At 41.8% G+C, this 66,500-nt stretch overlaps 1 protein-coding gene across 1 annotated transcript; it reads right to left on the minus strand.

Annotated features, from left to right (window-relative positions):
• Positions 1-24,222: 24,222 nt before the first annotated feature.
• Positions 24,223-51,625, minus strand: six4 (SIX homeobox 4). The gene is made up of 4 exons (XM_033027421.1): positions 50,720-51,625; positions 44,607-44,965; positions 44,273-44,494; positions 24,223-28,241 (listed from the first exon to the last, which is right to left on the minus strand). The coding sequence occupies exons 1-4, from the start codon at positions 51,451-51,453 to the stop codon at positions 27,439-27,441; spliced, it is 2,118 nt and encodes a 705-aa protein (XP_032883312.1). The 5' UTR covers positions 51,454-51,625; the 3' UTR covers positions 24,223-27,438.
• Between the last annotated feature and the right edge of the window lie 14,875 nt (positions 51,626-66,500).

A 66,500-nucleotide genomic window follows, 5' to 3' on the forward strand; every position in this document is an offset into this window, starting at 1 on the left:
GATGGCCTGTTTCCGTGCTGTAATTGTTATATGGTTATATGGTTATGACAATGATTGTGGGTGCAGTGATGCCAAGAAATAATTTCATAATTAATGTCTGCCTTTTATTCGAGATGTCTCTTGAGACACACGAAGTAGTCCATGTTTTTTTAGGATCTTTGTGGACTTTTATTGTTGCTTAGCGAGATACAGGATGGCAGAAGACCTTTGCTTTGTGAATGTTAAGTGTGAAGCTCATCTTCTCCTTTACTTCATTGACTGAACTGATGATGGCTTGGACCTCAGCCTTCAAATAGATACCTAAGGAAGCATCATTCATGTGATGTAGTGCCATTACTGAGGTTGATTCCAGAGTGGAAACAACATCAATTGAATATTGTCCCATTTGATTTGGAGGTCAACTTCAGTCAAAGGCTTTGAGATAAGATGCAGCACCGCGACCAAAAACGGTTAAGAAGAGATCATAGATTACAAAATAGTTAAAAGTGTGGGTTTGTTGTGTACCATGATGAGTTATGATTATGCTTTGCATGCTGTCATTTAGCAGACAAATGATGGCGATGAATTTCTGCAGACAATCAAATTAAAAATGGACATTCTACATCAGTCACATAGAAACATAGAAAATAGGTGCAGGAGTAGGCCATTCGGCCCTTCGAGCCTGCACCGCCATTCAATATGATCATGGCTGATCATCCAACTCAGTATCCTGTACCTGCCTTCTCTCCATACCCCCTGATCCCTTTAGCCACAAGGGCCACATCTAACTCCCTCTTAAATATAGCCAATGAACTGGCCTCAACTACCTTCTGTGGCAGAGAATTCCAGAGATTCACCACTCTCTGTGTGAAAAATGTTTTCCTCATCTCGGTCCTAAAAGATTTCCCCCTTATCCTTAAACTGTGACCCCTTGTTCTGGACTTCCCCAACATCGGGAACAATCTTCCTGCATCTAGCCTGTCCAACCCCTCACAGGCTCATGGGCCCAGATTCAATGTTCCAATTAGTTTTAGGTTTAGGTTTATTATTGTCACGTGTGCAGTGAAAAGCTTTGTGTCGCATGCTATCCAAACAGACCAGATATACCGTACATAATACAATGCAATATACAATACAATACCATTTATTTGTCATTTGAACCTCACATGAGGTCCAAACGAAATTTGGTTTCTGCAGCCATACAAGAAAAGAACCAAGACTCACACCAACACAATTTACACAAACATCCATCACAGTGAATCTCCTCCTCACTGTGATGGAAGGCAAAGTCTTGTCTCTCCCCTGCTCTCCATTCTTCTCCCGATGTCAAAGTCAAAGTCAAAGCCCCCGGCGGGCGCTAGCAAGTCCGCGGCAATTTAAAGCCGCGCCGGGCGATGTAAGGCCCCGCTCCAGGTCACTCTCAACCCCGCAATTCGAGCGGGAGAAGTTGCCGTTGCCGGTGCCCCGCAAAGCGGTCTCCCACCGGTGACCCGCGAGCTCCCGGTGTCACCATCCACCGGAGTCGGGTCGCAGCAGCGCGCCACCGCAGCTCTCCACGCTCCGAAGCCGGCCAGCTCCACGATGGTAGGTCCGCAGCTCCGCAGGCTCCGTGACTTGAGCCCCCAGGTCGTTCCGGTTGGAGGCCGCTCCACGGTGCTAGGCCCCAACGACAACGGAGACCCGACAGGGAAAAGGTCGGGTCCCCGTGCAGGGAAGAGATTTAAAAGTTTCCCCCACCCACCCCCCACCCCCCACACATACACATTTAAAAACCCACTACAAACTATACCCTCAACGGGACAAAAAAAACAAAAAAACACAGACAGACTGCAGAGGCCGCTGCGACGTCGGTCGCGCCGCCCACATCACATGAATACAATTATGTCAAACTCAATTATAATAGATAGAGGAAAACATAAGATACAGGAGTGAAAAATGTAGTTCAGTATTGCATGAACAAAGTTCAACGTCCACAATGGGGTAGAGGAAAATTGGGCAGTATTTTAACTTAAGCAAGGACCATTCATAAGCCTGTTAGCATAGGGGAAGAAGTTGTTCCTGAGTCTGGTGGTGGGTGTTTTCAAGCTCCTGTACCTTCTAGGCCATAAAATGACACAAAGTAACTCAGTAGATCAGGCAGCATCTCTGGGGAACATCGATTGGTGATGTTTCAGGTTGAGACCCTTCTTCAGACTGATGGTAGGGGAGGAGAAGAAAGCTGGAAAAGGGGAAAGGCAGGACAAAGAGCAGCAGATAATAGGTTGACACAGGCAAAGGATTTTTTTTTGATCGGCCGATGTTTGGAACAAAGGCCAGAAATAAGGACATTAGCTGGGAGACAGGTTTCCAGAGAGGTGGATTGTGAAGCCAGGGGAGGAAAGTAGCAAGTTGGTTAGGGGTGGGGGTGGAGGGTGGGAAGAAATAGGTGGGAGCCCAGGTGGGGCACATGGGAGGGAAGGTGGGAAGAGAGGGTGAAGTGTAGGGAGAAAGGCAGCGGGGCTAGTAAGAGGTTATCTAAAATTAGTTCATACCGTTGGGTTGTAAGCTACCCAATGGGAATACGAGGTGCTGTTCCTCTAGTCTGTTGTGGACTCGCTCTTTCAATGGAGGAGGCCCAGGATGGAAATGACAAGGGGAGTTAGAATGGTTAGCAACCGGGAGATCCAGTAGGCGTTGGCAGACCGAGTGTTCAGTTAAACAGTCGCTGAGTATATGCTTGGGTCAGTGGAACGATCGCCGAGTCTACCTTCTGTGGGTTGGAGCAGGGAGAAGTACGAATGACTAGTCTTTGATTATGTTGGCTGCTTTTCTGAGGCAGCGTGAAGTATAGGTGCAGGCAATGGTGGGAAGTCCATGGCAGACCATTGTTAATTCAGTACTAACACCAAGGATCACTCTGTCAGCTCCAATAGGCAGTTAGCATTGTCCACAAGTGCAACAGAACACCCCCCAAAACAGATATCCTAATCTGGGCACTGCAAGAGATTTTCAGGTAGACACAGGAAACAATTGAAACATATCATCCATAACCATGACAATTGTAGATGAAGACTAAGAGTGAAATCCTTATCTTTGATTTTCTAATTAATATTAACAAAACAACTCAGATAGTTATCGGAAAAACACCTCACCCAAAGCGAACAAAAGCAATATTTGTACGAGCTCTTCCGTCTTATAAAGTTCGACGGCATGCTTATTCTACAGTAAGCAGTTTGGATGTTTGCTGGTCCACTCTAGGCTTGATGACTCGAGGAAGAATAAAGAGGCCATGGGGAAACCAGCCAAACTTGGCAAATGGTGATTACAAAGGAACCGGTTAGACTAGTGCTTCCCAAATTTCTGTGCTCCATTGTGAGTCAGCAGAGGGAAGCTGATTGGCTATGTCTGAGCAGAAGTTGTATGTTGTGCACCACTGACTCCATCGCACCTGTCCCTGCTGCATTGCTGCTATGGAAACCAGGGCTAGGTGATAGGGAAGTAGCAACACCGAGCTGCAGCTGCCCATTCTGGCTCGGATGCAAACTAGAGGGCCAGGGTAGAACCAAGCAAGGCTGAGTACTGTTATTTATTAAGAAAATTGCTATGGTCTTAAGTTTTCCATGATATTTACCGTAAAAAATTGTTTGCATTTAAGCAAAATCTTAAGTCACTCTTTCCACAGCAGTACAATGTCCTTCCATGATAAAGCAAGTTGCAGTGACTGCAAGGACACTATTTGTATAGAATTGAACCTTGAATGGTTATTATATTCTCAATGCCCAAGAGTGAAATTGCATACATTACTTAAGCAGGTTTATTAATAAACATTTTCATTGGATTACAGGAAACATTTGGATGCAAGTAACTTTATACCAAGGCTGAACATATTGTGGTAAATGCTGGTAGGACATATAGAGCGTTTCAACCATCACTGAAGTCAGGCTCGCTGGCTTGTACAGTAGTTCCCTGGCTTCTCTTTGCTGTTCTCCTTAAATAGCCGTGGAAGATTAGCCACTTTACTGTCTTCCAGAACTTCACCTGTGACAAAAGATGAAGCAAATATTTCCACAAGGGCCTCCACAATTCCTTCCCTAGATTCCCACAAGATCCAAGTAATGCACTTTAAGATATCTTTGGTAATTTGTATATGTCAAATACATATACAGGGTGGCACGGTGGTGCAGCGGTAGAGTTACTGCCTTACAACGCTTGCAGCTCCGGAGACCCGGGTTCGATCCTGACTACGGGTGCTGTCTGTATGGAGTTTGTACAATCTCCCCGTGACCGTCTGGATTTTCTCTGAGATCTTCGGTTTCCTCCCACGCTCCAAAGACATATAGGTTTGTAGGTTAATTGGCTTGGTATAAGTGTAAATTGTCCCTAGTGTGTGTAAGATGGCGTTAATGTGAGGGGACTGCTGGTTGGTACGTACTCGATGGGCCAAAGGGCCTGTTTCCGTGCTGTATCTCTAAATTAAACTAAACTCATTTGCTCAATTCATTGGCTTCCATGTTCTTCTCCAAGTAAAAACAGATGGGAACTATTCATTAAAAATCTCTCCCTTCCCCTGTGGCTCCACATGCTGATCTTTAAGGGGATATTCTCTCACTAGCCACCCTTTTAATAAACCATTAGAATCTCTTGGGATTTTCCTTTACATTGCCTGCCAAATCCATTCCCTTATTTTTATACTTATTTTTCCTTCTTAAGCATTCTCTTACACATTGAGGCATTTTCTTGACCCTGACTGCCTAAACTGTTGCATGTCTTCTTCTTTCCCTTATCCAGAGTCTCAATACCGCTCATCAATCAAGGTTTCCTAAATGTTCCCAAAATTGGCTATGCCCCTGTTTAGAACCTTAACTTGTGGACCAATCCTATGTTCCTCCACAACGATTTTAAAACTAAAATAATTATGGTAACTGGTCCCAAATGGCTCCATCTCATTCCCTAAGAGGAGGTTCTGGGATGTGTCCACCCAAGCCAGGCCTTCTATATATTGATTTGCTTCAAGAAATAATTTCATCGTTCTGTCTGGGACATTTGACAATAAAACACTCTTGACTCTCTTGACTCTAGATTAAGGAAGCCTTCTTGGACACATTTAACAAATTCCACCCCATCCAATCCCTTTGCACTATGTGTGACCGGGTCAATACCAGGGAATTTCACATCTCCCACTAATACTACTAGCCTGTTACCATTACAGCTATCTGCGATCTCCCTGCACATCTGCCCCTCTAATTCCTACTGACTAATGGTGGATTATGTTCAAACTGATCGTTTCCTTCTTGTTTATGACTTCTTCCCAAATAGTCCCACTGGACAATCTCCGGAGAACCTCCTCTCTGAGCACTGTTATTAGGTCTTTCCTCTTCAAAAGGCAACACCCCCTCCTCTCTTACTTATACCTCTATCAAACCAGGAGCACCTGTACCCTGGAATATTGATCTGCCAGTCCTGCCTTTCTCAGCCATGTTTTTGGTATAGTAATAATATCCCAGTCCACTGAGCCAATCCATGCACTAAGTTTGTCCACCTGGCTGTTAAACTTCTTGCATTAAATTAAATGCTGTTTAAACCAACAGTCTTCCCTTTCTCTCCACTGTGTTCTTGGTTTGCATATCAGTCAAGGACTAACCATATAACCATATAACCATATAACAATTACAGCACGGAAACAGGCCATCTCGACCCTTCTAGTCCGTGCCGAACACGTATTCTCCCCTAGTCCCATATACCTGCGCTCAGACCATAACCCTCCATTCCTTTCCCGTCCATATAACTATCCAATTTATTTTTAAATGATAAAAACGAACCTGCCTCCACCACCTTCCCTGGAAGCTCATTCCACACAGCCACCACTCTCTGAGTAAAGAAGTTCCCCCTCATGTTACCCCTAAACTTCTGTCCCTTAATTCTCAAGTCATGTCCCCTTGTTTGAATCTTCCCTACTCTCAGTGGGAAAAGCTTATCCACGTCAACTCTGTCTATCCCTCTCATAATTTTAAAGACCTCTATCAAGTCCCCCCTTAACCTTCTGCGCTCCAAAGAATAAAGCCCTAACTTGTTCAACCTTTCTCTGTAACTTAGTTGCTGAAACCCAGGCAACATTCTAGTAAATCTCCTCTGTACTCTCTCTATTTTGTTGACATCCTTCCTGTAATTAGGCGACCAAAATTGTACCCCATACTCCAGAATTGGCCTCACCAATGCCTTGTACAATTTTAACATTACATCTAAGCTTTCTGTTTCTGCCTCCCTTGCTCTCCCTCCTTCAGCCACTGACATGAATCTCTGACCATCCACCTACTTCACTAATACGCCACATTCATTCACTAACTCAGCCTGAATAATTTCAATAATATTGCACTTGGCTAGTAGTCGGTGGATACTTTTCCCTTTGTGAGACTACCGCTTAAGGGTTTTTATACATTCCCACAAAATTATATTGAATAAGCCATGGCTGTGAAATTGTTCATTATGGCCAACTTTATATGAATCTATCCCCTTTCACCTTTAACACGTGTAACCTTCTGAACACTCCACCCAGAACGCTTTTCCCTTTTCTCGTTCACAGTCTTCCTTATCTGCTGTTTTCTCAAGTCCATTGGGAATGTTTTAGTTTAAACCTGTTCCTTCCTCTGCTCGCAGCCTCTGTGTTGAATGACTCCACAGTGATCTCAACCCTTCACCTAAATTTTCCCAGTTCTGGCTGAACAATAACTCCTTTCAAATTACATCAGCAAAACCAAAGCCATTCAGTTTTCTTCCACCAAAAATGCAGCTTCTGAATTCATATTTTTTGCAACAGCTTGCTCATGCTGACGGTGCATATTTTTGGTATTTGACCAACAGCTGAACTCTAGTTTTACATTCTAGACATCACTGAAATCTATTTCTAACTCTAGCCTCACTGGCCCAAAAGACCTGCCAATGTCTTTGCCACCTTCAGACATTGAGGTTTTCAATAAACTGCTTAATTGCTCCTTGTAATACTCTCACAAATTGCATTCAGTCTAACATTCTGTCTGTTGCCAATATCTTGTCCTTCCATTCCATTTGCCCTGCTAACTTGAACATTTAATTGGTGACTTTTAAACTTCAATTTCTAAATGTTTGTTCTTATCCACAAGTTGATCCCTTATTTTGTTCTTCATTATCTCTGTGATTTTCTTTTGTTTTATTGAGATTAGGTATAGCAGTTGGAATGTTATGTTAAGGTTATATAAGACATTATTGAGGCCATATTTGGAGTACTAGGATAGCTTATAACCCAATGGTATGAACATTGAATTGCCCAATTTTAGCAAACCTCACACAACTTCCCCTTCCCCTTTCCCTTTCCTTTGTCCCTCTTTCTTCTAACCCTCCCCCTCTACCTATATTCCTTCCTCTAGCATCACAATGTGCAACTCTTCAATCCGTTTGTCTCACATCTTTTTTCATCTCTAGCCTTTGTCCACCCTTCTCCTACCAAAACCCCCACTCGTCTGTGTTCACCTATTACCTGTCACGCATTGCCCCTCCTCTCTTCATCCCCCCCCCCCCCCCCCCCCCCAACAATCAGTCTGAAGAAGAGTCCCGACAAGAAACGTCACACATCCATGTTTCACCGGGAATGCTGCCTGACTCACTGATTTACTCCAGCACTTTGTGGGTTGTTTTTGTCAACCAGCATCTACAGTTCATTGTTTCTACATTTGGAGCACTGTGTTCGACTTTGGTCACTCTGCTACAGCGAGGGTGTAATTAAGCTGGAAAGAGTGCCGAGAAGATTTAAAAGGATATTGCCAGGATTTTGAGCTATAGCGAGGCTTTGAGCTATAGCAAGAGGTTGGGCCGGCTAACACCTTATTCCTTGGAGCACAGGAGGCTGAGGGGTGACTTATGGTGGTGCATTAAATCATGAGACCAATAGACGGTGTGAATGCACAGAATCTTTTATCCAGGGTAGAGGAATTGAAAACCAGAGGATATAGGTTTAAGGTGAGAGGAGAGATATTTAATAGGAACCTAAGGGGCAATCTTTTGATTTAGAGGGTGGTGGGTATCTGGAAAGAGCTGCCAGAGGAAGTAGTTGAGGCAGGTACTATAACAGTACTTAAAAGACCTTGGACAGGTACATGGATAGGAAAGGCTTGGAGGGATATGGATCAAATGTGGGAAAATGTGACTAGCGTAGATGGGGCATCTTGGTCAGCATGAATGCATTGGGCCGAAGGGACTGTTTTCATGCTGTATGACACTATGCTGCTGCAAATGTTTCCCATTCATTTGAGTCTGGCCTTGTGATACCCCTTTCTCCCACTGCCTGCAATACTTTCCTGAAAACTGTGATCCTATTCAAATATTTCCTCCAAACTTACTTCATTTGGCCAGCCTTTAGTGATTATCAGTAACTGATTGTGAAACTGCAACTCCTTCAAAGATAGCTTTGGAAATTGTACTTTTAATTCGTAAAATTAATCCTTACACTAATGGAGGTGATTTAAAATTTTGTTACAATGTAAAGGTAGATGTTACTCTTTACCTGAATTTGTCCCGATGAAGGGTCTCACCCTGAAACATTGTCCGTTCCTCTGCCTCCATGATTCTGCTGAAACCACTGAGCTCCTCCAGCAGTTTAATTATTTTGCTTTAAACTTGAATTACCCATTTTAATTTAGAATTTAAGTTCTGAGCGTAGATTAACCACTTTACTCATAGTTATTATTACCTTCTGAAGAAGGGTCTCGACCCGAAACGTCACCCATTTCTTCCCTCCAGAAATGCTGCCTGTCCCGCTGAGTTACTCCAGCTTTTTGTGTCTATCTTTGGTTTAAAGCAGCATCTGCAGTTCCTTCTTAGACATTACTCATAGTTACAGCATCATGTACTTTCCATGAGTTGTGTTGACTTTATCCCAACTTTAAATGTATTACTATTGACGACTGGGACAGAAAGGAGCAGTGAGGCAAGGTTTGCCATGTTGTGATGAGAACATGGCAACATCAGGGTGCATGCATTCTCATTGACAACCTGCCAAACCAATTGTCCCATTGCTCTGATCCAGCACTTTCAGGTTCACTCACTCAGGAATTTTTTTGAATGAGTTAGATTAGGTAGGTCCTTCCACTTGAGGGCAGCAAGCAAATTTAACAGATTTAAACTTGGGCTGCAAGAGCATTTAGAATGTAAAAATTCACACACTGCTGTATATTATAGAACCTCAAGCCTACTTTGGCCTTTTCCATTCTTTGCCCCTTGTCATCTTCCTCCCTGCTTCTTTTGCTCTCAATCCTTTTTTTAAACCTGTTTTCATTTGTTTGTCTTTCCTTTTTATATGTTTCCATTTTCTGAGCAAAAAAAAAAGAGATTAGTACACGAGGAAGAAAGATTATTCAACATTGTGCTGCACGTCTATCTAGGGGGGAGTGTCTAGAACGAGAGATCAGAGCCTCAAAATTAAAGGACGTTCTTTTAGGAAGGAGATGAGGAGAAATGTCTTTAGTCAGAGGGTGGTGTGTCAGTGGAATTATTTGCCACAGAAGGCCAGGTCAAGTCAGTGGATAATTCTTAAGGCAGAGATAGTTCGTTTCTTGATTAGTACAGGTGTCAAAGGTTATGGGGAGATGGCAGGAGAATGGGGTTAGGAGGAAGAGATAGATCAGCCACGATTGAATGGTGGAGTAGACTTGATGGGACGAATGGCCTAATTCCTATTCCTATTCCTTATGACCTTATCCTTTATCAACAAGCGGTGATAAATCACCCAGAGTTCCAACTTTTTCTATTTGTGGTGAATGTATCAGTATCGAGCCAATTGGTTCCGATGAATGTGTAAGAAGGAACTGCAGGTGCCGGTTTACCCCGAGGATAGACACAAAATGCTGGAGTAACTCTGTGGGTCAGGCAGCATCTCTTGAGAAATTCTCCAGAGATGCTGCCTGACCTGCTGAGTGGTTCTGATTTATTGCATGTGTTGGGGCCAGTATCAAATCATGGATGAGCTCCCGACTTTGAATAACTGGAGACTGCCATTGCAACTACACCCAAATTTGTGTCAGATAGAAACAATTGGATAACACAATTAGGACGCGAGAAGTTTAAAATTCTGTTTAAATTCTTTAAAACATAAAGGTTTCTTCATGGTTTTGTTCCCCACTCTCCTGAATATACTTTGCACATCGCAATGGTTTGCGCTTGCTCACCATGTTTGATGTTCACTGCAATCATTGGCAGCAGTCCCTCCATACACACATGTGCCATAGAGATTCCAGTGGCTCACAGAAATGGTCCTGCCTCAGAAAAGTCCTTGACAACCTGTAGCAGCTGGTGAAGCACTCTGTCCCACAGCTTTGTGGGTTGTAAAAAAGATTAATTGCTTTTTTTGGTATCCTTGACATGCCGAGGCATTTAAGAACTCGTTAAATTGTGGTATGTTATTTATTAAATTATTTTTTTAATTACAAAGTTAATGACAAGGAGCGAACAATGTTAAAATGTTTAAAACAACCATTGTAAAAAAATTCAAACATGATTACGAAATGAAAGCCTTATAATTCCTCCTAAAATCAGTGGAGACCAGTAATACAGCAAGGCTGACTCTCCAGTACCAGCAAGACCAGGTCTATCTCTGCACTCCACATGAAGTCAAAGGGAAGAATGAACTGCCCCAGAGTTCAGAATCTATCAGCGAGCTCAGGACTTCTATGTTTGACAGTACTTGCACAGAAGCCTGGGACTCACTACTGTTTAAGTAGCTAAACACCAGTAGTTGTATTCGGCAGGACTGACATTAGACATCAATGTCTGGCCCAACATTTCAGGCTGATGACTTTTCATCAGATTGTTAATGATAACTTTGCTTCTCGCTCTATGGATGTTGCTTGACCTATTAAATATTTCTTGCACTCTCACCGGATTCCCAACACCAACAATTAATTTATATTGTACATCCAACAGCATCCTTCATTTTTTGAAGACATTGTGTTATTAGGCAGCCACCAGCACCTGTCAAAGCAGCAGAAAGAAAGCATGACTGCTCAGTTGCAGAGAGAGTCGGCATAACAACTACCAGCATTTCAATGCATTGCTGGCCACTTGGGGATAAAGTGGGTTTCAAGCCCACAGTCTCCTTAACCTGTGGCTCTGACTGTTGGTGCTTAATAAGCCTACTGCATAAACATTGACGTCAATGATAGTTCTAAGTGGGACACATGGTGGAACTCTCTGTGACCTTTTTAAAACAGATCAATCAAATTACACCACCGATAATGTGATAAGGAACTTCTTCTATGCTTTAATGCAACTGCAGAATGCAGTTCTACTGTGGATCTGTGGAAACAAGAAACTTTATGACAGGAAAAGAAAAACAAAACTAGCATCATTCACCTTGGTCTAAGTGAAAGGTACATTCTGTAAGAAAATGGTGACTATGTGGGAGTCCATAGATTCCCACACCTTGCTGCTAAATGACTATATTGCAGTATTCTCTGTAAGAGGAGTCAAGTGACCAAAACGTCACCTGTTCCTTTTCTCCAGCGATGCTGCCTGACCCTCTGAGTTAGTAAGTAGAAAGAAGTGAAGGGAAGGGATGGGGCAAGAGATGGCAAATGATAAGCAGATCCACACGGAGGGGTCGATTGGCTGATGAGTCAGATGGTGGACAGATGGAGATGGTAATCAAGGATGGAGGTGAAGGGGAGAATTCAAAATGGGTGCAAATAATGGAATCTGATAAGAGAGGAAGGTGAGGAAATGAAATGCAAAACCAGGGGGAGGGATGGGGCTAGAAGGCAATGCGGTGGGGTGGGGAAATGGGGGAACTAGAGTATGGAGCGGCAAAGGAGGGGAAAAAATCTTGGGAGTGGCGAGGGGAATGGAAGGAAAAGTCTGCATGGATGGTGAGATGCGATTGGGTGGTGGGTTTTACCTGAACTTGGAGAGTATAATATTCATGCTGTTAGGTTGTAGGCTACTCAAGCGGAACATTAGGTCCTGTGTATCCAGTTTGCATGAAGCCAGACTACCACGGCACCACCCTTGTCTGCAGGGTATGGTTGGTACTGAGTAAGGGAAGGCTTGTGTGTTTGGAGGGGGTAAGATTGGAGTGGGTGATGGATATAAACAAACAAGTTGATGATGTTGTGGTGGCATTTGGAAATGGAAAGATCAAGAGAGGATAGAAGGCTAGTAGAGGTCAATCCTGACCTCGGGTGCTGTCTGTGTGGAGTTTGCATGTTCTCCCTCTGACCGTGTGCGTTTCCTCTGATTACTCCTGTTTCCTCCCACATCCAAAGACATGCAGGTTTGTAGATTAATTGGTCTCCGTAAAATTGCCCCAAGTGTGTACGGAGTTGATGTGAAAATGGGATCACATAGAACTAGTGTGAACAGGTGATCGATGCTCTGTATTGTCTGAAGGGTCCATTTCCACACATTATCTCAATTCAAGTCGATAAGGCAACAAATTTCACCCTTATCCTGAGGCTGAAAAAAATCATTTTCTCATCTCCCTTGAGCTGAGGATATAATGAGGAAATAGGAAACGGGAGAAAAGGTCATGTTTCGTTGGTGTGGATTCCTTGCTAACGATAGAGGTACTAAGGGATTGGGAATGACGTCGGATTCGGCAGTGACCACACCGACACTTGCAGTAGAGTGAACTCACATGATATGTTTTATTTACAGTGACAAGAATGTCCAGACTGCATGGAGAAGCTGTCCCTCGTCACCAGGGCGCATGCGCAGTGGCACTGCCGATCTCAGACTTGTCCTGGCAGCTCAGTTCTGGTCTTGAAGGAGGAGGCATGGCAATCTCTCAGGCTTCTCCCAGCAGTTCACCCTTGCCTCGAGAGGAAGCGCTAGTGGCTTATCCTAGTGGCTCTGATTTGGGCTTGAAGAGGCAATGCTAGTGGTCTCTGGCTTATCCTGGCAGCTCGGTCTTTGCTTCTGTGTATTGGTGCTGTCCCCATTGTCTGTGGGCAGGAAGAGGCATTTATGTCTCAGTCTTGCCCCTGCCACTCAGTCTTAGCCTCAGTAGAGGTACTGGCAGTCCAGGGCTTCTTCCTGGCAGCTCAGTCTTGATCACATGGTGGTGCTGCTGCACTCATATTTGTCCCAGTGACCTAGTCTTCCCTGACCCTGCGATAGGGTGACATGAATTAGCAGCGAGTTGCCCCAGTTTCTCTCACCTACCTTCTTTTTTTTTTCTTTCTCTTTCTCTCCTGCTTCTTCTCTCATCTTCTCCCCTCCGGTTAAAATGCCTGGGTTTTATAGGGAGTATGTGTAGGGAGGAACTGCAGATGCTGGTTTACACCAAGGATCGATACAAAATGGTGGAGTAATTCGGCGGGACAGGTAGCATCTCAGAAGAGAAGGAATGCGTGATGTTTCGGGTCGAGACCCCTTCTTCAGACTGAGAGTCAGGGGAGAGGGAGACACAGAGAAAGGGTAAGGTGTGAAAACACAGATCAAAGGGATGATAATCAAGGGAAATGTAGAATGGTTTATAGTGAGTAGGCTGGCAAGGTTCAGGTGGCCAAACCAATATCAGCCAATCGGACACAGCCGTTATCAATGATAGAAACATAGAAAATAGGTGCAGGAGTAGGCCATTCGGCCCTTCGAGCCTGCACCGCCATTCAATATGATCAGGGCTGATTAATTGAATGATCATGGCTGATCATGATGCGTGCTATCCGGTCAAAGAAAAGAGTATACATGAATACAATCATGCCGCCCATAGTGTACAGTTAAAGGATAAAAGGGTACATCATTTAGTGCAAGATGAAGTCCGATTAAAGACATTTCAAAGGTAGATGGAAGGTCAGGACTGCACTCTGGCTGCTGAGAAGATGCCTGATAGCAGCTGAGAAGAAACTATCGTGGAATTTGGAGGCATGTGGTTTCGAATTTCTGTACCTCTAACCTGATGGGAGGGGGGAAAAGATGGAGTGACCGGTGTGAGACTGGTCCTTGATTATGGTGGTGGTCTTGCCGAGGCAGTCTGAAGCGCAGATACAGTCAATGGAATGGAGGTTGGTTTGCGTGATGGACTGGGCTGCGTCCAAAACTCTCCGTAATTTCTTGCAGTCTTGGGTGGAGCTGTTCCCAAACCATGTCGTGATGCATCTCGATAAAATGCTTTCTACTGTGCAGAAGCTTGGGGTGGGATAGCTGACGGAAATGTGGAGAGGATAAAGTGGGTCAGCATAGAGTTAGTGTAAAACAAATGGGTGTTTGATGGTGGTATGATTTTTGCTGGGGAAAGCACCTATTTCTATGCTATATCTCTCTATGACTAAAGAGGGAGTGGCTGTCCTTGACTCATTTTGACTGCCTTTTATACAAATTGAGGTGTGCAAGGAAAGGGAGGCATATTGTGTTTGGATGGATCCAGTTCCTGGGAAACATGTGGGGAAGCAGAGATTTGTAGGGACATGTTTCTGAGTACTCCAATCTCGTCAAGGTCATGGACACATTGGTGGCAGACAGAAAATCAATGAAATTGTATGTTGAAAGTAGCGTACAATACAAAACCACCAACTTATTATGCATATATTGCAGCCAAATGAGATTAAGTTTCGACCCCCAAGTTCTCACTAGCTCAGGTGGTACTCTTTAACCTGTATTTGTTGATCTCCTGTGGCTGTGATATTTAGCTGCTAATGTGGTCTGACCTTTACGAGGCAGAGTTAATGTTTGGCCTATTAAAATCTAAACAATTTTAACAAGTTGCAAAACGTAGCCGGGGTTAATTGGTCAGTGATTTTGGGGATGCAGTTTAGTACAAATAAGAGGTCTGACGTTTTCTCTCTTTTAATATTTTCTGCAACATTCTTCCTGGAGTGGAGCACACGTGCACTCTGTGCAAATACTTTACATTTACTCTCATGAATCTCCCAGGGTTTTACTCTCTGTAAGCCAAAGATGCATTTTACAAGGTTAACAGTGTAATGTAAAGTGTGGAACACTTAGGGTATTATTGTTGGTCTGTCTCTTTAAATTTGGATGTCTCTGCAAATTTTAAATGATCTGCATTCATTTCACGTTTACAGGCCAGGACTTTGCTTTCATGAGCAAATCAACCACATCACACAAAATGCTGGAGTAACTCAGTGGGACAGGGAGCATCTCTGGATAGAAGGAATGGATCAAGAACCTTCTTCAGTCACGACTCGAAACATCACCAATTTCTACTATCCAGAGATGCTGCCTGTCCCGCTGAGTTACTCCAGCATTTTGTGTCTAATTAGGTGTAAACCAGCATCTGCAGTTCCTTCCTACACACATCACATGGTCTGGCTGCAGTTTTGAATGTAATACATATTTTCGCATTGGGGAATTTTTTTTACAGAGTAGTTACCCAGAATGTTCGTAGATCTGCTGCATTGCCATGGAAGGAGATGGATAACAATAGAGAGGTTCATGTCCGAGCAGGAGATAAGACCTGGGGTACTGATAACTGATAGTGGTTAGTACTGATTAAATTACATTTTTACTAGATGGTATTCTGCATTCTTGACTATGCTATTGTAATTCACTTCCTGATTTTAATTGTTCGATGAAAATTAAAAATTTATGTCAATTATTCCTTTTGGTATTCATCTTTTTAAACCTGTACACACAATGTTCCAAATGGGGTCCCGTCTCGAGATCCTTAACTTCGTTGAGCCAACAAGAAAGCTTTGTGGTTGATTAAATGAAGCACACATTTTAGGTGGATCCTGGTTCTCTTGGAAATGGCTCCTCATGAAAAACGTACACAATGAGGTCAATGGATTGACCGCTTTTTTGGTTTAGAGATACAATGCGGAAACAGGCCCTTCGGCCCACCGGTTCTGCGCCGACCAGCGACCCGCGCACATTAACAGCATCCTACACCCACTAGGGACAAATTTTACATTTACCAAGTCAATTTTAACCTACAAACCTGTACGTCTTTGGAGTGTGGGAGGAAACCGAGAGAAAACCCATGCAGGTCATGGGGAGAATGTACAAACTTCTACCTGTAACATTCACATAAAAGGGCCCAGAAAGGTTCCATGGCTTGAATGGAAGTTCTGCCACATTTGGTCTTTGTACAATTCACATTAACTTTACCAAGATCTTTGGATAAACTCCAAACCCTTGCTAGACTAAACTAATCAACCCCACAGGCAAGCACTCACCTTTGTTGGCAGGAAGCCCTGAAACTGAGGTAAGGGTTATTCTAAGAATTGCAAGGCAAACAGAGCAGTGATCTTAATTGGAGGTAGCCTTGAACTGTGGAGACACTGAGGGATTATCTTTCATCTGGCAAACCTAGTATTGGTGGAAACATTTGGATTTAGCTGATCCTGAGATCTTTCGAGGCATAGGCTGAAGCTGCTGCCATTCCCACCACTGCAACAATATCTCTTCCTATAGAGTTTTAAACAATAAGCATATCTGGAAAGTCCCAGGAATACTCATTGTGAGCTTACATGTGTGGCCCAACAGCACTCACAGACGTTGGAAACAGATCTGATTTCAAACCTCTCAAAATAAATGGTTGTACTCGTATGAGACTTTCTGTCATATATTGTCATCTTTACTGCCAAGAGATAATGGGGCAGACATTAGCTGCAGTTCAACAAAGGTGACACCCTTCAATGGCTAGTACTACTTATTTATTTCTGCAGATTTGGTTAAATTGGAATCAATGCATTTTCTGTTTTAAGTATTTGTAAAAATACAAGAACTTAAGTATTTTATTTAGAGGTGGCATAGTTGCAAAGCGAGTAGGGTGACCATCTCATAGCAACGAAGATGGGGATTCAATCTGTCCTTGAATGGTGTCTGTGTGGAGTTTGCCTTTTCTCCCCGACCCCAGTTTCTTCCCATCTCCCAAAAAATGTGCGTGCAAGTCATTGGCTTAATTTGCCATTGCAAACTGCTCTTATGGGTGAATAATGGAATCTGGTGGGAGTTGATTAATTGAATGTAATAGAAAGACTGGAGGATGTGCTGAGAGCTCTCTTATATCTGCATTAAGGAGGCAATTAAACACACCTGAGCAATTACAAATACCTGTGAGGCCATGTGTCCCAAACATTATGGTGGTGGTGGGGGGGGGGGCTATGTATAAACACAGCTGTAATTTCTACATGGTGAAAACAAAATGTATAAAAATACCCTTTAATAAAATCTGACAATGTGCACTTTAACCACGTGTGATTTTTTCTATTAAAAATCTTAAATTGTGGAGTAGAGGCAAATAAATAAATAAATAAATAATGGGTCTTTGTCCCAAACATTATGGAGGGCACTTTAGACAGTGATGTGGAGAGATAAAGAACAATGAATGATAGAACAATGAATGCAAAAAAGCAACGATGATAAAGGAAACAGGCCATTGTTATCTGTTTGTAGGGTGAAAATGAGAAGCTAGTGCGACTTGGGTGGGGGAAGGATAGAGAGGGAATGCCAGGGCTACCTGAAGTGAGAGAGAAATCAATATCCCACTGGGCTGTAAACTGCCCAAACGAAATATGAGATGCTGTTCCTCTAATCTGCATTTAGCCTCACTCTGACAATGGAGGAGACCTAGGCCGATTAATGTGCCCTGCAACTGGGAGATCAGGTAGGTTCAGGCGGGCTGCGCGAAGGTGTTCTGCGAAATGATCGCCCAGTCTGCTTTTGGTCTTGCCGATGTATGAGAGTCCACATCTTGAATAACGGATACCTCAAGGCTGGGTGCTCAGCCCCCTGCTGTACTCACTTTATACTCATGACTGCGTAGCCGGTCATAGTGCGAACTCCATCATCAAGTTCGCTGACGACACCACTGTTGTGGGACGTATCACTGATGGGGACGAGTCAGAGTATAGAAGTGAGATCAACCGACTGACCAAATGGTGCCAGCACAAAAACCTGGCCCTCAACATCAGCAAAACCAAGGAACTGATTGTGGACTTCAGAAGGGGTAAGATGGGGACCCACAGCCCCTTTTATATCAACGAGTCAATGGTGGAGTCAAGAGCTTCAAATTCCTGTGTGTGCATATTTCTGAAGACCTCTCCTGGTCCGAGAACACTGATGCAATTATTAAGAAAGCACATCAGCGTCTCTACTTCCTGAGAAGATTACAGAGAGTCGGTATGTCAAGGACTCTCTCTAACTTGTGCACAGTAGAGAGAATGCTGACCGGTTGCACCGTGGCTTGGTTCGGCAACTTGAGCGCCCAGGAACGGAAAAGACTGCAAAAAGTAGTAAACACTGCCCAGTCCATCATCGGCTCTGACCTCCCTACCATCGAGGGGATCTATCACAGTCGCTGCCTCAAAAAGGCTGGCAGCATCATCAAGGACCCGCAACATCCTGGCCACACACTCATCTCCCCGCTACCTTCAGGCAGATTATATAATGGTATATGGACTAACTGAACTGTTCTGTATTCATGCCTACTATATTCTGTTGTGCTGAAGCAAAGCAAGAATTTCATTGTCCTATCTGGGACACATGACAATAAACTCTCTTGACTTGACAGTAGACGACGTTGGAGGAGGTGCAAGTGAACCTGTGCCTAACCTGAAAGGACGGTTAGGGTGCCTGGACAGAGTTGAGGGAGGAGGTTTAGCGATATGTGTTGCATCTTCTGTGGTTGCAGGGGAAGGTACCTGGGGAGGGGTGGCAAGGGATGAGTCAACCAGGGAGTTGTGGAGGGAACGGTCTCTTTGGAAGGCGGAAATGGGTGGAGAAGGGAAAATGTGGCTAGTGGGATCCCGTTGGAGGTGGCGGAAATTTCAGAGGATTGGGTGTTGTATGCGAATGCTGACAGGCTGGAAGGTAAAGATTAGGACTCTGTCTCTGTTGCGTCTAGGGGGCAGGGGAGCAAAGGTGGAGCTGCAGGGTACCAATGAGACACAAGAGAGGGCCTCATCTATAATGGGGGAGAGGAACCCGTTCCCTAAAGAATAAGGACATCTCGGATGTCCAAGTATCGAACACCTCATCTTGTGCGCAGATGGAGGAATTGGGAGTAGGGGATAGTCTTTGCAGGAAGCAGGGTGGGAAGAAGTGTAGTCGAGATAATTGTAGAAGTCAGTGGGTTTATAATAGACGACAGTCATTGGTCTATTTCTTGTGATGGAGACTATGAGATCAAGAAAGGGGAGGATGGAAATTGTTGAAATCTAACCAGCAATCCTTTAACCATCCATTACCAGCAATGTGCATTTGATCCTAATTGTCCCTGTGATAATACAGGAGATAAATTAGAATGAACACTCTGCCAAATTTTAATGGTCCATTGTGAAGGAACAATTTAGTAGGCAATGTCCCTCATCTAATGATATGGGACATTATATGGGCAACATGTTTTCTTGATTTTTTATTAGATAGTATCAGAACAGCAATCTTTGATTTTATTTCGAACATCCATAATATTGCATAAAATGAAGGATATTACTAACATAATAAATATTTCAGTTGTAGTTTCTAATCTTCCAGTTTCCTATTCCGAACTAGAATTTTCTCATGAGAATGCAAATAACTGGCAATAAATTAATGACAAAGAATGGTAACTCTTTACTTGAGTAGAGCATGAACATTGGTTTTCCCTCCTGTTATCCAATAAGTTGACGGGGCTGTGTTTCCAAAGTGGTGATCTTTTCTAAAGAATGAATATTTAAAAATAATTAACTAAAGTGAGTATTCCGCAAATCTATGTTTATTTTCACTTCAAACTAAATATTATTACTTCACTATTATTTCTCACTGCTGATCTCACCTAAGCTAAAATGCTGGAGAAACTCAGCGGGTGAGGCAGCATCTATGGAGCGAAGGAATAAGTGACGTTTCTGGTCGAGACCCTTCTTCCTAATTGTTCCTTCTTTCACATAAAAAGCTCACATGGAAAGCATGCAGTGATGAAAGCCGACTTACTGCCGAGCACTGAAAATGCTACTTGACAGAGGACAAAGGTTTCATGGTTTTCCCTCTGAGATACCCGAATGTTTATATTTATAAATGCCAACATTGATTCATGTTATGGGCACTCCATCTCAAGGGTATTTCAAAATGGTCATTTATATCTCTTCACCAGACCTTGATCCACATGACAGTAATAAAGCCAAACCTATGAATGGATTACATTAAGATGGACATTAATAGGGATGGAAAACTTCAAACAAGAATACAAGAAATCCACGTGACTTCCTGTGCTGGAATTTAAACGTAGATATGGGTCTCTGCTGGGACCCCGAGGAATGCAGTGACACAGATGGTCAGGGTGGCAAAGGTGGTCTATGGCAAGCTTGCATTTATCAAGGTATTGAGGACAGGAGTCAGGACATCATATCACAGCTGTGTCAGACATTGACTACACCACATTTGAAGTTACTGTGTACAGTTCTGGTAACCCCGCTGTTGTGAGGAAGTCATTAAACTGGAAAAGGTGCAAAAAAGATTTACAACTTTGTTACTGGGACTGGAAGGTTTGAGTAATAAACAGCGGCTGGATAGGCTAGGACTATTTGCCCTGGAGCATAGGAGGCTGAAAGGTGACTTGAAAGATATATAAAATCATGAGGGGAATAAATAAGGCGAGCAGCCATAGTTATTTTCTCCACACTAGGGCAGTTTAAAACTTGAGGCCATAAGTTTAAGGTGTGAGGGGAAAGATTAAAAAGGGACCCAAGGGGGCACAGAGATTGGTATGAAACTGGAACAAGCTGCCAGAGGAATGCTCGAGGCAGATGCAATTATTTCATTTAAAAGAAAATTAGAGCGGCACAGTGGCGCAGCGGCAGAGTTGCTGCCTTACAGTGCTTGCAGCGGCATAGACCCGAGTTCAATCCCGATTACGGTTGCTGTCTGTACAGAGTTTGTATTTTCTCCCGTGACCTACGTGGGTTTTCTCCGAGATCTTCGGTCTCCTCCCACACTCCAAAAATGTCCAAGTTGCCTGAAGAAGAGCCTTGAAATTCTCTCCAGAGATGCTGCCTGTCCCCCTGAGTTACTCCAGTTTTTTGTGTCTATCTACAGGTTTGTAAGTTAATTGGCTTGGTAAATGTAAAAATTGTCCCTAGTGTGTGTGTGTGTAGGATAATGTCAATGTGCTGGGATCGCTGGTCCGTACGGACTCGGTAGGCAGAAGGGTCTATTTCCGCGCTGTATCTCTAAACTAATCAACTACACGGTATATGGTTAGGAAGGGCTGTTGGGATATGGACCAGGCACAGGCAAGTGGGAATAGCTCGGTTAGGCAATTTGGGCAGCATGAACGAGTTGGTCCAAAGGGCCTGTTTCCATACCATCTAATTCTATATCTGAGTCTCCACCTGTATATAGCCCGATTGCAGGCTTGGATTCCAGGAAGGCAGGGAGGACTCTAGAGCAGGCGGCCTGAATCCAAACACAAAATAGTGAGTGGGCAGAGTTCAAATCCCAGGGATTACAGGACCTATAGGTAGAGTTGTAAAGGGTTTATGTGAGATCACACGAATAGGAACCTAGCTGTGTGGTTTAAAGTTACCCTTTGATAATGACATTCCATCATGCATTCAACTTCACATTTTATGTAAGTCCCTTACAGTCAGAGACAGGTGAATTTATATTGGGAAACAGGGAAATGGAAGAACAGTTAAACGAGTACTTTGGTTTTAAAAATCGGTAATTTTTTAGTCGAAGCCGTTTGCGATACTAGTTGAAGGTGGTTGCCGGAGGTTGCAGGTAGTGGAAGGTCTTACCTTCCACTACCTGCAACCTCCGGCAACCACCTGCAACATCTGGCAACCATCTGCAACTAGCATCGCAACCGGCTTCGATTAAAAAATTACCGATTTTTAAAACAGCAACCTATTTTTAGTTGCGGCCAGTTTTGAATTTTTTGAAATAATCCGCGGAACATAGAAGAAGCGGAAACCACTTTCGACCATTAGGGAGACTGACAAAAACCTCCGGGAACCGCACGGAAACTTTGGGTGGGGCGCAAAGTCTCCAGAGGTTTCCGTTCAGGCTTCCTAAGTGGGATAGGGGCATTAGATAGGGCTCTTAAAGATAACAGAATCAGGGGGTATGGGGAGAAGGCAGGAACGGGGTACTGATTGGAGATGATCAGCCATGATCACATTGAATGGCGGTGTTGGCTCGACGGGCCGACTCCTGCACCTATTGTCAGATTATTATCTGAATGGTGTCAGATTAGAAGAAGGGGAGGTGCAAAGAGACCCGAGTGTGCTTGTACATCAGTCACTAAAAGTAAGCATACAGATACGGCAGGCAGTGAAGAAGGCAGTGTTGGCCTTCATTGCGAGAGGATTTGAGTTTAGGAGCAAGGAGGTCCTACTGCAATTGTTCTCAATGTTGGGGGAGTCCAGGACCAGGGGTCACTGTTTAAGAATAAGGGCTCAGCGATTTAGAACTGAGATTAGGAAAAAAACCTTTTCACCCAGAATAGTGAATCTGTGGAATTCCCTGCCACAGAAGGCAGTGGAGGCCAATTCAATGGATATTTTCAAGTGAGTTAGATTTAGCTCTTAGGGCTAAGGGAATCAAGGGATAAAGCCAGAATGGGGTACTGATTTTGGATGATCAGTCATGATCATATTGAATGGGCTCGAAGGGCCGAATGGCCTATTCTTGCACCTATTTTCTATGTTTCTATCCCTCAATTACCATAACATCCAAGAAGTAATTAATCTATTGCATACACTTACTGGCATAGCAACTTTGTGGCGAAGATTTCCAAAGATTCAAAATCCGTTGAGATGAAGATATTTCTTCCAATCTGAATCTTCATTAGCCAAGCCCAGAGCAGGTGCCCAGTCAATCTTCCCAAGCAGGGAAATCATTCTTAATTTCTTCCCAAACCTGTCCTTCCTTTCATTGGTTGGGTTTCCCCGATTCCCGGGATATCATGCTAGCCATTGTTAATAGATAATACATTATTAAAATATTTTAATTATTAATGCTCCTCCTGGGAGCCGGATAATTACCCACCCTTGGTTAAGGTTACATACAAAACGTAACATCTCATCCAAACCAACCACCCTACTGATAATTTTCTCAGTCTGATGCCCAAGGCAGCACAATGGTAGAGTTGCTGCCTTACAGCGCCAGAGACCTGGGGTCGATCCTGATCCTGGGCGCTGTCTGTAAGGAGTTTTAACATTCTTCCTGTGAAGACGTGGATTTCCTCCCACACTCCAATGAAGTACAGGTTTGTAGGTTATTTGGTTTCAGTAAAATTATAAATTGTCCCTAGTGCATAGGATAGCGCTAGTGAGTGGAATGATTGCTGGTTGGTGCAGGCTTGGTGGTCCATAGGGTCTGTTCTCTGCTGCATCTCTAAAGTCCAAAGTCCATTTTGCAACAGAGTTTTTTTTAACTTATTATTAACGGCCAGAAACAATACAAGAAATTGAGTTGTGACAGTTTCTGATGAAGTGGCAGAACATTATTCCAAAGACAATCTGGAAGATCACAGGGAGGGAGACATTTCTTCAACAACACCAAATTTTTATTTCTACTCTGAAGGAAATTATTGTAGTAATAATCCAACGCTACTTCATGTATTGAAAAATTTTAAAGCACCAGACTCTTTAGCTAACATTTACACTTATAAATTATTTTAAATAATTATTAACAATAGGGTGGGACCACATGTCCATCGCTTTCAAAACAATGTGATTCTCCAATGCATTTATCACTTCATTTGAAAGTTCTCTTCTTTAGTACTAACTGGTCAGGGGCTAGATGCAGTGTTTAGCACAGTATTGAGGCAACAATTTGTTGACCTACTTAAATCACAGAAGTTGTGAGTACAGCCCAATACGTGATCCACAACTCCCAACATGCCCGTGGTGAGTAGGGCCTTACAACTGACGACACACACAACAGTTTTACGTATGGCCCATTATTTGATGGTAGCACTGAGGATGCAAAAAGTGAGAAAATCCCACTGCCAGAGTTCTAGCACCTACCTGCTTTCTAAGGAACTCGCCTGAATGTATGCTTTTATAGGGGCAGCCAGGTTTTGGGATAATGGTCCCAATGCTTAGTTAGGGCTTCCAGCCCACATGACATTAGTTAGGGCTTCCAGCCCACAAAATGTTGCAGAGTTCCTGTTGACAATGAAATCATACCCTACCACAAGGAACCAAATTACTTTTTTGTCGCGTTAACAAATGAGACAGTAACATGTTTTGATGATCTTTGCTGGCTGTACCAACCAGACAACATTCTGACCAAATTCTCAGTTTACACATCAAGAAAGTTCATGCAATGCAATAGAATAAAACAAAAGACAGCAAAAATGTATAAATATAAAGTTCATTGAGTATAGTGTTTAGAAAAATAAGCTCAAATCATTTCAGATATAAACAAAGGTCATGTAACAGTATAGACAAACCAGATTATACGTCAAAACTATTATTCAAAGTATCTTTGGTATAATAAGGGTGAACACAAAACACTAACACATGCTCAATGTACCATCACCAAGAAGTTAGTGCAGTATAGATGTTTTAGCTATCCATATCCCTTACACTGGTTTGATTATGTCTATATATACACACAATTTTAAAAGTTTATAAAGTTTCATGCCAAATCTACAGTACAGTAAAACAGACTTGAAATCAAAGTATATAACGTGTGATGGCTAATAAAACCTTCCCTTTAAATTAATACCCCTTTAGAGTAAGCTATAAAACATCAACTAACATATTCCTAGTTACAGAAAAAAAAACATTAATTTACTTCATGTGCAGTCAGATAAGGAAGCAATGCAGTGATATATTACCACTCCACACCTCAATAATTATTTTAGGGATCAAATGGGGGTTTTTGCCAGAACCGTTTAAAAGAGTGACAAATACAAAAAGTACACAATGCATTGTCTCACAACTTGCACATTTCAAAGTTCAGCATTTCAAACAAAAAATTGAAAAGAGGTGAATGACATTTTATGCAAATCAGGCTGCATATTTTACCCGCTGTTCGGGTAATCTTGGAGTACACAAACCCAATATTAACTTTTCATAGAAGAAAAAATATGGAGTGTCATTTCTTAAGTTAGAAACCCTGTTCAGTTTCCTCTTTGAACTATCTACAGAGCAGTTTAAAAAACAAAATTCTTTATAACCGATACTTTGATAAAGCTTTTAAATTAAAAAAAAACAACTTAAGGTACAATGCGAGTGTCGTTAAAAACTTTGTTCAAACCTCCTGCTGACATTGTCATTCGCTTTTCCTTGCTCATATAAAAATACTTTTTATCCAAATAATATGAAGATTGTCTCAACATACAGGCTGGCTCTCACATACCAGAAAAAACATACTTGGCTACAATTCATTTTCACTTGGAGAAGAATAGAATTTTCTATTTACTGCAATGAGCTGGACAGGTTTTCAAATGCCACACATTTCTTTAAATATTTGAAACCCACAATAGGCACTTAATGCAAGAGGAAACATTCAAATAATGAACATACCTGTTTAATTCTAAAATGCATATATGGAGTTACAGAATTTAAATTTCACTAGAAGAAATACCTGTTTCCACATTCAAAAAAAGCTATAAGGCACACAGGTTGGATGGGGCACAGTGGGGAAGTGGTTGGAAGCCTGAAGGTCTGTACCAGCAATCAAATGTTATATATTTTTAAAACTAACAGCATGAGATTAAGGCAAGTTGAAATTTGTAAACAAAAATTGGTGTGCTTTATGTGTAGTGACCATCACATGACTTTCAGCACAAACAATCCATTATTTTAGTGAGTGAGGAGGACATGCATAATAAATAGCATGAATTGGAGTTGAGTTTAGTGCCATGTTTGATGAAAATTTGAAAAGGGAATAGATTACCTGGTAAAAATTGATTATACACTAAAGTGTTTCGCTGATTGGTAGTACATTGCAAAGTAGCAACATTTCTGACCTTTGTATAGGAACAACATAAAACTGGCTAGGCAAAGATCAAGGTCACCTCAAGATCAAGGTTACTGAATATACCAATGTATTCTTTTTATGATATAGAAATGTTGGGTTTTAAATTCTGTTGGCTACGTAACACGATAGGCTGAAGTTTCTCAGAAAACACTGAAGCGATATGAATCAACAAAGATTGATATCTTGATTTATCTTGCTGACTCAGTCACTACTCTGGCTTTGGTCAGGCCCATGCTGCTAAACTGTAGCACTTTAGTGATTGGGAACTGTAATATAAACCATGAAAGCTCAAGCAGATTGTGAACATTACCCAAAATGCTTGATTCATTGCAAACTATCAGTGCAAAACATGAGCTAACCAGTGTGCAATGGATTGTTAAGTATTTTAAAGTTCCATGTATAACATGGTACATAAAGAAAAATCCAAAACAAATATTCAAAGAAATTGGCTGTAAATGATGCAGAATCCATTTAAGCCAATTGGTCGTGACAACGAGCATGAATTGACTGAATGCGAGCATGAATGAGTTGTACGTCACACAATGGTAGAGCAGATAAAGTAGCTGAGATGGTACTTTATAAAGTACAAAAGTATTAAACTCTTTATTTTTAACTTTTATATATACATGACTGCTTTGGGTAAGCTCAGGTGAATAATGATTAAGGCATCAAATAAATGTATAGGAACACCCTTAGAAAAAGAAATTTCCTGGCCAAGATTCAAGTAGTTCATTGAACTAATCACATGCAAGTAACATATTAATAAAATGTTAAGAAAAAAAAATAAAGTTTCCTCTGTGGTATTATTTTCATGGGTTAGTACCAATTTGAGCTATTCACTTTTTCCACACATCCCATCTCCATTTTGTGCAGGTAGTTTAACAGGAAAGGGATACTCCCTGCCAATATTCACAGTACTTATTTGACTTCAGGATAACTAAAAAATAAAATTTTATACTGTAATGGTATTTATAATGATAGTTTTGGTATTGATTGTCAGTTAATAGTCATGCAAAAGAACGCCAAATATGCTTTCTGTATGTTTTGGGTAGTTTCTTAAGAAAGATTGTTTGAAAATAAGCAAGGAATAAATTATATTTGAAGAGTATTTCTTTATACGTTTGTCTGCGGAGGTGAACATAGTGTTATTTTTTTTAAAGTCTCTGGTTCAAATAGTGAACAGTATTAGGAAATGCCTAAAAACAGCTGTTGACAGTAGGCTGATATCAAACCATGCATACAAAACAACTGATAGACGCACAAATAATAAACACATCAATATGGACATGTACTTTTAAAACAATAACCATACTGTATTCTTGAGTTTAACTGACCAGACATGTTTTATGCCATCTTTACACTTTGGAAAAATAAATACCAGCTTAAAACTAAGAATTCTCAAGACTCCAGTAAAAATGTGTAACAGACAAATGTTTAATCACTTCCATCTATGCGTGCATAAGTTTTCTTTAAATTATGAAGTAGATAAAGTTTGCTAACAAAAGCACTTCTGTATTTGGATGCCTTAATGCATGGACGGAAACTATTAAAGATTTTTAACAACCACATGTCTGTAAGCCGTTATAAATCACTGATATCTTCATCCATGGGAACATTTTGAAGTTTTGCTAGTTCTTTTTCTTCAGTTTCCAGTTCTTTGCAGACATTATTCACCACATCATTTATAACATATTTGGATTTGGAGTCCATCACTGACAGATGGTTGCCAGCTTTGTTCTCCAAGACGACCAAGTAGTTTTCTTTCACAGGGGGGTGAAGTACTGACACGTGCCCACTGATGTATTCATGTGCTTCCTCAGTGATGAGATTTCTGGGCTTATCTCCAATGTCAGAAGTGTCCACATTAGATTCAGACTCGTGTGGAAGTAGATTGCAGTTCTGGAGTGTAACATATTCATTGTTGGCCATCGACACAGGAACTGCATTTGTGACTGCAGATGGCAAATGTTGGTCACAATTTAGAGGTGCAGTTGTTGACAGTGGAAGACTCACTGTGAGGCTGAAGCTCAAGGTATTTGATGTATTTAGCATGTTTGAAGAAGTCAAAGGCAGACTTTGAGACAGGCCTGTGTTTAACAGAGATGATGATGGAGATTGTAGAGTCATTGCAGCTTGGTTCCCAGTTGATGTATTGATATTCAGATGATTATTTCCACTCACTGACATCAATTGAGAAAAGATAAGACTCCCGTCCAACGTGTCTTGTTTGACTGGCGCCATGGCATGTCCTGAATTGGGTAATGCACACATTACTGCATTCGGTGGGACCGTGGCAGCCAAGAAAACCTTACCTTGCTGAAGACTGGCTGCAGGAGCACTTAGGAATGTCCCTCCATCAGATGCATTTGTTATCAAAATGTTTCCTGTAAAACAGGATAACGTTTAATCATATTGAAATGTACATGTAATAATAACCCATTGAAGAAACACATACAACAGGTACCCAATTTAACTTGCAAATATTGTACTGATTTATAATATTCAATGTTAGCTCCATGTATCTATATAGTCATGGTTGTCACCCAGTCTATTCCTAGGTGCCACTGGCTAAGCCAGAAATTATACTATGGTGTTTAGAAACATAGAAAATAGGTGCAGGAGTAGGCCATTCGGCCCTTCGAGCCTGTACCGCCATTCAATATGATCATGGCTGATCATCCAACTCAGTATCCTGTACCTGCCTTCTCTCCATACCCCCTGATCCCTTTAGCCAAAAGGGCCACATCTAACTCCCTCTCAAATATAGCCAATGAACTGGCCTCAACTACTTTCTGTGGCAGAGAATTCCACAGATTCACCACTCTGTGTGAATTTTTTTTTCTCATCTCGGTCCCAAAAGACTTATCCTTATCCTTAAACTGTGACCCCTTGTTCTGGACTTCCCCAACATCGGGAACAATCTTCCTGCATCTAGCCTGTCTAACCCCTTAAGAGTTTCTATAAGATCCCCCCTCAATCTTCTAAATTCCAGGGAGTACAAGCCGAGTCTATCCAGTCTTTCTTCATATGAAAGTCCTGCCATCCCAGGAATCAGTCTGGTGAACCTTCTCTGTACTCCCTCTATGGCAAGAATGTATATCCTCAGATTAGGAGACCAAAACTGTACGCAATACTCCATGTGTGGTCTCACCAAGGCCCTGTACAACTGCAGTAGAACCTCCCTGCTCCTATACTCAAATCCTTTTGCTATGAATGCACACTGAATACCATTTGCTTTCTTCACTGCCTGCTGCACCTGCATGCCTACTTTCAATGACTGGTGTACCATGACACCCAGGTCTCGTTGCATCTCCCCTTTTCCTAATCAGCCGCCATTCAGATAATAGTCTACTTTCCTGTTCTTGCCACCAAAGTGAATAACCTCACATTTATCCACATTATACTGCATCTGCCATGCATTTGCCCACTCACCCAACCTATCCAAGTCACCTTGCAGTCTCCCAGCATCCTCCTCACAGCTAACACTGCCCCCCAGCTTCGTGTCACCGCAAACTTGGAGATGTTGCAATCAATTCCCTCGTCCAAATCATTAATATATTGCAAATAACTGGGGTCCCAGCACTGAGCCTTGCGGTACCCCACTAGTCACTGCCTGCCATTCTGAAAAGGACCCATTTACTCCTACCCTTTGCTTCCTGTCTGCCAGCCAGTTCTCTATCCACATCAATACTGAACCCCCAATACCGTGTGCTTTAAGTTTGCATACTGATCTCTTATGTGGGACCTTGTCAAAAGCCTTCTGAAAGTCCAGATATAACACATCCACTGGTTCTCCCTTATCCACTCTACTAGTTACACACTCAAATAATTCTATAAGATTCGTCAGACATGATTTACCTTTCATAAATCCATGCCGAAATTGTCCAATGATTTCACCACTTTCCAAATGTGCTGCTATCCCATCTTTAATAACTGACTCTAGCATTTTCCCCACTACCGATGTTAGACTAACTGGTCTATAATTCCCCGTTTTCCCTCTCCCTCCCTTTTTAAAAAGTGGGGTTATATTAGCTACCCTCCAATCCTCAGGAACTACTCCAGAATCTAAAGAGTTTTGAAAAATTATCACTAATGCATCCACTATTTCTGGGGCTACTTCCTTAAGCACTCTGGGATGCAGCCTATCTGGCCCTGAGGATTTATCGGCCTTTAATCTATTCAATTTACCTAACACCACTTCCCGACTAACCTGGATCTCACTCAGTTCCTCCATCTCGTTTAAACCCCGGTCCCCTGCAATTTCCGGCAGATTATTTATGTCTTCCTTAGTGAAGACAGAACCAAAGTAGTTATTCAATTGGTCCGCCATGTCCTTGTTCCCCATGATCAATTCACCTGTTTCTGACTGCAAGGGACCTACATTTGTTTTAATTCATCTTTTTCTCTTCACATATCTATAAAAGCTTTTGCAGTCAGATTTTATGTTCCCTGCCAGTTTTTTTTCATAATCTATTTTCCTTTTCCTAATTAAGCCCTTTGTCCTCCTCTGCTGGACTCTGAATTCCTCCCAGTCCTCTGGTAGGCTGCTTTTTCTGGCTAATTTGTATGCTTCATCTTTTGTTTTGATACTATCCCTTAGATACTATCCATTTAATTGAGGAACTACATACAGATCCATCACTAAATACATAACTTCAAATGACAATGTTCAATGTTCATTAATGAATGCAAAAGCATACAATTGCTGTTAAAATTAGAGTAACAATTTTAGATCCATTTTTTATGATGAATGAAATAAAGACACACTGCCATATGCTTTTTAATTATGTTTCCAAAAACAAATAAGTGTTGCAACTAATTCTGCAGGATATAAAATCAAAAACCATTCTAAACACCAAACCAGATGAAATACAAACCAAAAGAGTACTGTCAACCTATTTTACATCCTCTCCAAAGCATTCACATCTTTCCTATAATGTGGCAACCAGAATTGCACACCATACTTCAAATGTGACCTAACCAAAGTTTAATACAACTGCAACATAACTCTGACTTTCCTACTCAGTCCCCAACAGATGAAGGCAACCATGCATACACCTTCTTTACCACCCTATTTACTTGATATCTATTGGTGAACCTTTGCAACTTTGTCGGTGCCAAGATATGGTGACACTTGCATCATTGCCGAGGTGAGGTCTGCCAGGTTGTATGCAAAACAAAGTATTTCAATGTAGCTTGGTACATGTGACAAAAACATTGTGCAAGTGTGTTATGCCATGTCGAAACCAGCATTTGTAGTCTCATTTGCATTCCCACTTGTCACCATGGAAGTCACTATAGTGCAGTCTTTGCTGCCAACCCCACAAAGAATTTACAATACCATCTGTCGGGAAGCATTGCTCATGAATGTACAGAAAGCTGCAATGATGGGAGAGTGTGGGAGCGTGGTTTCAGGGGGTCAGAGGTAGCCGTACAGGTTGAACATAGATAGAATCGTACAGCGCAGCAACAGGTCCTTTGGCCCATAATCACTGTGCCAAACATGACGTCAAGACTGACTCTTATCAGCCTGCATATAATCCATATCCCTCCATATCCATTTGCCTATCCAACGTCTCTTAAAGGTCACAATCATATCTGCCTCAACCGCCACCCTCAGCAGCATGTTCCAGTCATCCACTACCCTCCGTGTTAAAAAACTTGCCCCGCACATCTCCTTTAAACTTTGCTCCCTCTCACCTTAAAGCTCTGCCCTATTGTATTTGACATTTCCATCCTGGGAATAAGGTTATGACTGTCCACACTATCTGTGCCTCTCATAAAATTTGATATACTTCTAACAAATATCCCTGCAAACTTCAATGTTCCAGATAAAACAATCCAAGTCTGTCCAACTTCTCCCTGTAGCGTATACCCACTAATACAGGCACCATTTTGTCAAACCACCTCTGCATCCTTTCCAAAGACTCCACATCCTTTCTGTAATGGAGTGACCACAACTGCAGACAAGAGTACTCTAACAGATGCCAAGGCTCTTGTTCCTGGGGCCACAGAGAACCTCTATGGTTACATCCAGGTACAACATTGCCAGGGAGGATAGAAAGCAAATAATGGTACTTATGTTAGCGGGGTCCCAATCCAGCAGAGAATTATTACAATCTTGTTATCTCTGAAGTGCCCAGCTGACAGTCCTGGAAAATGCAGACTAATTCAATTCAATCAAAGGGACTTTGCATGGTGATCAAAATTATTTGATGCACATTTGTCCAAGTAATGTATGGGGAAAATCGTTACTGAAAGTGCAGCCACATTCCTGGAATGACACAAAACAACCCAAAAACAGTGGGTTACTTTGGGGAAAAAGTTCATTTTAAATCTTAGACTTAGTTCTTCCCACACTGTTGAGTGCATTGGGCAGCAATCTTTCACCATTCTGTTCAGTTATGTGCGACGTCGTCCACCCTCGACAGGTTTGTGTCTCGCAGCACTAAATAAAGCAGCATCCTATAATTAAATCACTAGACTTCGATGCTCCGCGTTCACAAAACTTCACTGTCTAGTTGCACGCTACATTTCTGTATCAGCTATTCTGCCAAAGGTTTCTTCAGAATTAAAATGGAAACTCTGTATGTAAACTTGTCACACTGTAATTACATGCTCTCACTAGTGGTGGGGCTGCAGCATCTTAGTTTGGTACCTCACTGCTCGCCAGTTCATACTGCACTAGAAGTTCCATACTTCCTCGCCCCCAAAGCTATCTCTCCACTTTCTAAACTATGTTCAGTGCTGTCATTAACGTGACAAAATTGGCAGGAGAAAGGTATAACATAAATAAAATGATATGGTGCATAGCTTTAGAAAGGGAGACTGATTTTATTGCATATACTGTCCTTGTCATATCTGTCCATTCCTACCTCATTCCTATTATTCTTGACAGTGCACAAGGAATAATGTAGGATTATTGACTGCCAACATTTTAAAAACATAAACAAAAATAAAGCAAAACATAACCAGTCAAAAAGAAACACACAACATTGTGACAGAACAGGTTATGCAGCTATCTCACAACTCCAACAAGTCTAGCTGAATTCTCACCTTTTGCACTTTCTGTGTGGAGTTTCCATATTGTCCCTGTAAGCAAGTAGGTTTCTCCAGCTTATTCGTTTTCTCCCAAATATGGAGTGGGTGGTACTGGACCCCAAGAAAGGGAGTTTGTGGAGTGCCTCCATGCTGGATTCTTAGAGCAGCTTGTATTGGAGTTTACCAGGGAGAAGGCAGTTCAGGATTTAGTGTTATGTAATGAACCGGATTTGATACAGGAACTTGAGGTTAAGGAGCCATTAGGAGGTAGTGACCATAATATGGTCAAGTGGACCAATCTACAATTGGAGAGACAGAAGGGTAAATTGGACGTATCAGTGTTACAGTTGAATAAAGGGGACTATGGAGCTATGAGGGAGGAGCTGGCCAAAGCTGACTGGAAGGATACCCTAGCAGGGATGACAGTGGAACAACAATGGCAGGCATTTCTGGGAATAATACAGAAAGTGCAGGATCAGTTCATTCCAAAGAGGAAGAAAGTTTCCAAGGGGAGTAAGGGGTTACTGTGGCTGACAAGGGAAGTCAGGGACAGTATAAAAATTAAAGAGAAGTAGTACAACGTAGCAAAGATGAGCGGCAAGCAAGAGGATTGGGTAATGTTTAAAGAGCAACAGTAGATAACTAAAATGGCAATACGGGGAGAAAAGATGAGGTACGAAGGTAAGCTAGCCAAGAATATAAAGGAGGATAGTAAAAGCTTCTTTAGGTATGTGAAGAGGAAATAAATAAATAAGACCAAAGTTGGACCCTTGAAGACTTAAAAAGATAAATTTGTTATGGGGAACAAGGAGATGGCAGATAAGTTGAACAGGTACTTTGGATCCATCTTCACTAAGGAGGACACAAACAATCTTCCTGATATACTAGGCTAGAGGATCTGGCGTGATAGAGGAACTGAAGGAAATCCACATTAGGCAGGAAATGGTGTTGGGTAGACTGATGGAACTGAAGGCTGATAAATCCCCAGGGCCTGATGGTCTGCATCCCAGGGTACTTAAGGAAGTGGCTCTAGAAATCGTGGACGCATTGGTGATAATTTTTCAATGTTCTATAGATTCAGGATCAGTTCCTGTGGATTGGAGGGTAGCTAATGTTATCCCACTTTTTAAGAAAGGCGGGAGAGAGAAAACAGGGAATTATAGACCAGTTAGTCTGACATCGGTGGTGGGGAAGATGCTGGAGTCAATTATAAAAGATGAAATAGCGGCACATTTGGATAGAAGTAACAGGATCGGTCTGAGTCAGCATGGATTTGCGAAGGGGAAATCATGCTTGACTAATCTTCTGGAATTTTGAGGATCTAACTAGGAAAATGGACAAGGGAGAGCCAGTGAATGTAGTGTACCTGGACTTTCAGAAAGCATTTGATAAGGTCCCACATAGGAGATTAGTGGGCAAAATTAGGGCACATGGTATTGGGGGTAGAGTGCTGACATAGATAGAAAATTGGTTGGCAGACAGGAAACAAAGAGTAGCGATTAACAGGTCCCTTTCCTAATGGCAGGCGTACTAGTGGGGTACCGCAAGGCTCGGTGCTGGGACCACAGCTATTTACAATATACATCAATGATTTAGATGAAGAGATTCAAAGTAACATTAGCAAATATGCAGATGACACAAAGCTTGGTGGCAGTGTGAACTGCGAGGAGGATGCTATCAGAATGACAGGTTGGGTGAGTGGGCAGATGCATGGCAGATGCAGTTTAATGTGGATAAATGTGAGGTTATCCACTTTGGTGGCAAAAACAGGAAGGCAGATTACTATCTAAATGGTGTCAAGTTGGGAAAAGGGGAGTCCTTATTCTTCAGTCAATGAAAGTAAGCATGCAGGTACAGCAGGCAATGAAGAAAGCGAATGGCATGTTGGCCTTTATAACAAGAGGAGTTGAGTATAGGAACAAAGAGGTCCTTCTGCAGTTGCATAGGGCTCTAATGAGACTACACCTGGAGTATTGTGTGCCGTTTTGGTCCCATAATTTAAGGAAGGACATTCTTGCTATTGAGGGAGTCAGCGTAGGTTTACAAGGTTAATTCCCGGGATGGCGGGACTGTCATATGTTGAGAGAATGAAGCGGCTGGGCTTCTGTACTCCGGAGTTTAGAAGGATGAAGGGGGTCTTATTGAAACATATAAGATCATTAAGGGTTTGGACAGGCGAGAGGCAGGAAACATGTTCCCGATGTTGGGGGAGTCCAGAACCAGGGGCCACAGTTTAAGAATAAGGGGTAAGCCATTTAGAACGGAGACGAGGAAACACTTTTTCCTCACAGGGAATTGTGAGTCTGTGGAATTCTCTGCCTCAGAGGCCTGTTCCCTGGATGCTTTCAAGAGAGAGCCAGATAGGGCTCTTAAAGATAATGGAGTCAGGGGATATGGGGAGAAGGCAGGAACGGGGTACTGTTTGGGGATGATCAGCCATGATCACATTGAATGGCGGTGCTGGCTCGAAGGACCGAATGGCCTACTCCTGCACCTATTGTCTATTGTCTATCAGGAGACCCCTACAAGTGCCTCTCCTACAACTTTCTTGTGGCCCACAACACCATCAGCAAGATTGTCCAAGAGACCTGTGAGGCCATCATCAATGTTTATGAAGATGAAGTCATGGATTGCCATAATACACCAGATGAGTGGAAGAGAGTAGCACAGGGCTTTGATACAAGATGGAACTTCCAGCAGACATGTGAGGCAGTTGACGGCAAGCATGTGGCCATCAGGTGCCCATCCAAGGGAGGTTCAATCTACTTCAACTTCCTGTTTGTGGATGTGGGCACACCTGGCAGTTACACAGATGGTAGGATCCGGAAAGAGACCTCCATTGGGCAAGACTTGACTGCTCGACTAATCTTCTGGAATTTTTGAAGATGTGACAACTAAAATGGATGAAGGGGAGCCAGTGGATGTAGTGTATCTAGACTTTCAGAAAGCCTTTGATAAGGTCCAGCAGGGGAGACGGGTAACTAAAATTAGAGCACATGGTATTGGGGGTAGGGTGTTGATATGGATAGAAAATTGGTTGGCAGACAGGAAGCAAAGAGTAGGAGTGAATGGGTTCCTTTTCAGAATGGCAGGCAGTGGCGAGTGGAGTGCCGCAAGGCTCGGTGTTGGGGCCGCAACTGTTTACCATATATATTAATGATTTGGAAGAGGGAATTAGGAGCAACACTAGCACATTTGCAGATGACACAAAGCTGGGTGGCAGTGTGAACTGTAAAGAGGATGTTAGGAGGTTGCAGGGTGACCTGGACAGGTTGAGTGAGTGGGCAGATGCAGTATAATATAGATAAATGTGAGGTTATCCACTTTGGTGACAAAAACAAGGGGGCAGATTATTATATTAATGGGGTTAGGTTAGGTAAAGGGGGGGGGTTACAGCGAGACCTGGGTGTCCTTGTACACCAGTCACTGAAAGTTGGCGTGCAGGTACACCAGGTTCATGGAGAACTGACGCAAGGCTCATGGAGAACTGGAGGATAGACTACACCTTTGTTGCCACTGGGGAGATTGCCAGGAAACACCGGCAAAAAGAGACCCAAGGAGCAAAGAGACCATCTCTTCGCTTACTACAACTCCAAAATAGGCAGTACCATGGCAGAACGACATGACCTGAAGACCAGCAGCAAACATCCCACACCACAAACAGAAGTCCACCACTCCAGGAAGAGAGCCCATTATAGACCACAAGATAAGTCCCTTTTCAGGGTCACCCACATCCTCACAAAATAGTTTAATTTTAAATGCAGTGCACTGCTTGCGTTTGTGATCAAAATATATAAAAATAATTTGCTTTTCAATGCAGTGCACTGCTTGTGTTTGTTTTATTCATCCCAATATATAAAAAGATTTGCTTTTTAATGCAGTGCACTGCTTGTGTTTGTGACCGCGCACTAGATTCGAGTCACCGCGTGGGGCTGTGTACTTACGTTTTTTCAATGCGCCAATCAAATTCACCGGTCACCACCGGCGACAACCTACATCACCTGGCGATAGCCTACATCATCCTGGTGACCCACTACTACTGCACCTACGTCACGAGAATTCAAGCTACGCTCAATGTCATCAAAACCATTGTCGCCGCAAATTTTTCACCAGAATGCCGTTATGACTTGTTGCGAGTCTGAGGAAACTACTCACGACTATGACTACGCAGGCGACACCCGGGCAACCACCCGCGAACATGTGACGACAGCGTAGTCTCCTAAAAAGTCGCCTAAGTGGGACAGGGCCAATTGTGGAAGTGATTTTAATGGAAATAGGCAGTCTTGGTGAAGGAGAGGGCATGGATTTGATGTAAAAACAAGGAACTGCAGATGCTGGTTCACAAAACAAGGCCACGAAATGCTGGAGTACACAGTAAATTGGGCAGCATCCCTGGAGAACATGGTTAGCTGATACTTTGGGTTAAGACATTTCTTCAGAAGGATTATGGAGATGGGTCAGAAAGCTGGAGAGGAGGGTTAGGACAAAGTGTGGCAGGTTGTAAATGAATGCAGGAGAGGGTTTTTTTGGGAGGCAGATAGCTGGACATGAAGGAATGTAGGTGGTGGGAGAGGGTAGAAATAGATGCGAGCTCAGGTAGAGGAGAAAGGGGAGGTGTTGTTTGAGGCTACTTAAAATTCAATGTTCATGCTGTTGGGTTGTGGGCTCGGGTCAGGTACCATCGCAGAATAGTGAACTGTTTATTTCAGTCAGCAGCCAGAGAGAAGGATGGAACAGATTGGGAAGGAATGCATCGGCACCTGAAGCTAGATGTTTCAGTCCTTTTCATTGGTGAAATTGTAAATTGCAGGTAACCTAAAAGTAGATCCAGGGTAAGGACAGTGAAAAGCACCAGAAAAATTAAAAGAGGTGGATACGATGGAATATATGTACATCTTCAGATAAGAACTCCAAGAGCTGGCATGATTGATGAAAAATAAGAGTAGTTCAAATAATAATTTTTTGGGAGACTTCAGAAGCAGGAATCGTGACACTGGAAATGGTTTTCAGTGAATGATCAAAAAGGTAAGAGGGGAACCAGGGCACGTCTCAGGCAACTGATAAAGATGATCATGTCAAAGGTTTGAGATAGATCGAGAAATTAAAATAAAAAAAAACAATAGTTCACCACAATCACAGTCAGAGTTTGAACTTTGTTGTTATAATTAGGGCTACTTCAGTGTCCAACTAAGTTATACACCCCAGTAGATGGATTGAAGGATGGGAGGGAGGGGGGGACGGGGACATTCAACCCCTTCCCCAACAACAAGGGGATAATTATTTTCTTTCAGGATGATGATGATAGATTTGTCGAAGAGAAACATAAATTCAAAGTAGAGAATCATTCAAAGTATTAGCCAGCACAGGGGCATGTGACATGGAGCATATAAGCCTAGCGATTTAATTATAGGCTCAGTGACACCAGGTTGGGTTAGAGTGAAAGGCGTGCTACATGGACAGGATAAGCTTGGAATGGATCGAGACAGACCCTGGATATAAAGGGTGTACGTGGGAAGATGGGGGAGAACTTGTTTTGGTTGTCAAACAGAAAGAAGATTGTGCCAGGCAGGGTCGTGAATGAATGGTCAGTCCTGGAAATTCATGAGTTCCTCCCACTTGTCAAAGAGCAGGGCCAAAATGGAGTGATTCCAGTATATGGATGGCAATGGATGATCCTGGTCTTGGGAGCAAAGTCACGTCCATAATGAATCAAGGCCAAAATATTTTTTTCTTTTTTTAAAAATAAATGATGACACTGAGAATGTGTGTCGCTGAGGATGTGGCTAACAGGCAGATGCAACTGAATATACGAGTGGATAAATACTAAACGCTTCTTTAGACAAGATGAAATTTGCAGGTCGCCATGGCCGATGTCAGAAGATCCCATCATAAGGCTGAACCGTCGTGAATCATCTGGCACTGATGGTGTACCTGGCTGCAGTCTTAAAACCAATTGACTGGAGTTCTTGCGAACACCATCAAACTCTCATTATTTAGGTCCAATGTCATAAGTGATAGGAGCAGAATTAGGCCATTCGGCCCATTAAGTCTGCTCCGCCATTCAATCATGGCTGATCAATCTCTACCTCCTAATCCCATTCCCCTGCCTTCTCCCCATAACCACCGACACCCGTGCTAATCAAGAATCTATCTTTCTCTGCCTTAAAAATGTCAATTGACTTGGCTTCCACAGCCTTCTGTGGCAGAATTCCACAGATTCAGCATCCTCTGACTAAATAAATTCCTGCTCATCTCCTTAAAGGAATGTCCTTCCCACTACTTTAAAAGCACATTGATAATACTGGTGCCGAGGAAGAGTAATGTGTTGTGCCTCAGTGACCACCAACCGGCGGCACCAATGTCCATAGTGTTGAAGTGCTTTGAGAGATTGGTGAGGACGCATATCAACTCCTGCCTTAGTAAGGGCAAGGACTCACTGCAATTCACTTACCACCACAATAGATCAACAGGCAATCCCGCTGGCTCTTCCCTCTGCACTGGACCACTTTGACAATAAGAATATACGCCTGGCTCATGTTCATTGACTGCAGTCAAGCGGTCAAACACCATCATGTCCTCTAAACTTCTTGTCAAACTCGGAGAACTGGATCTCTATGTAATTGAATTCTCAACTTCCTCATTGGCACACCACAATCAAGATAAATTAGTAATAACACTTCCTCTTTGATAACCATCAACACAGGAGCACTTCACTCTATACCCACAACTGTGTAGGTAGACACAGTTCCAACACCATCTTTAAATCTGCCGGCGATACCACCGCTGTTGGACAAGTAACGGTTAATGATAAGTCAGAGTACATTGGGTGGATTGGAAATCTGAGTGAATGGTGCCAGAACAACAATCTTGCTCTCAGTGCAAAGAGTAATTGTTGAATTCAGGAGGGGATCCATGATGCTGCATTTATCGATGAGATGATGGCGTAGAGAGTCAACACTTTCAAGTTCCTGGGCATGCATATCTCTGAAGATCTATTCTATACCCAGCACATTGATGCAATACAAGGAAAACTTATCAACGCCTCCACTTCCTTAGAAGATCGAGGAGAATAGACATGTTGACAAATCTCCTTTCAAACCTCTACAGGTGTACGGTAGAGAGCATACAAACTGGTGACATCATAGCTTAGCTTGGTAAATCAAACGGCCAGAAACAAAAGAGACAACGAAGGGTGGTAAACACTCTCCCGGTCCATCAGAGTACTGTCCTCCTCTCCCCCCCCCCCCCCCCCTCCCCTCCATTGAAGGGATCTATAGGAGGCGTATCAAAGACTCACACCACCCTGGCCACGCTCCAAACTCACGACTACCGTCAGGTAGAAGATACAGGAGCCTTGAAACTGTGACCACCAGGTTCAATAAGTTTCATCCCAGCAACTGTCACATTACCTTCCGCAACTATGACCATCTGCAGATCATGTCTTTGGTTATACTACAGATTAGAGTTTCTGAAGTAGTATTATGGTTATTAATTTGTTGTATTTTGGATTATTCCATTTTTAATATTATGTTTATTATAATGGTATTTTGATGATTATATATGGATTCTTGCATGGGCTTGTGACCTGCAGCTAATAAAGATTCCATTGCCGGTACACATGACAATTAAACCCCCTTGACTCTTGAAGTGGGGAGACAAATTTCAAGAAAGTTTTAACATTTGAGCATGGCAATAACAAGGGATCTGGTTGACAACTTCAACTCTAGGTGAGGCAGGTGCAATTGAGGTGGAAATAGGATATTATATGTTGGAAGGTAAATAAGTTTATTGCTAATGGAGACACAAGAACCTATGGATGCTATAATCTTGAGCAAAACAAAGTGCTAGAAGAATTATACGGGTCAGGCATCATCTATGGAGGGAATCCCCACCATTAAAGGGATGAAGTCACAGCTTCTCCAAAAGTCCCTCCACAGATTCTGCCTGACCGCTGAGTTCCTCCAGTACTTTGTGTTTTGCTCAAGTTTATTACAAAGTTAAATTAGGGGACAAGATTATGAACATTAAGGAAAAGGATAATAGGATGAAGGAAGATGGAAGCACCCAGGAAAGTCAATATTTTTGTAAAATCCACTCAAATCCCCCTAGATAAGCCCAGGTATGTGCGACAGAGGCGCAGCTGGTAGAACCGCTGCCTCACAATGCCACAGACACAAGTTGGATTTTCATCTCGGCCGCTGTCTGTGTGGAATTTGCACATTATCCCCGTGACTGCATGGGTTTTCCCACACATACCAAAGACATGCGGGTTTGGTGGTTAATTGGCCTCTGTAATTTGCATTCTTCTTCTTCTCTCGTGTGGCGTGCACAGCCTAAAGTTGTTGGACAACTTGTTCTATTTGATCTTCCGTTTGTGCACGTCGAGTTGATTGCATTAGTCGAAACAGGGAGGACCACGTGAAGGTTGCAATCTTCCACCCCTGTAACTTGCCTCAAGAGTTTAGGGAGTGGATGAAAAAGTGTGATAACATAGAACTAGTGTGAATGGATGAGCGATGGCCAGCATGGACTCAGTGGGCTGAAGGGCATGTTTCCTCCCTCCATATCTCCCTAAACTAAGTAAAACTGTCACAGTCTACCCAACTCACCACAACTTATGGCATTGTTCATTATTGTCACATAGTGTGAAAGGTTTTGTGTTATCCAGGCAAATCATACTATATGGGGGCACAATCAATACGTACACAAGCGCAACAGGTAGTACAAAGAGAAAATTACCAGAGTCCAGAATATAGTGTTACAGCATTAATTACAGAGAAAAGAAAATCTGCAATGAAGTAGGTCAGAAAGCAACAAGGTTTTCACCATAGTTCAAATTCTTAATATGGTAGAAATGGAAATTTGCAAAGAAAAATTAAGAAGAATGTGGAAGGAAGAAGAATGAAAACATATTTTAGTCTATAATATTTTTAGGGCGGGAGGAACAAGTGTCCTTGACACTTTACACTGAATTAAACAATTTCTTGGGCTGAATGGTTTGAGACGAAAAATAAATAAATCAAACACAATAAAAATGGGAGCAAAAATGTAAACTGAATGTAAATTACAAACAGTAGGAAGAAAAATCCCTTACTCGTGCTTCAAGGGCTGGAAAAGCTTCTGTTAGATCAGTTTGTGCAACAGCTGCCCTGTTCCAAATTATTACCATCACTGTTGATACAGATGAAGTTAGAACTGAATAAAATTTAACCCTGAGAGCAGGAAACTAATCCTGTACTGGGCAGACTAGCATGTTGCAAACTTATTCAAGATGACTATCGTGAGTAGAGGGATTACTAGACTCTTCAGGATAGACCCATTCTTACGTTCTTGTTTACACTTCTAATTGATTTGTGACCATTTTAACTTGTACTAGACCAAGCGCAGACCCGTTGGGCCCCCCCTCCCCCACCACAATATTCCACCACTCACCCATACACGAGGCGATGTTTAGTAAAAAATGGCAATGCCGGCCCGGCAACCCTCCCACAGTTGCACAGGTGCAGCTGACGGGTCCCCATTGTGACTCCAGAGATCCCCATTGTGACGAGAGTCAAAATGGTGATCTCAAAATGGCGGCGGGCCCGGCAACCCTCCCCCAACTGCGATCGCGCGGATACAAGGCCCGACAACCCTCCCCCAACTGCGATCACGCGGATAGCGATGGCAACCCTCCCCCAACTGCACGGGGCGGCTGACGGGGCCGACAAGTGGGAGCGCAGCAGGCCCAGGGGGTAGAAAGTAAATTAAAGTTTTTAAAGGGAATTACTTTGTGAAATCGAACACAACTTGCTACTGCACATCCCAGACGAATGGTGAGCAAGGTGGGCCTAAAATTGTAGTGCTATCGTGTACCGTTTTGGCTGTATTTCAGGCATATACAAGATGAGAGTTTTAGTTATAAGGTAGATGTGTGACCTTATTTATACTGATTCACACTACACACTATAAGAACTTGCCACGATACAGAACAATATAATTATTTTAATTCAATGCTCTTTTAAAGAGTGCATGAACTTTTATATAGGCTGCAGGTAGGTCTGGTAAATGGACTGGTTGACATTTCTCCTATTAATACAACTCGTCAGAGTGAACTCAGCAAAGTGGCTCCAAATGTAGGTTACATTTTACAACCATTGTGCCAGAAACAAAATGTTAACAAATATAGATCCACAAATTTATGCATGCTCAATTGTTTAACATTCATTTTAGCTTTTTGCCAATACTGTAGCTCTGTTTACTGGGAATGCAATGCAGTTACATGAGAACCCTGTTGTTGGTCTGCATTCAGCCATCACTGTCATTTACCACTGGTAGCACAGCTGGTTCACAGGCTCTGTGCAAAACTATTGGGACTTTGATTCTCCAGTGTTTCATTAATACCCAACAACACTGGGCGTACCATTATTAGAAGAGCTGCCAACAATTCAAGGAGCAGCTAGTCTTCAAGAACATCTATGGATGAGCAATGAACGCCAGCAATGTGCACATCCCATGGATTACTTAAACCAAACCAGAGAGCAGGTACCAAATTCAAGATTATCATCAGCCACAATACTCTGTGATACACAGTGATTATTTGCGATCTACACACTAACAGTATTCCAAACAGAATGAATTTATTCTTATAGGTCGTGGAGAGGTACAGGAAGCTTTTGATAAGTTTATCAATGCATCTAAGGGAGGGCTTCAATTCTGATCAACTGTCACATAAAGTACTTGGTCTGCTACTAAAGCTTAAGGACCTACTAGAGCCACATAGCAGAATATATGTCAAGACACACAATCAATTTTCCAATACGAATCTGATCTTGTGACTTTCACTCAGTGACCTTGCTTAGAGGCTGATCCATGCTGGACAACAGCCATGCTACCAAGCTTTTTGCATGGCAGTTGGTATTCACTATGCAAATACTGATCTCATCACATTTCTAGTACAGGTCAGACATTTGCTTCTTGTCTGTTGCAAATGTCATATCACGAGGTTTAATTCCATAATGCATTTTGGTTTTGTAGGTGAAAGTTGCAAAACAAGTCCTCAATCACTCTCACATTCAACAGGAATTTTCCACAATGTACACGTCTGTCAACCCAAATACCAATCCAGTTAAGTAAGCTGATGATATTTGCATGCAGCTCGTCAGTTGCTGGGGATTGAACAGGTTTTACGTTTGTCAGACATGGTGTTTCACATCACGATAGTTCCACTACAACACAAAACTAAAATGCAACAATAATGCTATCACATTTTAAATAGCTCACACTTGGTATAATGCAATCTAACCTAACTGTCCGTTTTAAAGCAGAGCTTGATATACTGAAAAGATTAAGACATCCTCCAGATGACGGAAAAAGGAATGAAAATGCAACTTGCCTTGTGACGGTGCAGTAGAAACTGAAGGAAGCTGCAGTGAAGGTATCCCAATGTTTCCATTTACCAGTTGGATATTATTTTCTGAGTTTTGGAGCTGCACAAGGCTATATTGGTTTACTTGCATTGGGCTTCGATTGACTTCTACAGAACCTGAGGACGCCATTTCTTGAGAGGGTAGGATGCGTACATGTTCAGTTTTAATTTCACTGCCACTAGCAGAGCCTGGGAAGAGATCACAGGAATTTGGATCGAACGTCACAGTTGAACAGGATGACAGTTTGGATAAGTGTTTTAAAAATCGTATTTGAAGGACAGCGATTCTTTGATTACTTACCGTTTGAAATATTATTAACCAGCACGCTCGGAGTGGTTCCAACCGGGCTTAAACTTATTGTTTGGGCATTTCCTAAAGACAGACCATTAACAAGGACGCCAGTTGGCCCTTGGATGAAAGAACTTCCGTTGTAAAAAACAGGAGAGCCATTTGTCGTTACGAGGTTTCCATTCAGTAGTATGCCAGAGGAATTCTGGGAGGGCTTCAGTTCCCCAATATGATGCATAAACATGCCTTCCGGATGACTATGGATGTTGGATTGGTTCATTCCCTCTGATGGATTGGACAATGGGCGTGGCGACATGTCATCTTGTCCCTTGCTAGATTCATCTTCTGTGCTGTGATTACCATCTGACTCACTGTGGAAGTAAGTTAAAAAGATACTGTTTTATTAACGATGTCTCAACAATATTTCAAAGCGACTCTTTAAGAATATTTACATTTCTATCACCTGGCATAACAGACATGGTTTGAACTTTAAACTTTTCTCTAACCAATGCAGAATATCAGCATAATAAAAATTCAAAAATAACACATACCTCACCTTCTAAGGCCAAAATGATAATGACCACCAGTTTATAGCAGTTTCATTTTATATAATATCAGGCACCAAAATAAATATATAGATCAATTTCTGTTTTATATTCAGCACCTTAAAGGGGTCTGAGAAAAAGTTGTATTTTGAATTTAAAATAACTATGTAGGCCAGAGGATCATTGTAATCCCCCAAAGACATAAAAATATGTAGAAAAGTATATGAAGAAATAAAGATAGACTATAACAGGAATACATCACACAGTGAGTCTATCTGCCGGTACAAATATCAGATTACATGTTGTTTGGTAATTACGATTAAGTGATTTTTCGGCACAATGTGCTAAGGAGGAGGATAGGTTGGGTTATTCAAAGATTCAGAACATTACTTGTTCTAAGAGCAATGCTCCACCAAGCTCAAAATGATGGGTTATACGTTTTCTTTCCTGTGACATTTCAATGCCCCCCCCCATCCTTTTGAAATATGTTTGGGCTAGAGTTGAACAGGAATAAATCACAATTCAATTTATAGCAGGCATGGGATAGAGCCCATTGCACCATAGGTCAGGGGGAGAAGGCAAGAGAATGGGATTGAGGGGGAAAAAATAGATCAGCCATGATCAAATGGTGGAACAGACTTGATAGTCTGAATGGCCAAATTCCTGCTTGCTCCTATATCTTATGATTTTATGACTGCAGCAAAGAATAAAACTAATTAAAATGACAATAAGTAACTTGTTAATCCTATCAGAACGGTGCAAAAAAAAAAAATCTGTAATAGTGATCAAAAACCACCATAAGAGCCATAAAAACCTATGTGGTTCTCCGACATCTTTCAGGAAAGGAAAATCTGCCATCCTTATCTCATATGGCATATACGTGACTCCAGACACACCAATGTGGTTGACACCTAACTGCCTTCCACATGATCAGCAAATCCATCAGTCAGGGAACAGCAAGGGAAAGGCAGTAAACGCCAGCTTCCTGTGAATATGTAAGTTGCTTTCTGAGACTATCTAAATTAATTATCTTTGGATAATACAACTACATAGTTGTACAGTGCCACTGATTCAACCACCACATTGTTTGAAAGATCAGCATGGAAACAGGCTCTTCAGCTGACTGAGTGAGTGCCGACCACAGATCAGCCGTACTTTAGTTCTATTTTAACCTACTTTTGTATCCCACACACTAGGAGCAATTTACAGAAGCCACAGGTCTTTGGGATGTGGGAGTAAATTGGAGCACCCAGAGGAAACCCACACGGTCACAGGGAGAATGTGCAAATTCTACCCGACGTCAGGATCGAACCTGGGTCTCTGGCATTGTCCTGGAGGTTTGGCTGCAGTTGCTCCAAAAGGCTAAATAGCCTGTGAGCAGTGACTAGGCCTCAGGTAACAATTGTTTTTAGTTTAGTGATACAGCATGAAAACAGACCCTTCCTGACAACTCGCATCAACTCAATGAGGCCCTGATGTACTTCTGACAGCCTACTGCAACAAGAAGTCATTGAACTTCTCAATGTCCCTGAGTCAGAGGCATTTAAATTTAAAAGGGTCCCAAATCATTTAAAAATGTAAACTTATTTAAAAACATGTTAAAGTAAATTAAACCAATTGAAAACCTCAGATAAAGAAAAAGAATAGCATTGCATTAGATTTCTGGTGTAAAGCTAAGGGATCAGGTGTGAACTTTACCCAGATCCTCAGCTTTGCATGGTCGAGTTCCACCTCTAAACTCAGGGTGGAGCTCAGAGTGCAGCAAAAGGTCAGGTATCCAGCTACCTGGACAGGACACAGATGATGAAATGCATAACGTTGCCAACTGGCCGTCTGAATGGAACAGCAGCTTTATCTATCCCGTGACAGTCACAACTTTCCAAGTTTCATCAAAGCCAACAAGCACTTGCAAAATGCAGTCACAGGTGGCAGTGAATTTACATGCAATATGCCCCCATAAATAATCATAAGAATATGCTTGGAGTTTTGTGATCCAAATGATCTAACCTTGAATAAATGTTGAGGAAGGAAGAAGCATCGTGCAGTACAGTGGAATTTACTGCACTTGGGGCGGCATGGTGGCGCAGCGGCAGAGTTGCTGCCTTACAGATTCAGCAAAATTTCTGCTCATTGTAATTTTTATCCCTCTTTGTAAAAAATGAGTTTTGAGAATCTGGGGCTTCAATTTTGACATCCATTTTTGTAGCTGGATCCAGTGCAGTACTGGAGGTTTACTATATCATCAGGGATGTTGCCTGCCTCTCAGACAAGGTGGCAAGCTTTGGTCCCATTTGCTGCTTGGGTAATGTTGAAGATGAGTAGCTTAGTTTAGTTTGGAGATATTGTGTGGAAACAGGCCCATTGGCACATCGATTCTGTGCAGACCAGCGATCACCATAAGCTGACGCTATCCTACACACTAGGGACAATTTAAATTCTTATACTTACAGCGCCAGAGACGCAGGTTCGATCCTGACTACGGGTGCTGTCTGTATGGAGTTTGTACATTCTCCCCATGGGTTTACCCAAGGTGCCCCGGTTTCCTCACACACTCCAGAGGTAGTTTGTAGGTTCATTGGCTTCGGTAAGATTGTAAAGTGTCCCTAGTGTGTTTAGATAGCGTCAGCATATGGTAATCGATGGTCAGCACAATATCCATGTGCCTATCTAAAAGCCTTTTAAATACCACTATTGTATCTGCCTCCACCACCACCCCTGGCAGTGCTCTACAGGCGCCCACCATCCTTTACGTACACAAACGTAACCCGCACATCTCCTTTAAACTTTGCCCTTCCCATCCGAATGCTCTCTGGTTTAGAAAAAAAGGCTTTGGAGGTGCAGAGAAATTAGTTACTAAAAAAAAGCTCAATAGTTAAAGAATAATGGTTATGTGGCAATGTGGAAAATAAAAGTTAACACAGAAAAGGCTCACTGGACATTGGAAAGGGAATTAAAATAATGAATCATTTTGACAATTGACAGTAATCAACTTTGCACCCATTTCAAGGGATGCAAGAAAGGTAACAAAATTTCAGATACTTGGCAAAACAAATCAAGGTGACAGGAGCAAAAAAAAAAAAAAAGTTTTATGCAATCAGCTACAATTGTGAATGCATTTTCTGACAGGAAGGTGGGTACATTAAAACATGCTTCCAACATGAAAATGTATAAAAATGTATTATTCCTTAAAAGATGCAATAAGATGGAATGGCCTATTTGTTGTACTTGAGAGGAGCATCATCCTTTCCATCTGCTAACAAGCAGATAGCAATCAAGTTCCTGATAAATTAGATTCCTCGTTTTGATAACCAATATATAAAAAATGACATCCAGAAACCAGTTTAGAAATGACTAACTCGAATAGACTTCAATATGTCAAAGAAAGACACAAATGCTGGAGTAACCCAGCAGGTCAGGCAGCATCTTTGGAGAACATGGACCAGTGACATTTCAGTTCAGACTGAAGGAGGGTCCCAACCCGAAACATCACCGATTCATGTTCTCCAGAGATGCTGCCTGACCTGCTGAGCTACTCCAGCAATTTGTATCTTTCTTTGATATAAACCCCCACATGCCATTCCTTGTTATTGCACGTCAGACTTTAATATGCCATTACTTTTATAGTAGTGTTTACCCTTTAAAATAAATAACATGGCTGTTTAAAAATGCAGATTAATATCTGCACCAATAATTCTTATGCTTTGATATTTATCCAATAGAACTTTATTAATTTTGGGAGATGTATCAACAAACAAATGCTTCAGAAAGATATTAGACAGAGTATTTGATGGTTGATTAAAAGCAACAGCCCCGGTTCTATTTTTATTTCCAGTCATGATCCAATGTTTTGTTAACAGTGGTCAAGTGTTATTGTTTTAGTCGGGTCACATCAGAAATTTGTATGTGTTTGGGAGTGGATTAGTTTTCAAGATTGTTAGTTTATTGGATTATTTGATGAAGACTCTGGACTATTATTAGTCTTCTGTAAAGTGCACAAATCAAACCATTCATCCCTTGTGTTATCACTGTGGACAACAAAAGTCAATTCTGGAATCTTGAACATAAAACAAAGTGCTGGAGGAACTCAGCGGGAGAGGCAGCATCTGCGAAGGGAAATGGATAGACGACGTTTCGGGTCGGGATTACGATGCTGAGATCACAAAATGATGTAAATGTGAGTGTTATCTTTGGGATTGTTTGGTGTTTTTCCAATAATTATGTTACGGCTCTCAATTTTATTTAGTAACACGTATTATATTTTGCAAACTAGATGCGTGTTGAAAATATAATCGTAAAGTCTCCCGATTATTCTTGAATACATATTTCCTCCCTATTCGCTTTTGTTGTTGGTTTTAAGAGGCGGGCTTTCCATTTGTACTTTTAACTACAAATGGCATGCTCGAAAATCTCAAGCGCTCGCTTTCATTCTTCCGCCATCGCAATCAAACAACCCTGACAGTATGTACCCCTTTGACCTTTACGTCTTGCAATGTAACAGGGTTGAAACTAATTGGTCCGTTCCCCAATTCATGCCAATAATTTCCTCCTGCGTCCGTGTGTGTGTGTGTGTGTGTGTGTGTGTGTGTGTGTGTGTGTGTTTTCTCTTGCACAAGACACCTTATTAAAAAGCAGTAAAACAAAAAAAAGACTAGAGTGACCGATGAGTCAGAAAGCTCGCTTCTATTTGTGGAATTTGACTTTTCCTACACAACTGCATGGTGCGCTGGTCGAGTACAAAGGCGTTCTTTACCTCGCTTACTTTACAAATGCCCCGCAGCAGTTTCTTACATCTCCATTTGAATACAGTTCGAACTTGTCGCTCGACACTAACTCCGCCAGGTGCGCACTCTCCCTTTAAATACAAAGCTTTTCGGCAACTTCATGCGGGGGGCTTATCCGCCACACTGTAATTAACCCCCTCCCCCCCAAAAAAAATAATAAACACAAGCGGGTGAACAAAAAAAAAATCTTCTCAATTTCCCATCTCAAACTGGTCGGGAGAGCAAAAAAGGTGGGGAGAAGCAGCCTGTGGGAGATGTGAATCGGTGCGGGAAAAGGTAGGATGAAAGAAACTAAGGAGTAAAACTTGCCGTGGAGAAGTGAACTCCGCTGAAATTCGAGCCGAATGGGAAAGACTCAGATTTCAAAACAAAGCCGGAGCCCGGCCATGCTGCAAAGCAGCTCCAAAAACACCCCCAAATTAACCGGCGCTGGCACACGGGCTCGCTGCTCTGTGTGTGTGTCTCTTATGAAGAAAAGCATAATAATCACACGAAAGAAAGGAATTACCCCTTTGTTCTCTTCGCTCTTGTTTTTGTTTGAACGGGACATTTCCCTCGGTCGTTCTCTCTGCCCCCCCCACCCGTCTCCAGCCCCCGGCCTGAAGCGGCGGCCGGGCGGCAGAGTGGAGGCGAGGGGTGGGAGGGAGTGCTACCAGCTACACACTTGTGCCGATCTTTCGGCGCTGACCCACTGTAACTTGGGAGGTAGGAAATCAAGGACTAGATAAGCGCCATTTTGTGGTATTAGGAAGCACCCCCGGGGAATTGAGAGAAGTTTGGAAAAAGTTTGCCGCCTCACCTTTTCGACTGGGTTTCCGAGGGGTTGCGGTCCCGCTGGCGCCGGTTCTTGAACCAGTTGCTGACCTGGGTGAGGGAGAGCCCCGTGATCTTGGCCAGGTTGCGCTTCTCGGCCGGTGAAGGGTAGCGATTCTGCTTGTACAGCTCCTTGAGCGCGTTGCGCGACCTCTCCTTGAAACAGTAGACCCTCTCCTCGCCGTCCCATATGGTGCGGGGCAAGGGGAACTTCCTGCGTAGCCTGTACTTGTCCACGGCCCCCAAGGGCCGGCCCCGGACCTTCTCGGCTTCTGTGTAGCGGGCTTTGTACCACAGGTCCTGCAGCGAAGTGTGGCACGAAGGGTCGAAGTTGTGGCTTTCCAGAATGCTGTAGAGCTCTTTGTATCGGTGCTGGTGGAAGGCCACCAGAGCCCGTGCTTTTAAGATGCTTTCGTTGCCACGTAGCAGATCGCTGGGAGGCAGAGACCAGAGGAACTGGGATAAGCGATTCAGGTTCCCTCCTTGCTGTAGAGCCTCGCACACGCACGCCACTTGCTCCGGCGAGAAAGTCAGAGCGGACGCGGGGTTGGTTAAAAGTTCAACGGGAACCTGCTGGGAAATCTCCGGGCTTGCAGACAGTGCGCCCGCTTCAGGCTCCAGGGTGCCTGGAGAGCCCAGAGCACTGATCTTTGGCTGCAGGCTGCCGTTCTCTTCTTTAATCTCAATTGTGCTGGTGATCTCGCTGGAAGCAGAAGACATGGTTCTGTTCTGCCCTTCTCCACCCTCCCTCCCACCCTCCTTGCTTCTTTATGCCTCAGAGCCGCCTTTCCTCGGCTAGGTTTAGCCGATCAGGTTTTTCCCCCCCCCCCATGCAGATGACTATCTCCCAGGATGGATCTGTGTGTTTTCAACGTGACGGCGACCTACTCTGCTGCAGAATCGGCTCGTCCTCTCATTTAGTGATTGGTCTACTTTTCCAGAGGGTGGGTCCAGGCGGATTAAGACCTGGCCGTCGTCCTGGAGACTGTCAATCAGGCGAAATTAAATTTCCCTGACTTTCTGGCAGGGAAAGTCCGAGCTAATAATGTTACCGTCGAGTTCCCTTCTTTCTCACTCCTGAACCTGTAGTTGCTCAAATTTGTTTATAAATAAGCAGGTTAATGAACATTTGAAGATGTTATTTCTTATTATTTTTCGGACTTGAGCAAACACTTGGCAATTTTAAGAATGTAACTCAGAACGAATGAAATTGTCAATTTTACTGGATAGGTCGCATATTTCTGATTTTACTCATAGGAAAAAATAGGTGCAAGAGTAGGCCATTCGGCCCTTCGAGCTAGCACCGGCATTCAATATGATCATGGCTGATCATCTAAAATCAGTACCCCATTCCTGCTTCCCCCCCCCTTATCCATTGATTCCTTTAGCCCTAAGAGCTAAATAGAACTCTCTCTTGAAAACATGTATACAGATATAGATAGGCATACTCATATGGACGCACATATAAACTCATGTAGACATATACTCATTTAGACACACACACAGATTCTTATAGGCATATACTCGTATAGACATACCTTGATAGCATATAGACACATATATAGACTCATACACATATAGACACGAAATGCTGGAGTAACTCAGCGGATAGTCCTCAGTCTGAAGAAAGGAATCGACCCGAAACGTCACCGATTCCTTCTATCCAGAGATGCTGCCTGTTCCGCTGAGTTATTCCAGCATTACGTGTCTATCTTCGGCGTAAACCGGCATCTGCAGTTCCTTCCTACACATATAGGCACACATACAGACTCATATAGACGTATACACACAGACACACGTGCAAAGCACACAATTGATTTGATAGTAATTCCTGCTCATAGAAACATAGAAACATAGAAATTAGGTGCAGGAGTAGGCCATTCGGCCCTTCGTGCCTGCACCGCCATTCAATATGATCTTGGCTGATCATCCAACTCAGTATCCCGTACCTGCCTTCTCTCCATACCCTCTGATCCCCTTAGCCACAAGGGCCACATCTAACTCCCTCTTAAATATAGCCAATGAACTGGCCTCGACTACCCTCTGTGGCAGAGAGTTCCAGAGATTCACCACTCTTTGCGTGAAAAAAGTTCTTCTCATCTCGGTTTTAAAGGATTTCCCCCTTATCCTTAAGCTGTGACCCCTTGTCCTGGACTTCCCCAACATCGGGAGCAATCATGTTGGTCTCTTATTTTTTTCCAAGATTTCTAAGACCAATGTTGAATGTGAAATGTAATTTATAATTTGCCCTTAAAATGCAGGTGGCTACAAGAGCCCCCAAATATTTTAGATTATTTCGTTGCTTGCAAATGTCATTGATGGACGACACCAACCGACGACAAACTATAACTGATATTAATCTTACCTCGAGAGGATCCGACTAGTTTCTTGTCAGATTTGGCGAGAGATGCTGCAAAATGAGGCACAAACTGCATGAGGAACTCCAACGGGTGAAGCGGCACCTGTGGAGGCAAAGGAATGGTCCATATTTCAGGTCGAGAGCCTGCATCGGGACAACGAGAAGCGGTTATATTGATCCGATAATGATTTGTATTTTTAATATTATTAGAGCAAAACCAACCGGCAGAAATTCAAGCAAATAATAGATCGTCCTACCCAAATTCCTGTATATTTTCCAGCACGTCCCTATACTTATCACTAAATCTTTTTTTGATAAATTAGAAAGGAAAATATCTAAATTTTTATGGGGTAGCAAACCGGCTAGAATCCGAAAGGCGATACTGCAGTCTCCTAAGAGTGACGGCGGTTTGGCACTTCCTGACTTTAGGCGATACTATTGGGCAGCTAACTTGCAAAAACTCCTGTATTGGATGAATGATGATTGCGACCACCTACCGACCTGGGTACACATGGAAAAGGCGAGTTCACATCTCCCGTTGCGGTCTGTCCTATGCTCCCAACTCCCCCTTTAACATCTGTGGGTGCAGGCCCAATTGCGTCCCTCTCGCTCAAGATATGGAGTCAACTCAGGAAAAACTTCGGTTTACAAGGCCCTTCCATCTTGACCCCACTGCTTAAAAACCACATCTTTAAACCTTCAAGTACAGACCACGCATTCAAAACCTGGCATAGCAACGGTATCAGTAGTATCAAAAACCTATACAAGGATGGCATCTTTTCATCTTTGGCGGAACTCTCGTCCAACTATAGCCTCCCAAACTCCCACCTTTTTCGTTTTTTCCAGATTAGGGATTTTGTGAAGAAGACATTCCCCCATTTCCCAAATCGCCCCCCTGAAACCCTGACCGATACCATCTTAGCTCTAGATCCCAACCGGAAGAAATGCATCTCTGTTTTGTATAACTTGTTAGGGTCGGTTATATTGAAACCTCATACCTCATTAAAAGCTGCGTGGGAGGGTGAGCTGAATACGAAACTAACAGACCAGCAATGGGACTCTGCCTTGGATTTGATCCATTCTTCCTCCATATGTGCCCGTCATGGCCTAATCCAATGCAAAGTCCTTCACAAAGTCCACTACACAAATGCAAGATTATTTAGAATTTACCCCACTGTTAGGGACACCTGCAACAGATGTAATCAATCTCCTGCCAACCATAGCCATATGTTTTGGTCTTGCCCTAAGCTAGCAGCCTTTTGGAGGAGTGCTTTCGACTTGATAAGCAGAGCCTACGGCCAGACTATTCCTCCAAACCCACTGTCAGCCATTTTCAGTACCCCTCCCAACACCAACCTCTCTGTTGCGGTGAAACAAGTTCTAGCTTTTACAACCTTGTAAGCCCGGAGACTGATCTTGCTTAACTGGAGGCTCACCTGTCCCCCGACACACGCCCTCTGGATTAAGGAGGTGCTTTACAATTTAAAGCTTGAAAAACTTAGGTTCTCTCTCAAAGGCTCTACCAAGACATTCCTAGATACATGGAACCCTTTCTTGGAACTTGTTAACTCTCTCAACTTGTCCCCGGACTCAGAAGAGGACTGAGTGCTCTCCACCATTGCTCTGCTCTACTGCAGCTGCTCTCCCCTTAACCCCCCCCCCCCTCCCCACACTTATTTATTTAATTACTTACTTATTTACTGTTATTAGTGACCCCCTTTTTTTTTTTTTCTTTTTTTTTCTCTTTTTTTTTTAGTACTCTTTGTTTCGTTTATCTTACCATATTTGTGTGGATGTGTATGTATGTGAGTGTTGTTTGTCCCCGTTTGGTTCCGACCTGATTCGGGTGGGTTGAAGGTGGGTAAGGGTAAGGGCATTGAGGGTCGCCTACATACTGTTGCACAATTATGCCTTGACTGTCACTGTCTGTTATCATTGTATGTATGCAAATTGATGTGAAATTCAAATAAAAAGATTTAAATCAAAATGCAGGTGGCTACAAGAGCCCCCAAATATTTTAGATTCTTTCGTTGCTTGCAAATGTCATTGATGGACGACACCAACCGACGACAAACTATAACTGATATTAATCTTACCTCGAGAGGACCCGACTAGTTTCTTGTCAGATTTGGCGAGAGATGCTGCAAAATGAGGCACAAACTGCAGGAGGAACTCCAATGGGTGAAGCGGCACCTGTGGAGGCAAAGGAATGGTCTATATTTCAGGTCGAGAGCCTGCATCGGGACAACGAGAAGCGGTTATATTGATCCGATAATGATTTGTATTTTTAATATTATTAGAGCAAAACCAACCGGCAGAAATTCAAGCAAATAATAGATTCAGCAATCACAACAGAGCTTAAATGCGTATAAAAGCATCCGGCACTCTAGTTTCATTTTCTCTGAGTTTATTTATGCCCCCCTCCCCCCTTCCTGTTAATTCTCATTTTGTTGTTTATATACCAATACATTCTACTATTCCTTTTTATATTTATTGATATTTTAATTTTATGCTACCTGTATATTTAATTGGTTTAAATCTCTTGTTTAAACTCAGCTTGCAATCTTTCATTTTGAGTAATAATTCTCCTGTAGATTCATTTTTATCCTCCTTTTTATTATCTCATGTTAACTAATCTTAGCTATTTTTTTCAAGTAAAATACATTTCCCATGAAATCTGTTGCCCTCCCATTGAAATATTTCACCTATTGTTGTGCTAGTTTGATAGCATTTTTGTCCTTTTACCTTTCTGAGGACATTCCCTCATTGTTGACTTTTATCCAATCTTTTTCTTTGGTCCAGTCTAAAGATTGAGCAAGTTGAGACTCTTTGGAAAAGAAAAGATCAAGCAGATATTTTTAATCCATTATTCTAAATCAGAAAGGAGCTGTATATCCTATTTCATTCCTTATCCCAGCTACCTTACTTGGGATTAGCTGCAGTTCTGAATTGGGGGGGTTTTCTCACTCATGACCAAATATATGCCAAGACACTTCTTCCTTTATTTAGCTTCTTTATGCAGTGACTGGTATTTTAATACTGGTTGTGTGGCTGAGCTCTTGCTGTCCGTCATTTAAGTCCAACATGTGTTCCTTTTCTCTTTGTTGGTTGTGCTTATGCCTGGCACTGCCAGTAGGTTGTTCCTTACCCTTGGTAATGAAAAATTAAAATTGAGAATGTAGAAGGTATGAGATTTGCTAACAGTGCCAAAACCCACAGGAATGGGTTCACTCTAGCTTGCCATACAAGTAAATGATTTGAATGCAGACTGCCAAAAATTTCAGGGCCATAATTATTTATTTAGAGACATGACCAAAATGCAAGAAGACACAAACAGGCCTAATAGAATAGTAGGATAAATTACATGTTTTTAAATAGTGAAGTAGAGTGTGGTTCACTTTGTTAGCCAGGAAGAGTGGCCACCAATTTGTAGGGAAGATTAGAAATTAAATTGGATCGAATAGAGAAAGATCTGGAGATGTTAACACATGCAAATCCTGCTAACAGATGTGGCCGATGACGGCACAAAGAATACAAACAAAATACTCGGATTTATCTCCATTGAAACTGTGCACAAAAACAGACCTTTTAAAAATTATTATGAAATTGGTTGAATCATGTTTGGAACACAATGTGTAATATTTGACCACACAACAAAAAGGAAATTGAAGCATTGAACAGAGTGCTAACAACAAAAAGTGCACAATCTTTACTAGGTTTGAAAGGATACAACTATCAAGAAAGAATGAGAGGTTGAAAAATGAAATCTTAAATCTAGTGGTCATTAAAGTCATGAAAATGTTTAATTGAGTGGATGCAGAGGAAACATTTCCATTTGTGGGTGAGTTTAGAACAAAGCAGTATAAATACAAGAAGCCACTAATAGATCAAATAAATCATTTAGGCTGAGATTCGTTACACAAAGTGATTAGAATGTGGAAGTTGCTATTAGATGGAGAGTTAGAGTGGTGTTTCTAGAGAGCTCCATATTACATTAGTTGCCCAAATAGCTAATGTGTTGTCAATGGAGTCTTGGAGTATTATAAATTACCAAATCTGCCTTGAGATTGGTTTAATTCTGAACTTCCAACACTCTTTTGACTCCAAAGAGATGTTGTTATCACTGCTTTAAATGAGACTGTCACAAATTGTGAAAAAGGCAAATGGAAGATGTGGGTTTGAGCCTTCTCTGGTGGATAGCACAAATAATGAGAATCTTTGCATACGTCTTAGTCCTATTAGACCATACAAATGCATCACCTCACTCTTTTCAGGATTAAACTTTATCCACAACCATTTTACTAATATGTTCATATTATTTTGAAGCCAAAGATTACCCTTCTCACTATCAACAACTCAATGTTATGGATCACGTGTAAACCATTATCCCATTGCCAGTTGCACTGAATGGTTAAATAGATCCAACTTAACTGAAGTGGCACATGTTGCTTGTGAAATGGTACAAAGTACTCAAATGCACCCATTATTGTGGTACCTAAGGCAGATATCACCTTTTGTTTTTGCTGATATTGTAAGGTGTACCTGCATCGAACACTAACAAAACAAGGTGGTCAGGGAGGGGTGGCTCCAGGAGCAGCTGAAACAGTGGGGAGCCCACCCCTTCCAAGAACGAATTGGAGGCTGTTTTACACAGAGATCAGAGACTGCTGTGTTCTTTGTTTCACTGAAACATGCCTCAATCCTGACTCACCTGACCCTGTTATAAAACCTGAGGGTTTCTATATTTATTACATACACCACATGAAAATACTCAGGGAAGAAGAATGGTGATGGTGTCTGCTTTGTGGGCAATGCATCATGGTGTACTGATGTGATGTTCCTAACTCAATTCAGCTCCCCTAAATTGGAATCATCTTTAAAAGAATACTATCTCCTTTATCTACCAAATGAATTCACCTCCAATGTTGTCAGTGGTCTACACACTATCCCAACCCAATGCCAAGGTGTATATCCTAATATTTGGGTGTCAACTCTCAAGGCAAAAAACCCTGATGCCCTCTTCATCATCACCATTAACTTCAATCAAGCTAACTTGAGGAACATACTCCCCAAATATCATCAGCATGTCTCCTTTGAAAGATTGACAATGTCTCCGATTTGTGCCAATCTTTTGGACAATCCAGACTCCTTGTAATTAAAAAAAAGCACAGGAAATAAAAGTCTACAGAGGTTGCCATCTTTTTTTGCGGTACATTCAGTTCTGGATCACCTTGATAATAAGAACACCTATGCCAGCATGCTATTCATTAACTGCTGCTCGGGCTTCAATACCATAATACTAAATAAGATCATCCCTAAACCTTTGTACCTCCATCTGCAACTGGCTTCTGGAATTCTGTTCAACAGACCTTAGTCAGTTAGAGTTGGGCATAACGTTTCCTCCCCCCTGCTGCTCAATACTGGTGCCCTTCAAGGTCATGTGCTCAATAACCTATCTCTACTCCCAATACTCCCACTGTATTGTGGTTAAGTGCAAGCCCAACTCCATCCTTAAATTTGACAATTATACCATTGTTGTCCGCAGAGTCAACATCAATGATCAGGAAAACAACCTAGAACTTAACTTAAACAAGATGGAAGAGTTAGCTGTTTACATAAGAAAACAATGGGTGAACACAACCCTGACCTTTTCAATTGAGCTGCTGTAGAGATGGTCAACGGCATCACGTTCCTAAGCATCCATATCACCAGCATCCTAATCTGGTCCCTTCACAATGATGTGGTGATCAAGTTAGTTAGTTAGTTTAGTTTATTGTCACATGTACTGAGGTACAGTGAAAAACTTTTGTTGTGTGCTCATCAGTCAGCGGAAAGCAGATTTATGATCTTAGGCATTGGATAAGATTAGGTAGGTCCATGAGGATTCCATCAACCTTCCACAAATGCGTTATGGAAATTCTGATGGGGTGCATCTCAGCCTGGTATGACAACTGCTCCACTCATGACCACCTGAACCCCCAGGTTGTTGTGACCATCGGCCAGTCCATCGCAGGCTCATCACTTCCTTCCATTTAATCCATCTTCATGGTATGTTGCATCAGGAAGGCTGGAAGTATCATTAGGATACCTGCCACCTGGTGCATTCAGCAGATACAGAAGCTTGAAAGCTCAGACACCTGCACTTAAGAACAGCTTCTTCACTGTAATTAGATTCCTGAACCAATCAGCTCATTCACACCCTGTTCTCAGAGGTGCTGCCACATAGTCTTATTCCTTTCCTCATTTGCCTATATTGTTATTGTACTTTAATACTTTTTGCACCACTTCAGATCACACTGCAATCTTGCACTACTTTGCACTCATTGTTCTATTTGTTAGTATCTTACTTTATGTATACTGTTTTCTTTGTGTGCTTCATGTGAAAAATTAATTTCATTGCACCCTGGTGGATATAATCAATCTGAATCTGGAGCTCATAGCATTTATGACCCTTTGCCAATATCTCAAGATTTGTAGGCTGAACCGTTTGGAACTTGAGTCATCAATATCTGCAAAACACTGATTACTTTGTACCAAAATCAACACATAACATTCCTAATTGGCTTCTGCCTCACTGTTTGAGGTACATGGATTCAATCCTGATCACGGCTGCTGCTGATGTGGAGTTTGCATATTCTCCCTATGGCCATTTGAGTTTCTCCTGGATGCTCTTGTCTCCTCATATGTCCCAAACATTCCATAAAATCATGGAATTATAGAATTGTGCAGCATAGAAATTGGTCCATTTTGCCCACCTATTATACCTGTTTATGCAACTATTATACCTGTTTATGCTAATCCCACTTGCCCACATTAGACCCATACCCACCTGTAAGTTTCCTATCCAAGGACCTGTCCAAACACCATTTAAACATTGTAATTGTATCTGCTCCCACCACCTCCTCTGGCAATCTGATGTGAAACATGCTGGTGGATCTCTTCTGCACACCTCTATTGCTACCACATTATTCATCTGGTAACCAGAACTATACATAATACTCAATGTGGTCTAACTATGTTTTGTATGCTGCAACACAACATCAGAACTTTGATACTCAATGCCTCCGCCAATGAAGGTAAGCATCCCAAATGCCGTATTCACTATCTATCCACCTGTGTCACTACTCTAAGGAGCTATGAACTTGCACTGCAAGGTCTCTCTCTACATCAATGCTGTTAAGGTCCTAGCCATTTCCTCTATATATCTGACTTCCCAAAGTCCAAATGCTAGTTGTTAAGTAAATCAGATATTGCAATTTACCATATACTTTAGAGGTTGCAGGGAAATAAATGGGGGATTCAGATTGATGGAATTATTCTGACAGCTAGCAAGAAGTCAATAGGACAAATTATTTTTTTCCTATTTTGTAAGGAAACAAGAAATATGAAATTAAAAAAATCATATTCCTATAAAAGCCTGCTAAACAGGATTAAATATTGTATCAATTGATAATATTCAGCAAGATATCAAATGTTATCTCTGCAAGCAGTGTGCCAACATCATGGAGGAAAAAAATCATCAGATACTTGAAAAAGTGTTTTGAAGATTATAGACTGTAGAATGGTATCTTACAGAGATAATTATTTATAAATTAGTTTTGAAAGGTGTTTATAGCTTGGTAAACATTATTAAATATGCAAGGCATGAAGGAAAATTAATTGATTATGGTTATTATGTTATTAATATATGTATATTTCATACCTATTCATATTTATACCTATGTATATGTATATATAGACTGTTTTCCAGTGGGATTCTCCCTGTGCTGCTCCAAAACATTTGCTGTAGATGCGGAAGAACATTTTATGGAACGTAATGTTCATGTTCAATGGTTCAATGGTACGTTATTTGTCACATGTACAGAGCTACAGTGAAATTTATTCTTGTATACAGATCAATTCAAGTATCACAATACATAAGCACCTAGATACATCTTAGATAACCATCTCAGACACAGTACATACAGTGACTTGCAAAAGTTTTCATACCCTTTGAACTTTTCCACATTTTGTCATGTTACAACCACAAATGTAAATGTATTTTATTGGGATTTTATGTGATAGACCAACACAAAGTGGTGCATAATTGTGAAGTGGACGGAAAATGATACATGGTTTTCAAATTTTTTTACAAATAAAAAACTGAAAAGTGTGGCTGCAAAAGTATTCAGCCCCCCTGAATCAATACTTTGTAGAACCACCTTTCGCTGCAATTACAGCTGCAAGTCTTTTGGGGTATGTCTCTACCAGCTTTGCACATCTACAGACTGAAATTTTTGCCCATTCTTCTTTGCAAAATAGCTCAAGCTCAGTCAGATTGGATGGAGAGCGTCTGTGAACAGCAATTTTCAAGTCTTGCCAGAGATTCTCAATTGGATTTAGGTCTGGACTTTGACTGGGCCATTCTAACACATTAATATGCTTTGATCTAAACCATTCCATTGTAGCTCTGGCTGTATGTTTAGGGTCGTTGTCCTGCTGGAAGGTGAACCTCCGCCCCAGTCTCAAGTGTTTTGCAGACTCTAACAGGTTTTCTTCCAAGATTGCCCTGTATTTGGCTCCATCCATCTTCCCATCAACTCTGACAAGCTTCCCTGTCCCTGCTGAAGAAAAGCATCCCACAGCATGATGCTGCCACCACCATGTTTCACAGTGGGGATGGTGTGTTCAGGGTGATGTGCAGTGTTAGTTTTCCGCCACACATAGCGTTTTGCATTTAGGCCAAAAACTTCAATTTTGGTCTCATCTGACCAGAGCACCTTCCTCCACATATTTGCTGTGTCCCCTACATGGCTTGTAGCAAACTGTAAACGGGACTTCTTATGGCTTTTTTTCAACAATGGCTTTCTTCTTGCCACTCTTCCATAAAGGCCCGATTTGTGGAGTGCACGACTAATAGTTGTCCTGTGGACAGATTCTCTCACCTCTGTGGATCTCTGCAGCTCCTCCAGAGTTACCATGGGCCTCTTGGCTGCTTCTCTGATCAATGCTCTCCTTGCCCGGCCTGTCAGTTTAGGTGGACGGCCATGTCTTGGTAGGTTTGCAGTTGTGCCATACTCTTTCCATTTTCGGATGATGGATTGAACAGTGCTCCGTGAGATGTTCAAAGCTTGGGATATTTTTTTATAACCTAACCCTGCTTTAAACTTCTCCACAACTTTATCCCTGACCTGTCGGGTGTGTTCCTTGGGCTTCATGATACTGTTTGTTCACTAATGTTCTCTAACAAACCTCTGAGGCCTTCACAGAACAACTGTATTTATACTGAGATTAGATTACACACAAGTGGACTCTATTTACTAATTAGGTGACTTCTGAAGGCAATTGGTTGCACTGGATTTTATTTAGGGGTATCAGAGTAAAGGGGGCTGAATACTTTTGGACCCCACACTTTTCAGTTTTTTATTTGTAAAAAAATTTGAAAATCATGTACAGGTATCATTTTCCTTCCACTTCACAATTATGCGCCACTTTGTGTTGGTCTATCACATAAAATCCCAATAAAATACATTTACGTTTGTGGTTGTAACGTGACAAAATGTGGAAATGTTCAAGGGGTATGAATACTTTTGCAAGCCACTGTATATAATACTTGTACACTGAGATAGTCATCAGATTTGATGCCATTCTCAAGTCCCATGCCTACAGCACCAATTATTTTGTTGCCGTTGCTTCAGATTTGCTGTATAATGGCAGCATGTACAATTGTTGAGAGACTCATATCATTGCGTGTTATGAAGAGTGTTATGTATGTGCATGCTAGCAAATCATAGCATCAATCTTTGAGCAACGCTGATCTAACAAATTGAACCTAACAATAACTGTTAATGCAGTATGAAGAAGGGTCTCGATCCGAAACGTCACCCATTCCTTCTCTCCAGAGATGCTGCCTGTCCCGCTGACTTACTTCAGCTTTTTGTGTCTATCTTTAGCTAATGCTATATACCATTCTCACCTATCAGTTATTTAAATTGTTAAAGAAAATATCTGCTGTCTGTAACATGTTGGTACCGGTTTGTAGAATTTTTGATCGCTTAAGAATGAATTTATTGTTTACATTTTAATGCAGTTTCCCAAATCGACAGGGAGATGTAGTGGAATACCTGTTTATTTAGGTTTTAACCAAGGCCTTTTGCATCATGATGTAAAGCCATTGGTGACAATTCCGCATGTTATGCATCCTAATTTGAACAATAAAGAGAGTGTACTCAGAGGGAAGACATTTTTTTGGGAGGAGGTGGAAGGATCTGCAGATGCTGGTTAAAACCAAAGATAGGCACAAAATGCTGGAGGAACTCAGCATCACTGGAGAGACGGAATGGGTGACGTTTCGGGTCGAGATCGAAAAAGGGCCTCGACCCCAAACGCCACCCATTCCTCCTCTGCAGTGATGCTGCCTGTCTCGCTGAGTTACTTCAGCATTTTGTGAAAAGGGCACTGTTCACAATGGATTTTTAGTTTCCGTTACGCACCTTTATGAAGAGCACACCTTGAGGTCAACGGATAATAGGTTCTTCACAAAGATATACTACATGCTGCAGACACAAATGTAACCATAGAATAGTATTAGATGCACAGTTAATCTTGGCAACAATCACATTTAGGAGCACCCTGCTACACTAGGGAGGATTTAATTTCAATTCACAATTTGTAATATCCTGCTATATTAAGAAAGTCTTAGTTACTTGGTCCATCAATGTGGAATTTATTGCCTTCTCCCTCAAATGATGACAGCATACAATATGACAATTTAAAAAAATGTAGATTTAATGATGGTAGAATGTGCCAATAATAAGGGTGGTGTTTATATTTGTAATCTGCAGATTATAATTTTGTTTTAATCAAATCTGTTTTGATGAGGTATTCTTTGCAAAAAATGATTCTCTCTAATTAAGTTCTGCCTGATCTGATGGTAATTTCTTGTAACTTTCTATTTTATTTCATAATTCCAACAACCAAATTATATAGTTATGTTTTTAAAGTAAGGTATATTCTAACATTCAAAAAAGAAAAAAAAATGCATTACCACATCAAGTGTCTCAAAATGCTTTACTGACAACAATTAAGTACTTTTGTAATGTTTTAATTTAGGAAATTCAATCATTGAAACTGACAATCTTTTTTTAAACTAAAATTCTGACATACTGTAGATATCACAAATTGCTTTTTTAAAAAGTTTGTATTATTTGTTTTCTAATTTGGCCATATATTTAATAATTTTGAGAAGCCGGCGTTTATATTTCAACACCAAATTCAAAGTGCGATATGATTATCTTTTTACATTATTTACAGAAGTGACCAAGATTAACAAGCATTGTTTTTGTACAATGCTTGAATTTTGATTCAGTTCATTAAAAATCAAGGAATACAGGATTCCATTTAGGTTCAGGTTTATTGTTGTCACATGTAGCGAGGTACAGTGAAAATTTTTACTTTGCATGCTATCCAAACATCAGATATACCATACACAGATACAATCAATTCAAACTCAAGTACAGTAGTTCGAGCAAAGGAGAAGATACAGAGTGCACAATATAGTTCTCAGCATTGTAGCGCGTCAGTTCCCTACACCAAGTCCAATATCCTTAACAGGGTTGAGGTAACCAAACTGTCCCCTAGCTCTTGGAAGGATTGTTCAGAAGCCTGCCAACAGATGGGAAGAAGCTGTTCCTGAGTCTTGCAGTGCGTGCTTTCAAGTTTCTGTACTTTCTGCCCGACAGGAGTAGGGAGAAAAAGGAATGACCAGACTGGGACAAGTCTCTGATTATGTTGGCTGCTTTTCCCAGCCAAAGTGAAGTGTAGATGGAAACAATGGTGGGAAATCTGGTCTGTGTGATGGACAGGGATACATCTACGACTGTGCAATTTCTTGCAGTCTTGGGCAGAGCTGTTCCCAAACCAAGCTCTGATGGAACCCAACAGTGTGGTTTCTATGGTGCATCTGTAGAAGTTTGGTTATTGACTACATGCCAAATTTCCTCTGTCTCCTTCGAAAGTAGAGACATTGGTTGTTATCAATGTGGTTGTGCAACATTGTATAACATTGTAATGCCCTAGCTTCATACAAAACAATAATTTCCCAATTCCATTTAAGATTAATTGCCATGCTGAAGTGGATGCAGCAGTGCAACATTTGAACAGGCATAACAATTCCAGGTAAATAAATATGTTACAACCAAACATTTGTTTCCTGATGAGTTTTTGTAAATAAAACTGATGAAACAAAAGAAACTGTCAGTGAGATCTGCTAATATAGATCCAGTAGGTTAACTATAAACTAAGGGAGAGTGAACCAATCTAAGTGCTTTGGCAGCTGGACACAGGACACAGTCTGAAAAAAAGGGTTTCGGCCCGAAACGTTGCCTATTTCCTTCGCTCCATAGATGCTGCTGCACCCGCTGAGTTTCTCCAGCATTTTTGTGTACCTTCTATTTTCCAGCATCTGCAGTTCCTTCTTAAACACAGTATAATTCCTGGCTATCACTGGTTGATTGAACAATATCAAAGAAAAAAACTATTCATCATCCACTTCTTGTGTTCGAGACATGACTCCCATTGAAATGAAGTGGCATTCGACAATTCTCATTCAATTCTTTGCAGTCAAGCTGCAGCTAATATTGTGAAGATCAAAAGCTTGTACAAGAACAAACCCCAATCAATCAATATCAATTGACAGTGAGCTGTATAATAAGGCAAATTCTGATTAATCTTTCATGATACATGACATTAAAAAGAAAAGAACAAATGTTGATAAGATCCAATGCAATTGGGCTTTACCCTAGTTTTTATTAAGAACATTAGAAGATTTAAGATGTTTAAAGTTAATCTTGTCCCACTAGTCTCTGTGGACACAGATGGAAACCACCTGACTACTGTAGTGTTGAAGGAGTGGTTTGACCACATTTTTCTGCCATGTGTGAGCAAATACTGAAAGGAATGTAAAACTAGAAGCAGCTAGAAAAATGTATCAGATTGACCACCACATGAATTAGAAAGCTGGGCTAACTTTTTCACATTGATTCAACCTCATTTGAACTTGAATTCTGATTAGTATTATGATTATGATGATAGTTATTAGTATTATGATAGTATTATGTTTGATATAACGCTAAGTTACACGGACTAGTCACGGTTTTCATTTCAGAACTTTAGTATTTCTAATTTTTATCTAAACAAAAATAGGGTCAGTGTAAAATGTTTACTTCTGTTCAGTGTTGACAATTGCATCCTGATTGGCAAAAATTGGATCTGCCAGTTGTTTTAGCTGACCTGTATGAACGAAATATACATTGATATGAACCTTTTGTAAAGAAGAGACAGAATGTATATTGTATCTTCTTTTTGGTTGTTGCAAAGTGATTCCATGGATTTCCAGCAGCTTAAGAGGTGCCTACACTGTCTGATACAT

The sequence above is a fragment of the Amblyraja radiata genome, chromosome 9 (assembly GCF_010909765.2).
Source record: "Amblyraja radiata isolate CabotCenter1 chromosome 9, sAmbRad1.1.pri, whole genome shotgun sequence".
NCBI classification, from domain to species: Eukaryota; Metazoa; Chordata; class Chondrichthyes; order Rajiformes; family Rajidae; genus Amblyraja; species Amblyraja radiata.

Excerpts from the sequence above, each read along its gene's own strand:
- six4 (XM_033027421.1), bottom strand. The coding sequence starts at position 51,453 with ATGTCTTCTGCTTCCAGCGAGATCACCAGCACAATTGAGATTAAAGAA. Across the intron at positions 44,495-44,606 it reads GGTTAATAATATTTCAAACG|GCTCTGCTAGTGGCAGTGAA; the intron begins GTAAGTAATCAA and ends ATCTCTTCCCAG. Across the intron at positions 28,242-44,272 it reads TTCTACTGCACCGTCACAAG|GAAACATTTTGATAACAAAT; the intron begins GCAAGTTGCATT and ends CCTGTTTTACAG.